Source organism: Dryas octopetala, chromosome 2, assembly GCF_963921425.1.
Source record: "Dryas octopetala chromosome 2, drDryOcto1.1, whole genome shotgun sequence".
NCBI lineage: Eukaryota > Viridiplantae > Streptophyta > Magnoliopsida > Rosales > Rosaceae > Dryas > Dryas octopetala.
Window position 1 is genome coordinate 4,899,087 of NC_141367.1, and position 72,089 is coordinate 4,971,175.

The 72,089-nt window shown below is 36.3% G+C and overlaps 3 protein-coding genes and 1 pseudogene across 3 annotated transcripts; 3 read left to right on the forward strand and 1 right to left on the reverse strand.

Moving 5' to 3' along the window:
• Positions 1-12,929: 12,929 nt before the first annotated feature.
• PDS3 (phytoene desaturase 3) lies at positions 12,930-28,956 on the forward strand. Its single transcript, XM_086230440.1, has 14 exons — positions 12,930-13,288; positions 13,401-13,533; positions 13,805-13,893; positions 15,876-15,933; positions 18,192-18,347; positions 21,532-21,680; positions 22,743-22,862; positions 23,228-23,441; positions 23,535-23,637; positions 24,216-24,263; positions 25,203-25,248; positions 27,059-27,246; positions 27,839-28,001; positions 28,503-28,956. The coding sequence occupies exons 1-14, from the start codon at positions 13,088-13,090 to the stop codon at positions 28,560-28,562; spliced, it is 1,728 nt and encodes a 575-aa protein (XP_086086566.1). The 5' UTR covers positions 12,930-13,087; the 3' UTR covers positions 28,563-28,956.
• An 8,276-nt stretch (positions 28,957-37,232) lies between these two features.
• LOC147292642 (Nucleic acid-binding proteins superfamily) lies at positions 37,233-47,704 on the forward strand. The gene is made up of 10 exons (XM_086232914.1): positions 37,233-37,572; positions 38,085-38,244; positions 38,825-38,886; positions 43,785-43,944; positions 44,064-44,184; positions 44,394-44,475; positions 44,579-44,682; positions 47,073-47,151; positions 47,235-47,285; positions 47,439-47,704. The coding sequence occupies exons 1-10, from the start codon at positions 37,327-37,329 to the stop codon at positions 47,520-47,522; spliced, it is 1,149 nt and encodes a 382-aa protein (XP_086089040.1). The 5' UTR covers positions 37,233-37,326; the 3' UTR covers positions 47,523-47,704.
• Positions 47,705-52,487: 4,783 nt separating this feature from the next.
• LOC147292643 (uncharacterized) lies at positions 52,488-55,962 on the reverse strand. Its single transcript, XM_086230900.1, has 3 exons — positions 53,748-55,962; positions 53,263-53,675; positions 52,488-53,183 (listed from the first exon to the last, which is right to left on the reverse strand). Exons 2-3 carry the CDS (start codon positions 53,650-53,652, stop codon positions 52,488-52,490), a joined length of 1,086 nt encoding a protein of 361 aa, XP_086087026.1. The 5' UTR covers positions 53,653-53,675; positions 53,748-55,962.
• Positions 55,963-61,137: 5,175 nt separating this feature from the next.
• Positions 61,138-61,723, forward strand: LOC147292644 (uncharacterized; annotated as a pseudogene).
• The last annotated feature ends 10,366 nt before the right edge of the window (positions 61,724-72,089 follow it).

Sequence of the window (72,089 nt, forward strand, 5' to 3'; positions counted from 1 at the left end):
TGCGTTGAAGAGCTCAAGGAGGAGCTGTCAATGACATGAATAATTGATTGCTAGCTTCAAAGTGTTTGCACAAGGATTCACAATGGTAAGAAGCTGCCACTTAGTATTAGGACTAGAGTGATTGAGTTTGTTGTGTAATTGCTTGTATTAAAACCCTTAATAGTGGATTGCTTGGTTAGCTGAAAAAGACCCCCAGTTTTTTAACCATTGGTGGTTTTTCTGGGTGAACATCTTGTGTGCCTTCGTCTCTATTTTGTGTTATTATGTTTACTGACTCACTCAACCTTTAAACACAAATCTGCATTGAATATATATGCTTGATATTGTTATATGTCATATGGAATTGTCTTGTTAATCACACACCACTGTAGTTGTGGACAACACTGGGATGCCTACTGTGATGGGTCCTCTGAGTGTATAGGTTGTCACTTGATCCTTTGGTGTGTTTGATTTGTGTTGATTACAAAAGTTGTATTTTAATTTACAAGTGTCAATCTACGATTTCAGATTTAAGTCTGTTTGATTAGTCCTTGAGTCATCACGTAAACAAAAATTGGGGTGATTACTAACTGTGGTTTTAATCAAGTTAATTAAGTAGATAAATCACATAATACAAACTTTCAATTACTTTTGTGATATCATATGAAGAGTGACTGCCATAGGTACAAGAAATAGAAAGCCAAGAAAGGTATAGCTATCTTTACAATCCTAGAATCTAATTTAGTTAATGTACCTATTTTTTCTTGGTGGTTAGACACTGCTTTACCTGTGCACATTGTCAATTCTTTGCAGGAGTGGAAAGAAGGAGGATCCCAAGTATAGAGGAAGCAAGGTTCTGCATTAGTAATGGAGCACCAGTAGAAGTCCAAGCAATAGGAACCATTAGGCTTATGTTGGATTTAGGCTATATATTGGAATTATACAATGTCTTAGTTGTGCCTTTTATAAGAAGAAATTTAGTTTCTCTTTCGAAATTAATTGTCACTTGACTTCAAGTATTGATATTAATAAATTTTCTCTTTTTGAGAATTATATTTATATTGGTTGTGCTATTCTTATGGATGATTATTGGCAGTTGCAATGTTCTTACTTAAATGAAACATTCTTGGTTGAAAATAATGTAGGAACTAAGAGAACATGTTTTAATCCAAAATCTTCCATGTTATGGCATAAGATTTTACAAGAAAGATTGCAGAAACTAATTAAACAAAACCTGCTACTAGCTCTTGATTTTACTAATTTTGAAACTTATGTGGATTGCATTAAGGGAAAAACAACAAACACTAGAAAGAAAGGCTCAACCCGAAGTGCACATACTTTAGAAATTATTCACACTGACATATGTGGTCTTTTTCCTATCAAAACCATTTGTGGAAACCAGTACTTCATTACCTTTATAGATGACTACTCTAGATTTTGTTACATTTATCTCATCTCAAAAAGTCTAAAGCCCTTGAAACTATTAAGATATTTAAAACAAAGGTAGAACATCAATTAGAGAAGACCATTAAGGTTGTGAGGTCAGATCGAGGGGGGGAATTCTATGCTAGATATGATGAAAAAGGTCAACACAAAGGTCCATTTGCACTCTATCTAGAATATTGTGGGATTGTAGCTCAATATACCACTCCTGGAACCTAGAACATAATGGTGTGGCTGAAAGGAAGAAAAGAACCTTGCTTAACATGGTGAGAAGCATGATGAGTATCTCCATTTTGCCTAGTTTTTTATGGGGGGAAGCATTGAAGACTGCCAATTACATATGTAATAGGGTATCTAGTAAGTCAGTTCACAAGACACCTTATGAGCTTTGGACCACTAGAAAACCAAGCTTAATGCATCTACTAGTCTAGGCTGTTAAATAGAAGCAAATCTCTACAACCCTCAAATAGGAAAACTTGACCCCAAAATTGTAAGTGGTTAATTCATTGGTTTTCTAGAGAAGTCAAAAGGTTTTAAGGTTTACTGTCCCCATCACCATACCAGAATCATATAAACCAATCAAGCCAAGTTTATTGAGGATGGAGAGACACGACAAAGTGAAGAAGATTTTGGTTCATTTCTTGAAGAAATAGAACAAGAGGTAGTAAAAGAGTCAGATCATGTCACCATTTTAAATGTAGATCCTTTAGCCATCTCAGACTAGCCTTTATCTTTTCAAATTCAAGATGAAAATCTTGAGTTAAATGAGGCACATGACCAAGTTAATCAAGATATATAGCAGGACAATGATCAAATTGAACAAGTTGCAGATAAAGTGCCAAGGAGACAGTCACAGAGGCTAAGAAGACCTGCAATCTCTGAAGATTATATGGTTTATTTGCAGGAAATAGACTACAAAATTGGAGAAAATGATAAGATCCATTAACTTACAAGGAAGCTTTTAATAGTGTGAATGTATATAAGTGGAGGCCATGTAGTCAGAACTTCAGTCTATGAGCAACAATGGAGTTTAGGAACTAGTGGATTCACCTTAAGTTTCAAAAACCAATAGGCTGTAAGTGGGTGTTTAAAACTAAAAGGAGTTAAAATGAGAAAATAGAGAGGCATAAGACAAATGTAGTGGCAAAAGAGTTTACTCAAAAGTATGAAACTGATTATAATGAGACACCAGTCTTAACTAAGGATTCGTTTAGGGTCATCATAGCTTTGGTGGCTTACCTTTATCTTGAGCTACACTAAATGGATGTAAATACTGCTTTCCTTAATGGAAATATTAAGGAAGACATTTACATAGTCCAATCCGAAGGCTTTATAACTCAAGGCTGTGAAGACTAAGTGTGCAAACTCAAAAAGTCTATTTATGGACTGAAACAGGCCTCTAGATAGTGGTATCTTAAATTTGATGATGTTGTCACATCTTTTGGTTTTATAGAGAACAAGTTTGATGAATGTATCTATCTTAAGGTGAGTGAGAGCAGATTTATTTTTTTGGTTTTATATGTGGATGATATTTTGTTGGCCAGCAGTGATATGAGCTTGCTTATTGAAACCAAAAGTTTTCTGTCCAAAAAGTTTGAAATGAAGGATCTAGGAGAAGCTGGTTTTGTGCTTGGCATTGAAATTCGAAGGGATAGAGCAAATGGTCTTTTAGGGTTGTCACAACGAAATTACATTCATATGGTGCTTAAGAGATTCTCTATGGAGGATTGCAAACCAGGAGAAGCACCAATGCAGATATCTTTTTATGCTAGCTAGAGGTGTAATTGCATGGAGAAGTGGGAAACAGACCTTAACTACTAATTCAACTATGCAGGCAGAATTCGTGGCACTTTATGAAGCTGGGACACAAGCAGTTTGGTTGAGGAATTTTTTTTAGGCAACTCAAGTACGTTGTGGATTCTGCAATTAAACCAATGACTCTTTACTGTGACAATGAGGCTGCGGTGTTTTTTGCCAAGAATAACAGAAGATCTACAAAGTCTAGAAAATATACATCCCAAGTTTTTTTGGCTAAGAGACAAGGTCAAAGATAGAGAGATTTTAGTAATCAAATCCAAATCTCTTCTTGAAATTCTCTTAGTGAAATGTATTGATTTATCTAAGTGAAATGGTGCATTGGGTTTGCGGGTAAGCAATGAGAGAATTTTAATGATTAATTAAGTAGTAGTATGATTAATCAAAGAGATAATCCCATGTGCAACCGAAACTACTTATCAAAAGGAAAGATTAATCAAAGGAAGTTGTATGATAGAAAATGAGAGATAGAAGAAAGCAAGGCTTTCAGTTTGCATGCATGAGAGAGAGAGAGAGAGAGAAAGAGAGAGACAGAGAGAATCACGAAAATTCTGAAATGTTTTGGTAACCAAGCAATTTGATCAATCAAATCTGATTAATCCACCGCCTCCCACTTTTCTCTTCATCCTTCTATAAGCTTCCACAACTTATACTTCAACCAAGTGTCTCACGTATTGGCTACCTTCTTTACCTATTAATCAACTTTGATTAATCAAATGAAAGAAAAACTAGCTTGTTGAAATGTTCATATGGGGAGGGGGTATTCAAAGTCAAAACTAGCCAATCACTTGGTGTGGCTTTAGATTAATCAACCGATTCCCACTTGCATGTTCTCCAAGCTTCTCAAACTTTATACTCCTTTTTAGTATCACGTTCCCTTTGGTTAATGAAAATAAAGGGTCTAGATAATGCCACATGTCAACCTTTCATACATTTTTCAAATTTTCTACATTTTTCCAACTTCAACAAATCATCAAAATATATCTGGGCTTCAAAAAATACCCCGAAAAATAATACGTACTTGTAACAACGAATACCAATTTCCTATTGGCTCACAATCAACTTTTGATCTCCAAATCTTTCAAAAATTAAACAAGAAAAATTTCGGGATCTCACAGGCACGGCGTGAGAATGGTGGGAAGGAAGGCTGGGTACATGACTACTGTTGGGTATTGGTGTGAAGAAATTGTTGGGTAAGGAAAGAAATATTAGTGTTAAGTCTAGGTTTTAATAACACAGGGGTGTAATAGAAAACAATAATGGGTATAATAAGAAAATAAAGAAAATAGAAAGTGAATGTTGGGTGTAATGAGAACATTGGGTAAGAAAAGAAAATTGTTGGGTATGGTTATAATTTCCCTTAAAATATCTCAGAACAACACAAATAAAAAATTTATCTTGCATCATGTTTAGGGCGAGTTTACGGGAAAGCGCCAAGTATGCATTCACAAATACTTCGATGCTGGTGAGTGATCCGGAACCACCCACTGATGGCACACCTGATGATACAGATGATACATATGACCCCCACGTTGAGATGACACTTGACACTGATGATGACCCACCTTCATTTCAACCAATAGGCTCATCACGTCTAAAGCCACCAGGAAGAAATAAAGCAAAGCGGGCCAAAGTAGTTGAACCCCACCAACTTGGAATGGTGGATGAATTACATGAGATACTGCTAGGCAAGAAAGAGAAAAGGCGAGAGAGAGGGCGAATGAAGCAAGAGAAAAAGTGAGACTAGAGAAGTAATCTATTGGGGAGGAAATACCATTGACAGTTTCAACATGAATGACTTTAAAAAACAATATTGGGAGGAGAAACAAGCTGAAGTAATGGCAAATAGGCGTGAACGTGCTACCTCAAGCTTGGAGTACACATCATCCCGATATTACCCGGATATATCCGACCTCAACCAGTCATACCCGGGGTACCCTCCAAACATTTAGACGTTTATCAATTATGTTGTATTTTAAATTATGTTGTACTTTAAATTATGTTTATTGAATGCATTATTACTTTAGAATTATGTTTTTTATTTAAAGAATACCCAGCTGATATGACTACTAATGCATGATACTACTACTCCCTAGCTAACACTGCATGATACGACCACTACCTGACCTTGCATGTAAAGACTACAATCCTGAAACTGCATGAATAGACTCGTCTTATCAATGCTATTGTATGACTTTATTATAACATTGCCCAATAGGTTTCAAAGCATTGTGGACTGTTCAATTGTTATCTACAAGTATGTAGACTTCTCTATAAATGGTCGTACCTTCGTTCATTGAATTTAACATATTTTTTATCTAGTCAAGATAATTTATTATTCGATAAACACTTCGATGAATCATTTGTACTACTATTTGTTCTTGTCTTTGAGCAATCACGAGTCTTCTGATTCTGAATCCGACGGAAGTTATGAGATGCAAGAAAAGGAAGGTAGGGAGATTGTGGGACATTTAATTATGTCCATGATTACCTCAGTCGTAGCCCCACGTCAATGGCATAGTGACACTTCTTCTAGTCGGCGCTACACACACCGAGATAGGGAAGGTACTCACGAACGGCTGATGGATAGTTACTTCATCCTGGCACCGATAGAGGAACTGTGACTTTCCATAGACGATACCGCATGTATCAACCTCTATTCAAATGGATTCTCCATGATGTGTGCCTCCATGATAACTGGTTCCAATTCAAACCCGATGCAACTGATAGATATGATTGCACACCTTAGCAGAAGGTGACTGCGACTTTCAGAGTGATGGCGTATGGATGTCCCCTCGATGCGGTTTCAGAGCTGAAAGTTTGTATTAGGTGATTTAGCTACCTAATTAACTTGATTAAAACCACAGTCAGTAATCGGATCCCAATTTTTGTTTATGTGATGACTCAGGGACTAATCAAACAAATAAAAATCTAACAACACAGTGGCTAAAATCTAAAGACACAGATTGACACTTGTAAATCAAAAATAACTTTTGTAAACAACACAAATCAAACACACCAAAGCATCAAGTGACAACCTATACACTTAGAGGACCCATCACAGTAGACATCCCAGTGTTATCCACAACTACAGTGGTGTGTGATTAGCTAAACAGTTCTATATGACATATAGTAATATCAAGCACATAAATTCAATGCAGATTTGTGTTTAAAAGTTGAGTGAGTCAGTAAACATAACAACACAAAATGGAGACTAAGGCACACAAGATGTTCACCCAGAAAAACCACAAAAGGTAAAAACTGGGGGTCTTTTTCTGCTGACCGGGCAATCCACTATAGAGGAGGTTCAACACAAAGGGAGCATACAACACACAAGCTCAATCACTAAGTCCTAAACTAAGTGGCAGCTTCTTACTCATTTGTACAACTTCCAAAAGCAAGGCAATCAGTCAATCATGAAGAAGGCAGCTCAAACTCCAAGCTCATCAACCTATGACACCGATTCATACCAAGCATAGCAGATTCTTCAATGTATAAACATGATATGCAGATTTGGATTCTTTAAAAATCAACCTTCTCAAGCAAGAGACATGAAAAGGCTAATGGAGAATCCTAGATCTAAAATTTAAATGATAGTGTTTATAAATTTGTGAAAAGCTTTAGAACACACTCAAACACATTCAGATTTTAGAGGGTGAAAAACAAGTTAAGAAAATCATTTAGTTTGAAAAACTCAAAAACATTTTCTTACTTAGAAAGATGAGCACACACCCAAAAGCCCCAAGCACTCACGCAGCAAGCATGCCCAAATGAAATTCACATCACTTAGCAAAGACCCAGACCAAGGACACCAAAATACTCACGACGCACACACCCATTGTCTGCCCATGCCACGTGGAAACTGAGTAGTGGCTATCCACAAGAGACAAATGAAGGCATATTCTTTTTGTCCTAAAAAGAAATCATAGTACAACATAAGATAATGTAGAGCTGTAAATTCAATAATATCTTCATTTTGCAAAAATCACAAAAGAGAAAGAAGATGAATAGTGATGTGAGTGTGTGAGTGAACAACCAGATCATGTGCAGTGCACATCCTTGTTTAAAGAAAGAGAAATGAGCTTTAATTTGAATGGGCTTTAAGAGCCAAGTCACGAAATGGGCTGTTGATCTGTCAAAAATTATTCAAGTGATAAAACTGTAAGTGTAGTACACGTGTGAAGAAAATTATTCTTATGATCAGTGAGTGACTAGTCAAATAGACACAAAACTGTTTTTCGTGAAATGCATGAAGTGCATTATACCTTAGAGTCTTTTGCATTGCAACTTCATTTTTTATTTCTTCAACACTTAACCTTAATTCTAGCCTAGAGCTTGTGAGTAAATAATTAAAAAGTAATACAATAATTTTGACAAGGAAGAAGCCAATACAAAATTCTAGAAACTAACAAGAGCTACTGACCATCAGCCAGAGCACCGTTGCAGATGCATTATATAAGTTCGTCTGAGTCATCACTAACGACTATGGCGAGGAGTATCTCCGTAAATCTAATCTTGAAGATATGAGACAACTAATGCGAAAGGGCCGTCAGAGAGGGTTTCTAGGTAGTAGCTTAGATTGCATGCATTGACTTTGACTAGGGATGACAAAATTCTCTGCCCCCGAAAATCCCCGTGGGGACCCGCCCTGATTAAGCGGGTATGGTAATGCCATCCCCATCCCCGCCCCGCCCCGCCCCGCCCCGTTTAATAAAAATATTATATTATATAATTATATTTTAATTTATTTTCTTAATCTTTGTTGCATATCTTTAAAATTTAATAGTGTTCTCTTTATGATTTAGTGTTATTGTAATATAATATGATGAATTTTAATGTATTTCATTTATTATATTATATATTTATATTAATTTGATATGTTATTAATAAAAAAATTATTTTTTTAAAAATAATAGGGGCCCCGAATACCCCCGATGGGGACCCAATTACCCGGCGGGGCGAGTATGGTATTGGCGAACCCGCCCCGAACCTGCCCCGTTGCCATCCCTAGCTTTGACAAAATTGCCCAATGGCTGAGCAAGCTTACTATCGTGGGCATTACCATATTTCAACCGTTATTTTGAAAGCAGTTGCCTCATATGACCCATGGATATGGCATGCAAATTTCGGATTTGGGGGTGTTATGAATGACATATCGTGCTAGACTGCTCACATCTCTTTGATGAAGAGATATCTGGAAGGATCCATAGGGTAAAATACATCGTCAATGATAAGGAATAGAAAATCTTATACTATCTTGCTAACGGGATCTACCCCAGATGAGTGACTTTGATTTCATCAATACACAGTCCAGTGTTGAATCATCATAAGTTGTTTGCGAAGAAACAAGAGGGCTTCCGGAAGGATGTGGAGATGGCATTCGGGATTCTAAAATCCCAGTAGCAGATTATAAAATGGCCCACTTGTTATTGGGAGCTAGATTGTGAGACCTCCGAGTTATTTTTTGAGTTATTTATTTATGTGGTTACTTTAAATTTCTTATTGGAAGTGTTAGGATTTTTTTGTAAATCCTAGAGATCCAAATTTGGTTTAAGTCCATAAGAAATTAGTATTTGCTGCTACGAGTACGTAGCATTTTTCGGGACATTTTTGGATGACTGATGTTATTTTTGGCGAGTGTTTGAAGTTAGAAGTATATGAGAAAATAGGTGGATCAGATGACAAGATCTCAACCATTAATCAAGTTGATCAAGTGGCTGAAAAGTTGCCAGCGATTTGAAAAGAGAGAGAGAGAGAGGTAGCTGGCGTAGGAAAAATGGAGAAGCCAGGACAGAAAATGAGAACTCGGTGGAACAAAGTAGAAACCACAACTGAGGACTCGGTGGAGCCGTCGAGGGATCGGCAGCCTATCCTATATATACCCCCTTTCCCAGCTTGTTTTCTGCTTCGCGCATTACTTCCTCTCACCCGTAACTCTTTCTCCTCAGCAAACCTCACCCGCAAACTTTCCTTTAGATTAATCGTTCACTTTGCATATTGAATTCAACAGTGAATTCGATAGTGGATGCGGATTGATTACTCAATCCTTTGGTAAGATTTTCAAATTGAGGATTTGATTATTTAAGTTTCGATTAAGGGTTTATTATGATTTGAATTTAGATTTAGATTTCTGATTAGAATAATTGTTCTTGGTTAGAAGTTAACTAAGGATTATAGTAGTTTTCCAATATTTGGACCGGATGAAGTAGAGAGCTATAAGTTGGATTTGTATTGTGGATATCAAGCTGAGTAAAGGATTCCAAGTAGGGGAAATCTCACACCCTGCTAGGGGCCCTATTTTACTGCATGTATTATGCTAATATAAACCGAATGCATGAAAAATTTGCATAGTTTGTGATTGCCATATGTGGCATAGTTTTTATCCTATATTGTAATAATTGAATTGTTAGGATGACTTGAGAGTAAGTGGTCACCATAGAGTTGACCTTGGGTTTCGATCCCCTAAACTTCCGGAGGCAGTTATACAGTTAGGCTGGTAGCAGTTAATTTATCTTGGCATTTAGTCTAAAGTTGTAGTAACTATGAATGGATACTCTCGCTACAAAATTAGGTTTTACTAATAATCCAAGTAGGATGGTAGTTGACCAATTTTGAGTTCGGTCATCAGGTTTTGTATTAGGAACGTTCCGAAATGTTTTGAATGATTATTTGAGCATACAAATAGTTTCAAACTGCTATTGATTCTCTGGTTGTGCATTGTGCTATTTTGATGTGTTTCATTGGCTATTTAGTATAAATATGTTCGAATTATCTTAAAACCTAGTCAGGGTCCCCTGAGGGGAAGCTATGATCGTATGTGATGTTTACCCTCTGCTTTACTCTTTGAGTGCAGAGAACGTAGCGGTTGATGACTTGGATTGAAGGTGCGGCCTTGCACTTGTCAAGTCTCCGATTTGTCAAATTTTGATTTTTTCTTTCTGGGCGGTTGGTTATGATCTTTGTGAATCACTTTTGCTATGTAAATTAGCACATTGTTATTTTTTGGGTTTGTTTTGTAAATTATCTAATATCTATCTTCGGGTTGGTTACTTTTGTAAATCTTGAATATCTTTGTTTGTATGTTTCTCGAGGTTACTTTTGAACTTATTTGTAACCTTATCGGGTTGGTTTAAATGTAAACACTTTATTTACATTTTGTAGTTCGGCTAGCAATTTATTTCTGATCCAACCAGTTTTCTTTATTATTAATAAGGCTTACCTATTTTGAAAATATTTGAAAGTATAATACTTGAGGTTTGAGTATTATATTTTCGAGTATTCTCAAGGTAGGTGCTGCTGTGATGGACTTGGGTTTTGGGTGTCACACAGATGATTTGAGGTTTATCATGAAGGCGTGCATAATATTGCACAATATGATCGTCGAAGATGAGCGACCTGAAGGAGATCCAGCCTGGCAGGAGTACAATATGATCGTCGAAGATGAGCGTCAAACTAGTTTGACGCGGAAGAGATCGTTAGAAGGGCAAAAGCAAAATATGATGGTGTGCAACCTAGTGTACAAGGATCGACTTCATCCTCCTTACCTGAAGAGATGATTTGTTGTAATTTGATTAGGTCAAGACAAGTGAATAAAAACTTGAAAAACGATTTGATTGAGTGCATATGAATCTGAGAAGGGAACACACCCCATTATTGAGTTCGGCATCATGAATGATGGGTGTCGTTTGAATTATCTCTTATTAGGTTTATTTTTATTATGTGTTCTTGCATTGTATTTGGTTAAGCCGCCAGTGTGTTTCAAATTCGAGTTGCATTATGTTGTTCTCGATTTGTGTTGGTCAGTTGCAGTCAAAGTGTTAAATTTGGAAATTTTTCGCCGAAAATTTCGATTTTTTGGGGTGTCGAAATCGAAACCATATTTGTTAAATTTTCGGGATAATTCTGTCAAAATTTTTGAAATTTCGGCGGTGAGATTGAGATCTGGTTTTAAAAGGCTGGGTTTTTAGAGAAAAATGGAGTGGTGGCAGGGGGCAGTAGGGGGGAGATCCAGGGAGAAAGAAGGGGTGGCGGCATGGCAGCGGCATGGGGGAGATCTAGGGAGAAATAGGCGATGGCATTGGGGGCGACGGTAGGGGGACGACAGGGGGAGAGAGAGAGAGAGAGAGAGAGAGAGAGAGAGAGAGAGAGAGAAAGAGAGAGAGAGAAGAGAAAGAAAAAACAATGGAGCTGTTGAACTGGAGACTCGGGGGAGAAGAAAGGAAAGGAAAGGAAGGAAAGAAAAAGAAGAAAAAAAAAGAAAAGAAAAAAAGAAAAAAAAAAAGAAAAAAAAGGGGAAAAAGGAAAAAAAAAAAAAAAAAAAGAAAAAAATTAAAAGGTTTAGGATTGATTGAGGTTTGGGGTTTTTGGGCAATTGTAAAGAAAAAAAATGGTTTGGAGTTTCGTTTAGTTGTTTTTAAACTCTAAACTAGTAAACTAGTAAACTATAATATATTTCTATATAAAAAATAATTTAAAATACCCTAAAGGGCCTAAATCCTAATATCATATACCATATCCTAAACAATATAGAATATAGATTATAAAATACATAGGGTTTAGTGTACAGATTATAGAGTATAAATAATATACTAATTTTATTTAACAATATTTGTCTCCAGTGTGTATTATATTCATCTTATATTACATAAAACCTACTATATAATTTGGTTTCTTCAATATTTTTTATCAATTTAGTAGATAATATGTTAAATAAACATATGGTAAAGTTTCATTCAAAATTTCCGTCTAGTTTTTGTCGAAATTTAAAAATCTTCGAAATTTCCTCAAAATTTTCATCGAAATTTTATTCCTTGGTTGCAGTAGGTGAAATGAAATAAAGACATTAGATTCGAATAAATTTGGTGTGTTTAACATTTTTATGATTTTAAAAAAATATATTAATATTAGTATCATTTTGAAGAGCTAATTAAAATATTAACAATGATATAACATTCATAATAAAAAAAATTATAAACTTTAATTTAACAAGTACTTGATCAAATTTATACATAAATTAAATGGGTGAAAAATTGTGGAGTTAATTACACTTACACCCCCTGAGGTTTATCACTTTTTCACATACACCCCCTGGGGTTTCAATAATTACACATACACCCCCTGAGGTTTTAAAACTGTTGCATATAACCCCCTACAAGAAAAATAAATAAATAAATAAAAAAGAAAATATTTGTATTCAGGTTGGACCTTACACCTTGAATAATCTTATTAGGCTATTTAATCCCTTAGCATACTTTTTTGCATAATTTTTCATTATTTTCGTCTCACTATAGGGGGTTATATGTAACAGTTTTAAAACCTCAAGGGGTGTATGTGTAATTATTGAAACTCTAAGGGGTGTATGTGAAAAGACGATAAACCTCAGGAGGTGTAAGTGTAATTAACTCAAAAATTGTGAACACTTTTTTAATTTAGGTTTCAGCACCATTGGTGTTACCGGTACCTAAATCCAAGCACATTCCAAATTGTGAACACTATTTGATTCCCAAAATGGATTTTAGGATTTGGGTTTGGGTGTTATTGTTGTAAAAGGCGGCCTAACAGTACTTGCCAGAATATTCTTAACGCTGACCTACCCCATAAACTCAAAATGCCAAATTTTGGCAGGTTCCCAGCTTTCACTCCCACAAAACGACAAACATGAAACCAAAACTCACCCAACAAGCTCATGTGTTCAGCGTTCCACCCACAATTCACAAACCGTCACCACTATCTCCGCACTCACACAAACACATCCTCTCTTCCCTTTCCTCTCCACCATTAAATTCCATTGATTTCTCCACACGGCAACTAAGACTGAGCTGTTCAACTTGAACAACTTGTGTTTGATAAAATGGCGCAGTGGGCTTGTGTCTCTGCCGCCAACATGAGCTGCCAAGCCAACATCATCAACGCCCGGAAGCTAAAAAACACTCCCAGATGCGATGCACTACTTTCATTCAAAGGCAGTGAAGTTATGGCTCAGAGTCTGAGATTTTCAAGCTCACAAGGTGTTCATACAAGGCCCAGGAATAATGGTCTTTGCCCTTTGCAGGTTTGTTTAGTTTCTAAAAGAGTACATATGTAGTATGCATGTTTTAGTTGTTAAATTGTTAAAAGGGGAATAATTATTTTGTTTTTAAATTTTTGTGATTATAATGATGTAGGTGGTTTGTGTTGATTATCCAAGACCAGAGCTTGATAACACTGTTAATTTCTTAGAAGCTGCGACCTTTTCTTCCTATTTCCAAACCTCTTCACGTCCAACTAAGCCGTTGAAGGTTGTGATTGCTGGTGCAGGTGATTATGATACACAATCTTACTATATTTCTTTAAATTTGAATTGGGTTTTTTTTTTCTTTGTCTATTTTGCCTAATTTGTGCTTGTCTTGTGGTGAACTAAAATTCTATGGATATCTTTTATTAAGTGATCAAAATTCATTTTTTTATTTTTTTTTTCTGTGATTGGTAATTTTTACAAATGTAAAGTGAGGCCATTATTCTTTTTAGAGTGATTTATGGCATTTTTTTGGTTGGTCCAATGCGCTTATTTTGTTCTAAATTTATGCAGGATTGGCTGGTCTGGCAACTGCAAAATATTTGGCAGATGCTGGTCATAAACCTATATTACTGGAAGCAAGAGATGTTTTAGGTGGAAAGGTATGTCAGCTGCCTTAACTTTATCTCACTTTTACAATGGATTGCTGTTAGTTTGTAAAAGTTAGAACTTTATATGTTTCCCAGATAATGATTCAGAGAAATATCATTCCTCGACCTCAGTAAGCAGTATTCAATCTTTCTGAAACTTGGCCATCAGACATCAATGTCCATTTTTAGTTGCAGTATATTTGTCTAGGTATTGCTATATTATTAGTTTTCATCAGAAGCACCTCCATTCTTTTAATTTGATTTAGAAAATTGTCGACTGAACGCATAAGAACGGCTGATGTCATGTTTACAATAACATGGTATAACTTTGATCATGTTTCATCAGATTGATATGAGTCTGTGGATTTCACTTCTGTGTTAAGATAGTTGCCTTTCCCTCCTGTTTGGCTTCCTTAATTTAATCTCACTAGAACTATATATCGTTGTTGTTATTATTATTATTATTATTATTTATTTAAATGAATAAGAATATTTATCAAAAGCTTAAGGACTGGACATAATAATTTATTAAATTGTGCGGGGAGGACTGTTTTTCATAATTAAAGAAATTTACTAAGAGGTGCTAAAAAAGAAAAGAGACATACTAACTTCAAGAACACCTACCTAGAAGAAATAGAGAAGCAAATGGAGGCAATCCATCAAAGACAAAGTGCAAAGATAGAAGCTTCAGTCTTACGGAATTTGGTTGATGAGGATACAATTTGCTCTTCTCCTTGGAATGGCGGACTAAAAAATTGGAAAGTTATGTAAGAGGGAAACCTCAGTATTACAATTGTGCTTTTTATTCTTCCAACTTCTTTTATGCCCTTGTTTGTGATTCCAAAATCAATAGGTTAGTAAAGATTCGACGAATTTTCTTTTTGCAGGTTTGGATGATGAGTTTAAGTATTGTTGGGTTGATTGGGACATGGATTTTATAATGAAGGATGATGGGTTGGGAATTAGAGAGTTGTGTGCTTTGTCATAGAGAGTGAGGTGCAAATGGAGGCAATCCACTATTTACTCGGTGATAGAGTTTGCTGTTTTGTTACCTTCGTAGACTCTTGTGTACTTGGGTTGCACCTTATTGGCCCTTTTAAAGAAAATATTACTTGAGAAAAAGATGAATGCTTTATTTGCATGATATCTTTTGCTGCCTCGTAAGCTAACCTTTAATTTGTTGCTATATTATAATATCAACTGTTGTATCCCCTTCTATTATCATCAAGTGTTTAATTTAATTCTTTTACTAGGCTAAAAGGGGTTATTATTTGATACTAATATTAGTCTAAATACATTTCTATTTATAATTAGGTTTGAACAATGAGTACTCGATTGCTGAAAGCACAAATCTTTGCTGCTTCATTGTCCCATTGCACTTACCTCGTGATAAAGGTTGTTTAGGGAGACTAAAGTGAACTGGGACATTCCAGCCTCATGTGACGGCTTATTGTGTTCTAGATATAAGTTTTTTGGTGGGAGAAAGAGGGGTATGGTGTCTGGGAGGTGTGTTGCGATGGCTGTTTTGTGGGTAATTTGGATGGAGAGAAATAAAAGGGTCTTTGATGATGCTAAGGGGGAGGAGGTGGATAATTTGTGGGAGAGAGTTCAGTTTTGGGCTTCATTATGGGCATCAGTCACTCCAGCTTTCAGGGACTACTCATTTTCTGCATTATATCTAATTGGGAGGCTGTTGTGTACTTGTGTATTAGGGTTTGATTATTGCTGTTTTACTACACTGTTGTTCTATCTTTGTTTGGCATTTATATATCCTAGAGCTTGTTACCTAGGATCTTGTAGGATAGTGGGCATTTTGTCCATTATATTTACTATGTACTAATGAAAGTCTGTTTCTCATTGAAAAAATGAAAAAACAATGAGTACTCAATTTGAAGGGTCACTGTCCAATATTATCCACATTCTAACTTGATAAGTCTGATTTACTTTTTTGTTTTTGTTTTTTTTTCTTATTGAAGTTTCCACATTTTCTGTAGGTGGCAGCATGGAAAGATAATGATGGAGACTGGTACGAAACAGGCCTACATATATTTTGTAAGTTCAATAATTTTTCTTTCACTTATACAAAAAACCCCCTCTTTTTTTCTCTGTTAATGAATTCGTCATGCTACAACTTATGCTACATTTGGGTGGCTGGTATGGGAGATGATGGTTAATTATAAAACAATGGGAATGAGATTCATAGTAATGAGTAGCCTGCATTATTCTCCTTCCAGTGTTTGGTTCAGATTCAGACTGTGCCTGGATAGAATGGAGTCCAATGTTTTCTGTTCGATTTGTAGAAAAGAAAAATCTCTTAGAAGTATTGAAGATAGAGGAATTACAAAGTCAGGAGATTCTGCTTGCAAGTGATCATTTTCTCTGAAAAGATAGATTTTTCATTTTTGACCAAATGTCAGATTGAAATATCTGGAAAAGCAATTGAAGAAAAAGTTGCCTTTATATAAATCTATAATATTTTAAATGATACAAAATTGTAGCTTATATGCAACAGAGAGGGATGAATAAAACTTATTTTAGGTGGACGTTTCAAAATGGTAATCAAACAAAATGTTTATGAATTATAATCGAAAGGGTTGATAAACATTATTTATAAAATCACATTTAAAATTTGACCCACTAATCCATCACAATAACTTTTCAAAGCACTGCAATTTTTTATTTGAAATAACAACCTATGAAGAAATCTTAAGCTTGAGACAATGTCTTTGATTGGTAAAGGAACCAATAGCCAGAGAGAATGAATATTCCAAATAAAATTGCTCATGGTATATGATATTAAAGTTGAGCCATTAATCCATCAGATTAACTTTCCAAAGCACCATAAGTCTGTTATTACTTTGAAGTAACATTATAAGTTTATATGAAGAAATATTAGGCTTGGAGGATATTTTGATTGGTAAAGGGAACAATAGCCAGAGATACAATGGAAATTACCAAAGCAAATTGCTCGTGGTATTGTGTGCCTTAGACAGTGGAGCTTCTGTTATGATGTTGGATTGTTTTGTCATGCTCCACTTTCTTTACATTTTAATTTATTTTTTCCTAAATTTTAAGACCATCAGTAACCCACATAGATGACCCATCTGGTGTGAAAAATTCACTCCAAATTGTTTTGGTATTTTGTCTTGATGTTTACCTGGTTCTACATCCAGTACCAGTAATACTGACCTGGAATAACGTTCTGATTCCAAGCCCTGATTTTGGCCAGCCAGTTGGAACCTTATTTTTTATTTGCATCCACTGCCTAGGGATGACATGTCCCACCTGGTTTAATTGTTCCATTACAGTAACATAAATTCAGAATGTGGAATTTAGATAAATTTAGACTTTTAATTCCACCTATATAGGTGTCATTTTTCAAATTCCGAGACAATGAGATTTTAAGAAAAAAGAAAAAAAACACCCCACAACCATCACCACCACCATTCCTCTACCACCACCAGCACCACCACTGTACCACCGTCGCCACTACCACCATCACCGCTTCTGTTCACCACCACCCACATTGCATTTAAATTCCATCATCCTTAATTTTTTCTTTTGAGAAGAAAATTTATTGAACAAAAAAGCGAAAGGTATATCAACAGTAGACAAGAAGTCCACTGAAAGAAAGGAAAAAGCTAACTACAAAAAAGCTGAGCTGAACACTAGCATCTTAGAAATTATCTAAGCATTGCTTTCCAATCTAGCAAAATGGTTGAAAGGGATAGGTCCTTGAATTCTGATGAGATCGAGACCCAAAGAGAGGCCAAATACCTCACCCTTACCCAAAGATCCACAACTCCCTTCCCTATATTATTATAAAAAATTCTTCTATTCCTTTCTGTCCAAACCACCCAAAGAACCAACCTGCAGCAGCCCCAAAGAACTTTGGTTTTCTATCCTCTACCAAAAGCAGCATGTTTTTCGCGAAGAAAAGAATAGCAGCCAGCTGAAATCACCCAACTCACTCCAGGTTCTTTAAACAGAATGTGCCACAGTTGAATGGTTAATGGGCAGTGAACGAACAAGTGATCTGCAGTCTCCCCCTTCATCTTGCACATGATGCACCAACTAGAAGAAAAACATCATCTTTAATAAGTTAGCCAAATAAGAAACTTTATAAATTCTTTTTATGACTTGTATGATTTTCCAATTGTATAACTAGTTTTTCTGTTTTCATTGTCTATCTTCTGTCTAAGATGAATCGCATTATTTGTTTCTTTCTTAATGCAACTGGTTCTTTTCCTTTGCTTTAGGAGTTTTCTTTGGATTTGTATAATATATTTCTTTTTGTTTGTGTTGGCAAGTTGGGGCTTATCCAAATATTCAGAACCTGTTTGGAGAGCTTGGCATTAATGATCGGTTGCAGTGGAAGGAGCATTCTATGATATTTGCACTACCTAACAAGCCAGGAGAGTTTAGTCGGTTTGATTTCCCTGAAGTTCTGCCAGCACCCTTAAATGGTAAGATATTATAGCCACCTCTTGAAGTACCAAAGTTTAGAAATATTTGATGAAATTGGTTGTGCCTTATACAAACACTACAAAATACTTTTAAAAGATTGAAGTACTGCAATACCTTGTTTATCCAATTGCCCGATTATCTATATTATTTCGGTAAGAAACATACTTTCATTGAATAAAAATGAATTAGTACACAATAGAGGACAAGGTGTCCACTGCCAAGAAAAGTCTGCTGACACGACCTAAAAGGAACTACATCAAGAAAAGACAAAACACACTCTAAGATACACCTGCTTCCCAATCAGAAATGATAATAGAAAAGGAGAAGTCCTTAAATTCTGAAGATAGTGATGCCCATATGGATGCCCTCTCTCACAAGTCTGACTGTCTATATTTGATAACCAACACTTACACTACCAGCCCTTATTATCAGGTAGTGACCCAAAAACCAAAAATTGAATGCAAAATTAATTATTCATCATTATAGCTTCAGGAAAACTGCATATATTTTTCTATTTGGATATCTTTCATGTCATGTATCTTTTTTACTAACATCAATGGAAGATTTCATGATTTTACAAAAACTACTCTAAAGTTCCATATTAGATAGAATTAAATTATTCTTTTGGGTGACATTGGTAATTCGGGAGACTTGGTGGCAGCACTGGGTTGTAAGGTTGGTAATCTGAGAACTTTGGAAGAATTGATAAAGCAGTTTCTTCCTGAAGGGCATAAGATTATCAAGTGTCTGTTGTCTAGTTCACCAACTTACCCTGTTCCCTTTGGAAAAGAATGTTGACCTTTCTAATGCTGTGTCTTTAATATTGTAAAGAGACATTTTTTAGCGTAGGATAGATTGAAATTGTTATGACAATGTTATTTATCATTTACTGAGTTTGGGTGATGTGTACTGAATACTCAGTAAGACGGTTTGGGAGTTAGGAGACTGGGTATCTTTAGCAGGATTTAACACGATATATTTCAGTTATGCTTTTGCATGACTAACATGAAATACACATTGAACGCCGGAATTCTCGGGTTCGAAAGAGACGATGGGATTTCGGTTGAAACACAATTTTAGAATAGTTATGCTTTCTGACAAACGGCACAAAAATTGAAAAAGTGATGGACAGTTAAAGTCATCAACATGAGATGCAAGCCCTCCGGTTCTTCTCGTCTCTTTATCTCTTTTTACTTATTCCTTCTGTTTAAAGACCCATCTGTTTCTTTCATGAACTTGCTTTTGATTTCTGGTTTTTGTTTTTGTTTTTCCTCACTCTCTGTTTCTTTTTTATTAGAGATGGTTGGTTATATATGGACCCAATTTTCAGTTGGTTTGGTCAATAGGTCCTAGTTCCCTCTAGCCCTAGGCTTTGGTCTTAGAGAAACCGGAATTCATGATGAATTTGAGCTTCAAGTTTGTTAAATATCGATTAAGCCAACCCCAACAGCCCAAGACCAGTGACAGCCAGATGGGAGAGAAAAGGACATGATGTGCATGGGTACATTATACTATGGAATGCGCTCAAGGAACCATGGCTAATCCAACATTTTTTTCCCTTACTTGATATCTGAGGCATCTTTTAATGGCCTCATGTATATTTTATTGTCTTTAATTCGTTTCCAATTTCCTATTATCCCATGTTCTATAGGTTACTTTTAATTATTATAACATGCCAGATATTGGGTAAGATTTCATTTCTCTCTCTCTCTCTCTCTCTCTCTCTCTCTCTCTCTATATATATATATATATAAATATTCTCTGTGCAGGACATCCAAATTTTTGTTATAGATGGGACATACATTTACAACTGGTGGATTAATCTTGTGACTGAGGTACTGTTCACTTATATGAAATATCAAATGGTTCCAGCTGTAAAGTAAAAGTGAATTCCAATAAACTAACACGCCTGCTTCATATGCTCCCACCTTTTTTTTGTATTATTTTGTTTCAGCTGCAACTGTAAGACCGAAACTGACTTGTCTCCAAAAAAAGAATCTTCATTTCTACATTCATTATCATCTCAGAAAACTACATAGATTCTCTCAAACTCTCACAGCTCCTATCTTCTTTTTCATCATTCTCCTTGACCGTGCCGAGTCAACTCACCCTCCATGGTTCCGATGGCTAGCACCAGTACAACGATTGTCACCCACACTCAATCTATTGGGTATTTAGGCTAATTGGGTATTTTATATTTTCAAGCTATATATTTACTCTTCCTAAAGCCCACAATTTGCAGCTGATAAAGAAACATAGAATAGCCCAAAAATTGAAAATAGATCTTCACCTGGGCCATTTAGGTGTTGGGCTTATTGAGTTTTCTTCCCTTTTTTATGAATCTAAAATTATAGGTTGTTTAATCCTAAATGCAATCTGAGAGTTGATTTCTAGAGACGATATGATATGGGCTTTGATTTGTGCTCTAGCTGGTAAGGATCAGTAGGGGTGAAGAAGAAGGTCAAGAAAGAGAACGAAGAAGAAGGGTTGTGACTGTTAGACTGATAGAGGAGATGCAGAAACTAATTCCAAAAATGGCTTCATCTTGATATTTCATAGGCACATGAGATTGTGCGTGAGTATATTGGATTTCTCTCTCTTACTTTACAGCTAGGACCATCTGATTTTTCATTTAAGTGAACAATAACTCAGCCACAAGATTAATCCACCAGTTGTAAATGTATGTCTGGTCGATAACAAAAAACTGGATGTCCTTCACAGAATAATTGTGTGTATATATATATATATGTATATATCCGTCTCTAGAACAGTTAACCGCATGCAGATACACTGGTGCTGATCGGTCAGTGGGGGATGCCGATCAGAAATGGGGAAGAAAGCTTGCCACCCGTTAACCGCTTAGCTTTTAAGTTTTAACTCTTGAATTTTGGGCTCCAGAAGACATTCTGCACCTGAAAGTATTAAATCCTATTGGGAATGGGATAAAAATGGGGAAGAAAGCTGCCGATCGAAGCAATGAAGCTTCTGGCAATACAAATTCTCAATTTCCGATTGATCAGCATCCTTGCTGATCAATCAGCATGGTAAATCCACATGTGGTTAACCGCTCTAGAGAATAATCCCATATCTATGTATGTGTGTGTACGTGTGTTCCATGTCCCTGTCTTATATTAGTTTTCTGAGCCTGTTATGAATTTGTGATTGTGGGTCTTGTGGCTGCAGGAATATGGGCCATATTAAAGAACAATGAGATGCTGACTTGGCCAGAGAAATTCAAGTTTGCAATTGGACTACTGCCAGCAATTCTCGGTGGACAGGCTTATGTTGAAGCTCAAGATAGCTTGACTGTAAAAGATTGGATGAGGAAACAGGTACTTTAATATATTTGACCATGTTCTTTGTGTATGTTTTGTTGAGTGATTAAGATGCGTTTGGGATTTATATAGCTTGGCTAGCTTATGTGCCATGAGCACATCTTGTAATGAGTTGAAAATTAAAGGCTTAATATGAGAGGTTTGTGCTTAGGCCAAACGTGCTTTTTGGTCACTCAGTTTCACAGGCCTTGAACTGAGCCAAGGTGGGTTCAGATAAAATACATATTTAATATCAGATGATTAATCAGAATATTAATATTAGTTAGTGCTCTGAGTACTAGCAGATAGACAATGAAATATTGAAAAGAACACCTACTACTCGTCCATTATTAGTCTGTAAGACACTAGGTATTATGGCATGTGAGAAACCTTGACACTAGTTTGGATGGCTAAAATCCTGCAGGCACTAGTTTGTATCTGGTTTTTCAATTACATCTTTAATGAGACTTGTGTCATTATGGTCAAGATGTGAATGTGGCAGTCCAAGCCTAAAGAATTGAAGAAGAAGAAGAGTTAGGGGTTGTGAGAAAATTCCAGTAATCGAAATCCTGCAGGCACTAGTTTGTATCTGGTTTCCGATTACAGCTTTAATGAGACTTGTGTCATTATGGTCAAGATGTCAATGTGGCAGTCCAAGCCTAAAGAGTTGAAGAAGAAGAGTTAGGAGTTGTGACAAAATTCCAGTAATCTAGAAAAATCTAAGAAAATTGAACAATTTATCTCCTTGAAGGGAAAATATGCATAAAATTATACAAACTGTTAATTAATTACAACTGAAATCCAGAAAAATTACATCTCCAATGAGAAAATGAGAGATACTTATAGAAAAAGAAATTAAAAAAAAAATGAGAGATTTTTTTTAACGGAAAGCGTGTTTGTCATAGTGGTTTTGGCAATTCTTGTTTATTTAATTGATTGAAACAAGTTTGAGTGATTTGTTGGTCAGTTGAATATTTCTTATCTTTATTAGTTGATCATATTGAATTATGTGATCTTCATGAAGATGGTATATACTTGGAAACATAAAATGATAACTGATGATTTGTGCTTTTCTCTTAGGGCGTACCTGATCGAGTGACTACCGAGGTGTTTATTGCCATGTCAAAGGCCCTTAACTTTATTAACCCTGATGAACTTTCAATGCAATGCATATTGATTGCTTTGAACCGATTTCTTCAGGTATGGTGAATTCCCTCACCGTGATTACTAGAAATCTTGTTTTCCTTCCATCAATATAAGATCAGTATGGAAGAAAATAAAACGATTCATGATATAATGCTATGGCTTCATGTGCATCATCAATGGAAATCAGAGCCATGTATTTTTAGTAAACTTTATATGTTACATGGAGCATAGGTCAGATCTCAGAAACAACATATCCTGAGTAGCACTCCTTGTGAAAGATCTTCAGTTTTTAATTTTTAATTTGATCCATCTCTGTATGCACTATTGGATATATATCATCAGTAGATTATACTTAAAGAACAACTTTTTGTTACAACCTAGCACTTGCTGATCAGTAGATTATGCAAACACATGAATAGGAGAAACATGGTTCAAAGATGGCCTTCTTAGATGGTAATCCCCCAGAGAGACTCTGTTCACCGATTGTTGATCATATCCAGTCATTGGGTGGTGAAGTCCGACTTAATTCCCGAATACAGAAAATTGAGCTAAATCATGATGGAACCGTGAAGAGTTTTGTACTAAATGATAGGAATGTTATCGAAGCAGATGCTTATGTATTCGCCACTCCAGGTGTGGCACAAACTTTCCTTTTAAATTATATAGTTGGTCTTTAATGCATATTTCAGTTACCCTAAGGTGGTTGTTTGATTTTCTTCTAAACAGTTGATATCTTGAAGCTTCTATTGCCTGAAAACTGGAAAGAGATTCCATATTTCAAGAAATTGGAGAAATTAGTTGGAGTTCCAGTTATCAATGTCCACATATGGTCAGTGGACACTAACTGTTATTAAACAAGAATAAATCTCTCTCTCTCTCTCACTCACTCAGCCTCACACACATTTTATCTCTCACTTGACAGGTATTGATTCCTTAATCTTGCATGATCAAAACTTAGAACCGGATGGTCTTTATTGACAACTTACCTAATTTATGGATTTCCTTATTTCAAATTTTTTGGCCTAGAAATTTCAGTAATTGGAAAAGAATTTTTAAATAGGTTAGGAAGTCGGTTGCCATTTTTTAACATCAATACAAGCTTTATCTCAAGAGATTGGGATTGGCTATGGGTACTTTTCTTAAGCTCCTTGGGGTTCTCAGCTTTGGTTATCTTCAGCCAGTCATCGCCAACCAAAGCCATACTTTTTAGGTTTCATGGTTTAGAATGGCCCATAAACATGATTTACTGATGTAATGTGGAACCTAGTCTTGATTATATATTTTACTCAGTTTCTCTTTGTTTCTTTCTTGCGGTCTGAAGTTTGTCTTTGTTTCACTGTAGTATACGTTTGTAATTTATGCATGTTAATCTGATGTTAATATGCTATGGATTTTCTTCAATTGCAGGTTTGACAGAAAACTGAAGAACACATACGATCACCTACTTTTTAGCAGGTCCTGCTCATACACAAGTAGTTTAGTTTAGCATAGATATTACATGATATTTTTGCTTGCTTCCAGTGTGTATCACATGGTTCTTCGAGGCTCGCTGCTTACAGGCTTGACCTTCTGACTAGCCTTGTGTAAAGTTATTCAACCATGGATCATATATATGATAAACGTGTTAGTACTAACATACTAAGGGTTGCATAAAGATGCTAAGACATGCCACCCAGGGTAAAAAATTCGAAGTAGAGAAATGGTGGTTGTGCTAGATCAACTCTCTCTCTCTCTCTCTCTCTCTCTCTCTCTCTCTCTCTCTCTCTCTCTCTCTCTCTCTCTCTCTCTCTCTCCCCTCCCTCCCTCCTTCCTTCCCTCCCTCCAACCTTGCCATCCTCTTTTTTTAGAAATAGGTCCTTTAGAAAAACAGTTTTTAGATGGAGACCGGGGGTGTTTTAAAATTTATAAGAAAATCTTTTTAATTCATAATAAAGTCCTTCCCCGATTTGAAGGGTATTTCCCTCTATTTGAAGGGTATTTCCCCTCTTAGGGTGTAGAGTGGGCTTTGTAGAGGCTGCATATTAGATTTTAATTCCTAGATTTTAAAGCCGTCAAAAAAGAAAAATAAAATAACTTAATTAAAAATCTTAAATCACTACCGGTCTTAGTCTAAGAAAGACTCATAAAATGGACTGGACTCTAAGTCTCCTTGGAATTTATCTTCTTTCGATCCACAATAGAGGTTTATTGTTTGTAACAAACTTGGTTTTGTTTAGATAAGGTTTTCATTAAAAAATTACAAAAAATAGACAGGCCATTTGGTGTATGAAGTATCTAAACTCTTGTGATGCTTCTTTTGGTTGGCTATGAATGCTAAGGATTTCCTTTGACTTATTTTTATTATGTCAGTATTGCTTCACCTGTGACATGGTTTCTTTTTTAAAAACAATGCAGAAGTCCTCTTTTGAGTGTGTATGCTGACATGTCTGTAACATGTAAGGTAACATCTGTTATTTATCACTTTTTAGTAAGCTCAATAGATTTGTGTTGATTTTTCATTAACTGTTAGCTACCATTATGTAAATTTATCAGGCACATAGAATGCATCATGCATGCTACTCAATTTTATTGTTTTATGTATCCTTAATTTATTTCTTGTGAATCGTGACAAAATTGTCATCTTCATTGAACCTTTTTTAACCCATTTAAGATGCATATCGATGTGAAAGGCCTCATAGAGACTGTAGCCGTGTCTCCTATCCTACATTGCACTGAGAAAGATCATTAAGTCCTATATTTTTGTAAGACAATTCTTAAAATATATTTGTATGACAAAGTCCTATCCTACATTGCACCGAGAAAGATCATTAACTCCTATATTTTTGTAAGACAATTCTTAAAATATATTTGTATGACAAAAAAAATAAAATGTTATTACAACGATAAAATTTGTGCATCTATAATAAAGTTGAAATCATTTGTAGAAAAGGAATGATGTTTTTTGTTTCTCTCTCTCTCTCTCTCTCTCTCTCTCTCTCCCCCTCCCTCCCTTTCTATCTCTTTCTCTCTCTTATGTCAAATTTTTATTTCATTTATAAGTTAATTGAATAAAGGCTTATTCGCACAAATGCCCCTTGAAAGTAACTTTCATTCTCACTTTTCCCCCTTAAAGTTTAATCTTTTTATTTTGCCCCCCGAACTTTACAAAGCCTTTCAGTAAGTCATATTCTGTTAAGTCCGTCAAATCATATTCTAGAATACCCATCCACATAAGTGCCACGTCGGATTTTTTGATGGAGCCATTGACGGACTTGACGAAATATGAGGTTTGTAAAGTTCAGGGGGAAAAGTGAGAAGATTAAAGTCTAAAGGGGCAAAGTGAGAATGAAAGGTACTTTCAAGGGGCATTCGCATGAATAAGCCTTGAATAAAAGACTAGTCATTCACGAAATTGTTCAGAATAATACTTTGGTCTTAACTTGTCAGGACCCTCTCATCCTTATTTGTCAATTTTATTTCAATTGCATAATGCTTGTAACCATTCCTTTATTGAATACTCTCAAATTTAATATCAAGTCAACTAATTTTAAAATATTTTTCTAATTGATACAAGGTTGATTGTCAGCCATAATTGTAAACTTATTGGGGGTAGTGTAGGTTTAATTCTTGATGTTAGCAACAAACCAAAGAAAGAAAGGCAGGATTAGCATTAAAGAGTTTACTTGATGGATGGAAATTGTCACACTCACACCTGAATCTTTAAAATTGAATTTTTTATGTTTAGAATAATACTTTGGTCTAACTGGTCAGGACCCTCTCATCCTTGTATGTCAATTTTATTTCAATTACATAATGCTTGTAACCATTCCTTTATTTAATAAGTTCAAATTTAATATCAAATCAACTAATTTAAATAAAATAATTTATCTAATTGATACAAGGTTGAGTTTCGAGATAATTGGGGTTTAGATTCAGTTTTTTATGTAAGCAGGATACAAAAGAAGAAAGGCAGGATTTTCATTAAAGATTTTACTTGGTGGATGGTAATTGTCACACACTCACACCTGCTTCTTTAAAATTAATTCTTGATTTTAACATATTAACGAATGTTGGACCAGTTTTCCTTATCCAGGAAAAATCGGTTAACGAAAACTGCATTAGTTTTTTTTTTTTTTTTGGCCAGGAAAACTGCATTAGGTTTATTTAACTTAATTGATATCAAGTATCAGTCATTTTAAGTCCTTTTATTTTTATTTGTACTTTAGCTTACTTTTCGATTCGGACATGATTCGTTGTAATACTCGTTGCAGGAATATTACAATCCAAACCAATCTATGCTAGAGTTGGTTTTTGCACCAGCTGAAGAATGGATTTCATGCAGTGATTCGGAAATTATTGATGCTACACTTAAAGAACTTGCAAAACTTTTTCCTGATGAGATATCTGCAGATCAAAGCAAAGCAAAGATTTTGAAGTACCATGTTGTGAAAACACCAAGGTTTGACTTCATAGCCATAAATTTCAAATCTTTTTGATTGCTTATGAACATTATTTAAGAAACCATGTTGCCACTTGGCAGTAGGCAATTGAAAAGAAATGGTTGGGGTTCTTTGTTGTGTGATCACGTTAACACATAAACTTTTTTGATTGAAATATTAACATATTGTCTAATAGCCACCTATTTAAATTGTTTATATAATTTGGACCTTTGTAGCTAGTAATTTTTCATGTAAAACTTTAGTGGAAGCTACGTGGCAGCAAAATCCCTGGGAAGACTTGGGTTGTGATTCATTTACTAATTATCTTTGGCTAGGTAATTTGGCTTCATTTGGACTCCCCTTCGTAAGGGGTTCCCTTGCCTATTTCATTAGGAGTTGAATCCATAACTATACCTTTGGCCCAAATAAAAAGAATAAAACAAAAAAATTCATACCTTTGGCCCAAATAAAAAGAATAAAACAAAAAAATTCCAGAACCATGCCATGGAAGGAGAGATGGCATGACCATTGGGTCTCTGCCTGATGTGCCCCTGGCTAATTTGGTTACAGGTATTAGTATTTTAACTGAACTATGACTGATTAATGTCTCAGGTCTGTATACAAAACTGTACCAGATTGTGAACCTTGCCGTCCCTTGCAAAGATCTCCTGTAGAAGGTTTCTATTTAGCCGGTGATTACACAAAACAAAAGTATCTAGCCTCGATGGAAGGTGCTGTTTTGTCAGGGAAACTTTGTGCACAGGCGATTGTACAGGTAATTTCCATCGGGACTCTAAAAATTTATTTGGCATGATTTGGCATGATGAAAATTAGATATTAATCTATTCTGAATTGACTTAAAATGATTTCTTACCAAAATGTGGATTGCAACTCTGCCCTTGGGTGTGAGGTAGATGCTGATCACTACTAGAACAAGAAGCCCTCATGGCGTCTTGAATATTTAACATGCATCAAGAGTTTGCACAAGAGTCTTCCCACTTCACTATTTATTTTTTATAAGTAATGGAATTTTTATGCAGTGACTTGAATTCAAATCCTTTCTATGTCTGTAATCACCATCACATAATTCATGTGCTGCACTAAGGAAAGTTCCCAAGTTGGGTGAAATGCTTAGAAAAGTGTTCTGAGTTGTTTTTATTTATATATTTTCTCCAGTTCTTTTGCAATGAGTCGTATCTGATGCCAAAGCCCTGACAATTTATGTTGTCTGGTCTTCTTGTGTGTACCATTAAGCTTTCATTATTGAAATTTGCAGGATTATGAATTGCTTGTTGCTCGGGGGCAAACAAGGTTGGCTGCAGCAAGCGCTCGATGACAAAAACCTTCAAGTAGAGGCAAGCTTTGCAACTTCTTACGGATGGTAATTTAAGGATGGGTTACTACTCGTAAATTTTTGGTTTTTCAACAATTTAGGCACCGACCATCCACCCAAGGCAATGCATGAGATTCTCAAAACTTTGGTAGTGCATTTCATCAAAAATGGTGTTATACTTTGTTTTACTATATGATCTGATAAGTGTAAGTGTAAGTGTACATAATATGATCCTTAATATCATGTCACTCCATCAAAGAATAAGTGAACATGTATTTATTGTTTTCTAAATATTAGTCTTTTAATTACAATTTGTTGTGAACTCGTGATATTTTAAACGATAGCCACTATAATATGGAGAGAGGGATTCATAGTTATTATGGAGAAAATTTTAATTTATTTGTACTAAAAGCCCTAATTAAAAGAGTTGGTGAGTTGCAATGTGGTGATGCATTTCTAATAAAGGAGGTAAGTGGCTGAAACCGTTAAGAGTTTATTGAAGACGTGGCAAAGGGGACTCTAAGGCCCAAGTCCTAATTTGGTATGCATTGGATGATGATGGGCCTATGTGGGATCTTGCATGAGTAGGGTTTGGATTAATTCATTGTTGTTATTTGGGCTTTACTACAGTTCAAGAGTCTTCAATGTTTAGGATTCATGTATTGATGAAATACATAATCCTATAAGTAATTAATGTTGGTTCATTGTATGCTTAGGTTCAATGTTTGGCTGGGATTCTTTAATTTTAGCTTAGTGGGACTATATTAAAGTTTGTGAACCTATCCTTTGATTAATGAATGAGTGTACAGAAAATTTCCTGGAAGTTTATGCTTCATTTAGGTTTGTGTGATGCAGCCTAACTCTAGGTGTACGGGCCTAATAGTGTGATATTAGTAGTTTTATCTTCATCTTAATCTCCTTAAACCTCTTTCTATTTTCTACTTATCATCCATTTGCAGCCGACAAAGTCAAATTACCCTTACATGAAGGAATTTCAGGGGATGTTTGACTGACAATTAGTGAGATGAATTGCTATTTCGAATTATGGAGCAACTTGAAACAATGAACACTTGGATGACCAACATGGAGACTCAAAGAGTTCAGTCCACTACTGATGCAACAAGCGGAGAAGGAGAAAATTATGAAACTAATACCCGAGAGAATTGAGAAGAACCACTACATCACGTACCCCAACAACCCTTGTTGGAGTGGGCTAGAGATTTTCTTGAAGCTAGCGATGGGCCTCATGATGCAATTGGAGATATTACTAAGAAAGTAAGAGTAGTGGTACCAGATTTCGAAGGAAGAGTTGATCTTACTCAATTTTCTAATAGGCTTGCTGCAATTGAAAAGTATTTTGATTGGTGCGACATGAATGATGAGCAATGAGTGAGATTTGCCAAGATGAAGCTCGTTGGCCTAGCAAAAGTGTGGTGGGCTGGAGTTGAAGGAGATATCTGGAGATTGGGACAACTGCCAATCAGTTCATAGCAAGAGATGAAGGCCAAGCTGTGGGAGAAATACATGCTAACCAATTATTATGATAAGTTATGTGATCAACTTATCAATCTCAAGCAGGGCAGCATGAAAGTGGCAGAATATATGCAGAAGTTTGATGAGCTAAAAACTAGAAGTCAAATAGTAAAAGATCTGCAACAATCACTTGCCCATTTCAAAGATGGTCTTAGGTTTGATATAAAGAATGAGATGATTCGCTAGCTAGTTCACAATCTAGAGCATGCTTTTCAAGTTGCTTCATACATGAAGGAATATTTGGGACAACCCATGAATAAGAAATTTGGGCTTCCAAGTACTGAGACAACACAAAAGAAGTTTAGTGAAGCAAGTCGTAAGACACAGGCATAAGAGAATCAGCCATTCAATTGACAAATAGGCTCTAAACCAACGTCTAGCAAGTCTGACTCTAGGAAATGCTTCAAATGTGGGGAACCATGTCATATGGGGTATCAATGTCCAAAGAAGAACTTACATATTGGAATGGAGCATGTAGGGGAATCATAGCAAAATGATGGTGAAGATGAGAATTCATTTGACTATGGGCTTTATAATGCAAATGTTTTGGAAGAAGACGTAGACACTTCACTTAGTTTTGTTGTTAGACGCATCCTCACAACTCTTAAGGTTGAGGAAGAAGACTGGTGTAGCACATCTACTTTTCAGATGTTGGTTCGTTGTGGAGACTATGCTCAAAAGCTTATTATTGATAGTGGCAGTTATATGAATGTTATTTCAGCTTCTGTAATTGAACACCTCAAACTCCCTGTGCAACCACACCCACAACCTGTCAAGGTAGCTTGGATTGACAACACTTCCATTCTGGTAACTCAACAATGCCTTGTTTCTCTTTCTTGTGGTGTTTATAAAGATTCCATTTTGTGTGACATCATTCCTATAAAGTAACACATATCCTTGGTCGACCTTGGCTTTATGATTGAGATGTGCATCATTATGGAAAAGATAACACATATTCTTTCTTGTTCAATAATAAAAAAAGTTGGTTTAAAACCCATGAGTGCAGCTGAAATGGATAAATATAGGGAAAAACGCCTAAGAATGCTGATGGAAACAAGAAGAAATCACTCCACATATTTACTAAGAAAAGGTTCCAGCTAGAGAGTGAAGAAAGTGGAGTTATATATGTTGTTGTAATGAAAGAAGTCAAGGAAGCAGTTGTTGTCCCTACTTCCTCAATGCCAGATATCATTGAATTTTTGTCTAATTTCTTTGATTTGGCACCTGAAGAGCTACCCAATGAGCTTCCTCCTATGTGCTCCATCCAACATGCAATCGACTTTGTACCAGGTTCTCAATTACCCAATCTTTCAGCTTATCGTATGACTCCATGGTGAGCATGCATAGCTCAAAAGGCAAGTAGATGAGTTGCTGTCCAATGGCTTTATTCGTGAAAGCCTCAGCCCTTGCGTTGTTCCAACTTTGTTAACACTAAAGAAAGATGGAAACTAGCGCATGTGTGTTGACAACTGCACCATCAACAAAATCACTGTCAAGTACCGATTCCCCATTCTGTGGCTTGACATGTTTGATAAGATGGCTGGTTCGTGCTTATTTTCAATGCTTAATTTAAAAAGTGGCTACCATCAAATACGCATCAGACCTGGGGACGAATGGAAGACAACCTTCAAGACTAAGGACATACTTTATGAATGGCTAGTTATGCCATTCGGCCTTTCCAATGGTCCAAGCACATTCATGCGGTTTATGACTCAGTTATTACAACCCTTTATTGGTCGATTCTTGATTGTTTACTTTGATGACATCCTAATATACAGCAAGACCAAGGAAGAACCCCTCTGTCATTTACAACAAGTTATGAGAATTCTCTGCCAAGAGAAGTTATATCTGAACTTGAAAAAGTGTTCCTTCATGAGCCCAAGTGTGGTGTTTTTGGGCTTTGTTGTTCCATCTACATGTGTTGAGGTGGATCCTGTCAAAGTAAAAGCCATTGCAGAGTGGCCAGCTCTCAAACCTTGCAAGAAGTACAAAGTTTTCATGGTCTGGCCACGTTTTATAAGAGGTATATAAGGAATTTCAGTACTATTATAGAAACCATCACCAATTGTAAGAAGGCTAGTCAATTTGATTGGACTGAGGAGACATCCACATCTTTTTCAAAAATAAAGAAAAAGATGACAGCATCCTATGTTCTATGCCTACCAAATTTCTCAATGTGGGGATTAGAGGAGTGCGAAGTCAAGAGGGTCATCCTGTTGCATTTTTCAATGAAAAATTTAATGAAGCTAAGCAAATGTACACTGCATATGACAAAGAATTTTATGATGTGGTCCAAGCACTTCGATATTGGTGTTATTATCTTATCCCAAAGAGTTTGTATAATTTTTTGTTTGTGAAGCTCTCAAATATATCAATTCTCAAAAGAACCTCAACCATTGACATCGGAAATGGGCCTCTTTCTTGCAAGAATATTCTTTTGTTATCAAGCATAAGTCTGGTGTTGAGAATAAGGTAGCAGATGCACTCAGTCGGGTGGCATCTTTTATCTTCCATGGTTGTTCAAGTTGTGGGTTTTGATTTACTCAAACGAAACTATTCCACATGTAAAGATTTCAGTGTTATGTATACTGATCTAGTTGCTGGACAGCGAGCCGCAAACCCAGATTTCTCTATTCATGATGGTTACTTGTTCAAGGGTACGAAGCTTAATTTGCTTACCCAACACATCTCTACGATAGCAAGTAGTTTGAGAATTGCACACTAGAGGAATAACTGGTCACTTTGGCAGGGACAAATTCATTGCCATAGTTGAAGATCGATTTTATTGGGCAAGCTTGAAACGAGATGTAGCCAAAATTAATTCCCAATGTCGAACTTGCCAAATTTCGAAGGGAGGAAGAAAAATACAGGTTTATACATGCCATTGCTTGTAACTCATCAACCATGGAAAGACTTAAGCATGGACTTTATCCTTGGGTTATCAAAGACGATCCGAAGTCATGATTTCATTTTTGTTGTGGTGGATCGTTTTTTCTAAAATGGCCCACTTTATTCCATGTTCCAAGACTTCATATGATGTTCACATTGCCAAACTTTTCTTCAAAGAAATTGTTAGGCTTCATGGCTTGCCTACAACGATCGTTTCTGATCGTGATGTAAAGTTCATGAGTTACTTATGGCGCACCCTTTGGAAGTTGTAGTTTTCTTCTTCTTTCCACCCCCAGACTAATGGTCAAACAAAGATTGTCAATAAAATATTGGATGACTTACTTCGTTGTCTAGTTTGCGATCATACTGTAAGTTGGGACCAGATTCTTTCCATTGTTGAATTTGCTTATAATAGCTCCATCGATAGAACCACTGGATGTAGCCATTTTGAGATAGTCACTGGTTTACTTCCTCGCAAGCCAACTGATTTGGTTCCTTTACCAATCCAGGCACGTCCTAGTGTTGAAGTAGAAGCTTTTAGTCACCATATTCGTGAAATACATGAAGACGTTTGTTGCAAAATTGCCATAAGCAATGATGGTTATAAGGCACATGTTGATTTGAGAAGACGGTCTGCTGACTTTAATGAAAGAGACATGGTTATGGTAAGGATCAAGCCTGAGAGGTATCCTAAAGGTGTTTCTAGAAAACTTCATCCATGCACTGCTGGACCATACAAAATTTTGAAGAAACTAAGTTTCGATGCTTATGTGCTTGATCTACCAGAAGATATGGGCATAAACAAAGTCTTCAACATTGAGGATCTCACTTTGTATTATGGTGATACAGATGATATAGCCAGGGATCGCCTAATTGTTAATCTTCCACCAGCCCCTAGTTCGAAGGAGGAAATTGAGGGGGTTGCTGATCATGAACTTGTTTTAACTAGATGGGGAGATTATCAAAAGTTCCTTGTCAAATGGAAGAACCGTTCATTGGCTGATTGTACATGGATTACAAATGCTGAGTTTCAATTATTCGATCCTAACTTGTATAAGAAATTTCATGCCTTTAACTCTCCGGGGTCGAGTTTTTTAAGTCAGGGGGAGATGATGAAGGAGGTAAGTGGCAGATTCCGTTAAGAGTTTATCGAAGATGTGGCAAATTGTACTCTAAGGCCCAAACCCTAATTTGGTATACACTAGATGATGATAGGCCTATTTGGGATCTTGCATGTGTAGGGTTTGGATCAATTCATTGTTATTATTTGGGCTCTACTATAGTTTAAGAGTTTTTTCTAGGATTCATGTCGAACTATCAGTGATTGTTCGGTGGCTTTCTGCGGAACCACCTGTGTTGTTTTTAATATTTTTTTTTTTTGTTAAAGTTTTGAAAAATCTTATATATGCTAATGCAATTATCAATTTTTTGTTGGAAAATATAGGTATGAATAAAAGAAAAAGAGAAACGTGCTTCATCTTCATTCGGAGGGGAACTTCCCATTGTTGGAAGAACACGACCCACAGATTCTGTGAGAAGATTGGTAGAAACATCACAAACTAATCGTGAAGCGGTTGTTGAAGAAACTGATGTTAAGAGTACTGTGCACCCAGGTTCATAGAATGTTGGTGATGAGGACAATTTCAACAAGTTAGTTGAACCTTTTCTTGGAGGTCCCACAGACACATGCGTGAGGCTCATATGCTAGGGATTACTCAGCCGATTGTGATCCATCCACACAAGAACTCATGTCTCTTGATAGTGATTAATTAATTTCTGAACACTTATCATATATTTGAACTTGTTGCATTATTTTTACTATTTGAAAATATAACCATATATAAACATAGTCGAATTATAAATAAAACCATAGTCAAATTACAAATAAAACCAATATCAAATTATATAATGTTCAAACTATAGTCCAGCTACACAAACTACAATCGGCTACAACTCATAATCATTATGGGACAACGTCTTGAACCGCGCTGGTACGTCATAATGTCTAGCAAGTGTGTCCCCACCAAAATATGTTGCAAACTTTGAACCGCTTGATAGAGTTGAGTAGGACGTGTGACAACAATTTCTTCGCCAATGTCAACAATCGGTTGGGTAATCCCTAACATACGAGCCTCACGCATGTGTCAATGGGACATCTAGGGAAAGGTTCAGCTAATTTGTCATCAACATTCTCTGAACCTGGGTGCACAGTACCCTCAACATCAGTTTCTTCAACAATCGCCTCACAATTAGTTAGTGATATTTCTGCCAGTTTTCTCGTAAAAGTTGTGGGTCGTGTTCTTCCAACAACGGGGAGCTAGTTCCCCGCCGGATGAAAATGAAGAACGATTTCCTTTTTTTCTATTCATATCTATATTTTCAAACAAGAAATTGATAATTGCATTAGCATATATGAGATTTTTCAAAAGCTTAACAAAAAAAAAATTTAAAAACGACACAAGTGGTTCGGCAGAAAGCCACCGATCAATCACTGATAGTTCGGCAAGTATCTGTCAAACAAATTGGTTTCGTTCGGCAGCTTACTACCGAACGAAACTGAAAGGTTCGACAGCTTACTACCGAACGAAACCGAAATGTTCGGTAGCTTACTATCGAACGAAATCGAAATATTCGACAAATCAGTGTCGAACGACCTGCGAAACCCTATAACCCAAACCCGAAATTTCAATCTTGAAACCCAGAAAACCCGTACTCCAAACTATCTCAAACAGACAAAAATAGGTCTTAGGATAGATTAACTAATTTAAATTTGATAAAAAAGCCTAGATTTGCATATGAATCAAATAGAACATACTTATGAGTTGGCAACAATGGCTATAGTGTTGCAGTAAGGTGATGAGACCACCAACGGCATATTGACGGCAACAAGTTGACGACGACGGCTTCGACGACTGAGTTGACGGCGGTGATGACGGCTCTGATGACAATGTTGGTATACAGGGGTGTGTTCTTGGCTAGGATCAGGTGGGCATGAGGTTGAGGGTGAAGGTGTGTATTGTTTGAAAGAGTTGAGTGTGTGTGTATTGTTTGAATGGATTGGATGAGGTGTGTAAGAGAAATTTGGTAAGATTAATGAATTGAGATATTTAGGTAATTGAAATGAGTGTCTATATGAGAAATTTCATTAGTGGGAAGAGTGTGAGGATGCGAATTGAGCAAAAAATGAGAAAAGAGTGTGCAAAAAGAAAACAAAAAAAAGTGTGCAAATAACAGCATTTTTTTTTTAGGGTTAAATACATTTTTGGTCCACGAACTTTGGGCGGTTTCTCAATTTGGTCCACCAATTTTAAAACGTGGCAAAAATAACTCCGAATTATCTAATTTGTGTCAATTCAGGATTTTCCATCCAAATATCTAACGGAAGCTGACGTGGCGCACTGAATGTGCGCCACGTGTCACTTCTTTTATTTTATTTTCAGATTTTTTCTATTTTCCTATTTTTATAAACTTTAAAAATTAATTAAAAATAGCTCTGGACTCATAAAAATACACAGAAAATTCCTACAACCTCGTCTTAACTAGTACTAATTTATTATGGGGCCAAATTATCAATTTACCCTCTGAGAGTTTCTAAAAAATTTGGGAAGTCTAAATTTATTTTATAGATAAGACCGAGAGGTCTTTTGGGTGGCAAGTGTTCACAAGAAAGGTAGTGTTAGTTTTTAGAAGACCAACCGTGCAAACCTCGTATTTTTTGGAGCTCGGGAGATTATTTTATGAATTTCCAAAGAGTCTAGAGTATTTTAATTTTTTAGAAATAAATTTGAACTTCCCAAATTTTCTGGAAACTCTCAGAGGGAAAATTGGTAATTTGGCCTCATAATAAATTAGTACTAGTCAAGACGAGGTCGTAGAAATTTTTTGTGTATTTTTATGAGTCTGGAGCTATTTTTAATTAATTTTTAAAGTTTATAAAAATAGCTAAGAAAATAGAAAAAATTTGAAAATAAAATAAATGAGGTGACACGTGGCGCACATTGTCAGCGTTTAACGGCCACGTTAGCTTCCATTAGATATTTAGATAGAAAATTCTGAATTGACACAAATTTGATAATTCAAAATTATTTTTGTCACATTTTAAAATTAATGGACTAAATTGAAAAACCGTCCAAAATTTATGGACAAAAAAATATATTTAACCCCCTTTTTTTTAAATTAGATAGATGCTCGTCGTTTTTGGCACAGAGATTTTGTGGGCTAAGATTGGACACTTGGAACGTCCAAACCGTTATCCTATGCAGTCACAGAGAGAACGAAACCCAATCCAATTTGCGAACTCCAGAATCCGAGTGAATGCTGCTCTGCTTATCACAGAGAGAACGAAATGCCACTACACTCTGCAACACTGGCGCTGGGCTCACTCTCACAGCTCTCTGCCTCCTCATGTAATAATAGCAATTCTTCTTGTTCAGTCTCTTCTCTCTTAAACACCCACATCAACTCCAACTTCAACTTCTCTAGGCACTCCCACAAGTCTCCTCCTGTCAAGAAAAGACCGTGGCTTAATAAGGTTTATGCTGAAAGTTCCGGACTTGTGCAAGAATCGTCCACCTCTACGGAACAGGCTCGGGTGTGTTCTACTTTGCTTTTTTTTTTTTTTTTTTCTTATTGATTTTGTTAGAATTTAAAAGTAGCTCTTTTGGGTTGGTATTGGGTGACATGGAGCACGTAACGCGCCAAAAGTTAGAGCATCAAACCCAATACCAATTAGTAATGGGGGAGAGATCCGAGACCCAGAATTTTATAAATTGAGATGCAAGACTTAGAATAGCTGAAGCATTGATTTGATTGCTTAGATATTACTGCATCATTTTTTTTTTTTTTTATCTGAAATATGGCTAGTAATGTGAATTTTTTTGGAAGTAACAGAACTTTTAATGCCAAGGGGAAGTTTTTCATACTAGAATTAAGAACAGAAGAAATTCTCATAGCTAGCATTTGAAAAAGAAAATATGTATGACAATCTGATTTCACTTTGTTATATCTATTTTTGGAGTTAAATTCTCCAGATACTTGTAACCAAAAAAACTAAAATCTCCAGATACTTGTATGAGCTAATACTTAATTTCTGCAAAGGAGTAGAGATCTGCCGATTGGAAGTTAGCAAAGGCTTATAGTGATAGTGGATTCATCTATGAGGGGATGATTGAAGGGTTTAATGGTGGAGGTTTGCTGGTTCGGTTTCATTCTCTAGTGGGTTTTCTTCCATTTCCACAGTTGAGCCCATCTCATTTTTGCAAAGGTACTAATGTCCTTACTGTAGTTGTTTTTCATGTTTTGGTTAAGTCTTCAGGGTTTTTTTATTTAATTAATTTTTTCTCAATGTTTTGTTGTTTGATAATAACTTTCACCTGGACAAATGGTGTTAAATGTGGAAGGAAGGATTGAGAATTTTTTTTACTTTTCCCCAACTAAATTATGTTAGGGCAGGGTTTGGCCAAGAAAAAGAAAATATGCTAGAACATGTAAAATCTTTTGATGTAGTTTTTCCATTTTTTCTTTGTATATGTGTTGTAATATAGAAATTAATGCTTTGACAGAACTTTTCTTGAATTTTCCTTCACGACTTCTCTGTTTCATATGTTATTCAAAATTCGAAGTTTTCTTAGACGAAAAATTACTAGCACGCACTGTGCCTTAACAGTTCCTTCTTTAATTTCAATAACTATTATTAGGGGTATCAATCCTTGATCGTTCATACTATTATTCTGATATTTATACTTCTCTGTTTTTTGTAAATGAGTTTTGTGTTGCCAACTTTGTGTACTAGGAAGTGGACTTGTAATGTCTATCCCTTACCTTAATGATACCATTTCATGCAGAACCAGAAAAAAGCCTCCAAGACATTGCAAAAGGTTTACCTGGTTCACTTATTTCTGTGAAGGTAATGAATTTAATTACATAAAAATATTTATCATTAATTTGTTAAGTACTCCTTTGTCCTAAATTGTTTCTCTTGTTTAGAGAAAAACCAACTTTTTAAGGGGACATCATTTATTGTATTGCATTTGACATAAAGTGTCAAACCATTCCATGATTACCCTCATTTTTTCTTTTGGAATGCTGTGATTTTCTTTTTTATTTTTAACTCAAATGAAGTGGAGGGCTGAGGACATTTTAGAAAGGTAACAGAATTTCTGTCGATTGACTTTTCAAACTAGACAGATTTTTTATATATACCAAAATGGGATAAACGACCAACAATTTAGGACAGAGGGAGTATTTAAGTTCGCCTCATACAAAGTTAACAAACTCCATAAAGTGATAACGTATTAATGCATTTTTCTACTTTTAACGTATCTATCAGGTCATCCTCAGATAGGGTTTTAGCTTTACTCAAATAAGTATATATAAGGTGAATGCATGAAAGGGGATGAAAGCTGTGATACCATTTGCATAAGTTGGTTTTTAATGTGATTATCAGTTGCTTGGTTATAAAATTAGTAAGCAAGGGTTGGGAAGTTAATATGTATGGAAGGTTCTTTGAAAACTGGAATATGTCTGTCACCTAGGTTTGTATTAGAAATGAGTGTCAAACTTGTAAGATTTAGACTCAATAAATATCTTGTCTTAGCAACTATTTCTGGAAAGCAGTTCTGCTGTCTCCGAGTGGAATATGTGAATAGCTTTATGAACTTTATGAATGGTAAGAACATGATAGAAAAAGTATATAGAGGAAAGAAAGAATGGGATAAATACAAAAGTTGAGTTCTATTCTTTGCAAGGACTTACTTACAATATGGTGTGTTCTCTCTAATGTTTAGCATGTGGTGTCATATCATCAGGAAGAATGAACAGAGAGCCATAGATAACATCATCTATTATAACGAAAAAATCCATTTAACTCAGTTAAAAGAGACTTGCAAAAGTTATTCCGTAAACATTAAAACCTTAACAGGCACAAATTACCATGAATTAGATGAGAATGCAAATGAAATTTTAGTGAGACAGCTAAAAGATGTGAAAAATAGGTCCATCTTGCATCAGATAATTTCAAATTATTTGAAAATGAGACATGGAAAAAATCCTATTGATAAATGTCTAATTATTCACTTAAGAGTTCACCCTGGATCTGATACTTCACTTTTGGGGTAAGAAGATATATGGCCTTTGAAAAAATCATGTTTTTTTAAATGGTGAAATTTCCTCCTTGGATCGAAGAATGGGGAAAACACCTGTACATTTTTTTTAGGGAAAAAGGAAAACTTGTTTACCAAGTTTTAAAGAATTACAAGGACAATGGAAAAAAGAAAAAAAGGGCTGAATATATTTGACCTATCAGCCTTGTACGGCATTGAGATTATCACAAGGAATTATTGTGTTATCTATATATGCCTCTAGACTTTTCTTGATCATTTTTTATGATATAATTCCTAGGAGGGGAAATAAAGGCAGCATTTGTTTTTTTGTTTAGTCTTTGTGGTTTGTCTAGTAGGGGTTTGCAAACATCTTTTTCATTACAGTTGATTAATTGGTTCAGAATTCAAAACCTCATAAAGAAACCAACTTGATTATTGAGTAACATGACAAAAGCCATGTGACCTGTTTAATGAGTTGTACTCTGTTGACACCAACCATGGTGCATGTTTGCATAACCTTTTCAATTTTAAGATGCATGTAGTGTAACTGTAAAGTAATTTGTCTTTAGACTTATTCCATGTGAAGAAGATAGAGTTTCTTGTTGATCAGATCAGCCTCAAATGACCAATTAGTAATTACTCAAGAAAAAAACTGTGTTTGGTCTATCTATTTGTTCAGGGTTTAATTTTGGCTATGCATTTTCTACTGACTAATAGGGAACTTTAGGTCGTTCTTATCTATTTAATAATATGATGAATCATCCAACATATCACAAGAAGAAAGAGGGGGTAACCCTTGGTATGTGTTGTGTAAAGTGGTTACTTTAGTCACCTTGATGAGTAGCAGTGAAGAGAGGAAAGGTGTTAAATCTATAGATATACGGTTTTTGATATTGCAAATTTGGTTGTAAGAGAAATGGAAAGGTGCCCTACAATATCAGTTTGTACACCTAAATATTGTTATCCTTATGCTTCTAGTACACCAAGCATTTTCCTAGATTAGAACAGGTTATGTCATTTAGTTTCTGACTAGACATTGGGCCATTATGGCCGAATAGGTCAAAAAAAAAAAATCCTTGTTCAAAAAATCGAGTCAATTGGCTTAATCTGTTTACGACATTATTGGCCAGGCCAAACACAGTGGATAAAACATGATGAAACATGATGAAGTTAATGAATGAAATAGATATAGGAAACAAATTTTATATATTAGCAATTAATGTCCCCTTTTTTTTTTTCCTTTTTCTTTCTCTTTTTTTATATCTAACGATATTGGGGAAGGGGGCATTTGAACTTGGGACTTCAGGTGTAGGGGTAAATGCTATTAACCACTGGAGCTACAAGCCCCCACAAAATGTCCCCTTTGAAGCAAATTTAGCATGCTAAAATATGATGTACACTTTCTTTTCTTTGAAGCAACTTAGTCTATTAGTGATAACATTGATTTTGAGATTATATAAAACATTGAAAACTGTTGCTCAAGAGCTTCCATGGGGAAACAAAATGATTGATTATAAGTCATTACATGGTGGCATAACCACATGATGCAGTGCACAAAGGGGCAGATGGTTTGCCATTTTTAGTGTTAAAAGCTGGTTCTTTTACACATGTGGTTCATATAATTGAGAACCTTTAATAGGTTCATAAAACTTAAGTTAATTCTTTTACATATACGGTTATCCATGCCTAATCCCAGTTTGAGAGATGTGATTATGTGGTTGCTGTCTCCTAATGGATGCTATTATGCTGCATCTTCTTGGGATAATTTTCGTATGTCTTAGCCTATTGTCCCTTGGTTAAGCTTCTCTGGTTTAATCAAAACATCCCAAAGATGATCTTTATTCTTTGGTTGGCCATCAAATGTAAACCCACAACCATGGATAGGATCATGCAATTTGCACTGAACTGCCTCTTGTGTGCTGGACTCTACTTCCATTGACTCTCACAGTCATCCTTTCTTTGAGTGTCCTTATGTTAAGGGAATTTGGTCTTCAGTGCTCTGCAAGTGTGGTATTCGTTGGTTGATACTTCCTTGGCCCTTGATTATTGTGTGGGCAGCGTCCCGATGGATGGGTAAGGCCCTTTCTTCTGTTATTTTAAGGTTGTCTCTTGCTGCCACTGTTTATTGGATTTGGAGGGAGAGGAATAACCGTAGCTTTAGGAATATTTGTCAACCTGCAGCTGAGGTTCTCAAGGGCATCATCTCCACTATCAGACTTTGATTGTGCTCTTTGAATATTGCTCACACTTCTACCATGATCCCATCTTGCTTTGAGTGGAACATTCCCAGTAGTGGTTAGAGCTATTTTGTCTTTTTTTTATTTTTCCTGTTTGCTTGATGCCTTCGGGGAAGGTTTTTCATGAGGCTCTGGTTCTTTTTGGTGTTTGAGTTGCCTTCTTGTTAGGCTTGCTACTGCGTTTCTCAGTTGCAGAATTTTCTGCTTGGTTTGTATAGTTTTTGTTTCGTCAATGAAGTTTTGTTTATCAAAAAAAAAAAAAAAAATTATTCATGTATTTCATAGATAGTTCATGAATACTAGTTATTAAGGGAGACTCTACAGTTTGTTTTGTAGAAGAATAAATAGGCGATCTTGGTGTGGGAGGATATACACTCGAATATTATACAAACTTTTTCCTAGTGAAATATAAGCTTTGGACTTATATATCCTTTTCTCCTTCTCTTGTTGTGACATTCTGTTCTAATTCATTCTCTACCCTCATCCCCCGCATCTCCGCAAAAGTGAATCTCTGCAGCTATATGTTAAGCTCATCAACTATAACAGCACACTCAACCTTTCACATTCTACGGGCAAAAGAAATAGACTAGGCATGTGCAAACTCATATAAATTGAAATGCTTAACTCATTGATGAACTTGCTAATAAACTCCAATTACACATAATGGAAAGACACGTAATACATATGACATAATAGTTTATCACACATAATGGAAAAACACTGTAATACATATGACATAATAGTTTAATAGTTTGAGACAGGTAATCCTACTGCAAGTTTCTCATGAAGTCCTATGAGGCACTCAACCTATACTATAGTAGATTAGTATTTTGGCACACAGTAGAATTGAACTACCCATTGAAAGCCTTATAGACTTGCAAAACTTCTAGCATTCTGTTTATTTGCTTGTGGCCAACAGAACAAAATATCAAAATCATAAAGGAAAAACCTGAGATATGAACCCCAATAAATTTAGTGGAATTTGATTTGAACCACAATGCAATGTGGCTCTAAGTAGAAGAGGAAGAGATGCTGTTAGACTTGGAAGGGAGTAGGTTATCTACTTTGGGTATAAAATAATATAGAGTTTGACCTGAGTTGGGGGATTTTTTTAGAATAAAAAATTAGGGGCCTGAGGCTGTTGCCTCACTTAGCTTCTCTCAGGGCTGGCCATTCCCCATGGTTGGCACAATATTTGGCATCTATGTTTTGGATCTATATACTCTAATACCAAGTTAAACACTGGGTTTGCAGTTTCTTGTCCTTTTCTTTTTTGGGAGATTAAAGGAGGAGGATATGCACAAATTTTATTTTGAAGTTTCATTTGCTTGTAGATGTAACAATACTGTTATTACAAATATTTGAGGGCGCATCTCAATACTCAGATTTTCTATTTTGTTTTTGGCTGAAATGTACTAAAGAGTTGTTTTTAATGTACAAATTATCTCAGTTTCTTGATATTTTAGGTAATCCAAGCAGATGAAGATAGCAAGAAATTAATATTCTCAGAAAAGGAAGCTGTCTGGTCAAAGTTTTCTGAGAAAATTAGTGTTGGGGATGTTTTTGAGGCTATGGTGGGCTCTATGGAGGATTATGGTGCATTTGTTCACCTACGATTTCCTGATGGTATTTTTCTTTCAGTTATGTATATAATTTTCTTTCAATTATATATAACATGTTCAACACTAATCTCAAATGTGAATAAAAAAAAATTGTCCTAACTGGCAACTAAAACTATGAAACAGGTCTTTACCATCTGACTGGACTAGTACATGTCTCAGAGGTTTCATGGGATTTAGTTCAGGATATAAGAGACGTTTTAACTGTGGGTGATGAAGTAAGGGTCAAAATTATTAATATTGATAGGTGAGTTCTACTGTATGGTTATATATTTTTAATTATTGCACACACTGACACATGAAAAATTTCTCTCCATAGGTCCTTAAATAAAGTCATGTTTTTTAACCGTTAGATTAGATATAAACGGTTGAGATGCAATGTGATAAAAGAATTTTTTTGGTTTCCATCAATATATACAGATAAATCAGATGAATTTTTATTACAAATCTATGCAGAGAGAAGTCAAGAATAACTCTGTCAATTAAACAGTTGGAGGAAGATCCACTTCTAGAAACATTGGATAAAGTAATACCACAGGTTTGTAATATTCTAATCTTGATATATCACTTGTAGTGATGTTCATATTTCTCGATTGGTAAATTGAGATTTTTAGCTAATTGATGAGTTTGACCATTCACAGGATGGCTCAGTTGGTTCTGATTCTTTGAGCACTAACAGTAGCAGTAATATAGAACCTCTTCCAGGCCTTGAAGCCATATTTGAAGAGCTACAACAGGAAGATGGGTAAGGTTTCAGCATTTTTTATTTTTATGAAGAAATATTTATGAAAATTTTAAGGGATTCAACTGAAACACCAATCTGTGTGTGTGTGTGTGTGCGTGATAGAACTTTGTTGTTCATAACTTTGTTGTTCATGTTGAATGAATTTTTGTTAACAATTTCAATGCATTTGTTTATGTCGTAATTGTTACTGCATGATAATTTTGTAATGCTAGGAAGTTTGGAAAGTGGGCCAATGTTGTTGCCTAGTTTTGGGCATGGTGGTCAAGGGTGGTTTGACCAACAATTGGCATGGGATTATGGTTACGTGAGGTAGGTAGGTAAGCTGTGTACTCTGCAAGACGGAGAAGTGAGGTCAGGAGGATAGACACCTGTGTGGTGCCAGCCTAAGGTCTTCCGATGCCCGAGTCAGTAGGTGATCAGCGTAATGGTAAATAGTAAGAGCAATAATTGTGTCTTACTATACCTGAGCAAATGAGGCCTTTCCTTGGGCACAGGTGGACCTGTCCGGTGCTGCCACGTGATGATTGACCCAACCCATTGTAGTGTGGGTTGGCTGTGCACTTTCCAGGCTGAGTCCACGTGGTAGGTTGGTGACGTGGCGGGTGTATGATGTGTTTGTGCCCTTAGAGGTCAAGGTGTGTTGGACCTGGTCTAGGATTTTGGGTCCGCAACCCAGATGGTCGGTTACCGAGGTGATTTCCCAAGGTTCAGATGCTCATGACCCACTCGGCCCGAGTCATGAGGTCGGAAGTCATTGGCCGTTCCTTGGGTCGGTTTGCCCTAGAGGCTGTTTATAAGGGTAGTTCTGCTGGGTAATCCGGTGTGTATCAACAGCCAATATCAAGCTATAATAGTTACTGCATGATAAGTTTGTAAGGCCAGGAAACAATCCTTAAATCTGCATAAACTCTTATCTTTTAAATATTGTGTATGTATGGTTGTTTGTTAGTATGTAAAAGAGTAATCTATACTTCAAATTTTAATTCCTGCTCTCATAAAGAATAAAACAATAAATTAAGAAGTGCCACTAACTTAATAAAGGGAAATGTTTTAAAAAATGACTTAAACTTTGACCCACGTGTTAATTAAGGATGCGTATTATGAGTTGTATCAATGTGCCCCTTTAACTTTAATTTTGAAGCCAATTTGCCCCTTCCGTTAGTCCAATTACATTTTTTGTCCAAAAAACGACCATGTATGTGAAGTGGTTTGGCTTCTATGTACTTGTATTACAAGTGGAATGACGAATTTACCCCTGAAAAAGTGATCACGTGCATGACATGTGATCACTTTTGGATGAAATTTGCAACCAAGTTGACAGAAGTGGCATATTGGCATCAAAAGTAAAGTCTTGTCATGACTTGTGCATGCTTTGAGGTCAAAATTAAACTATTTTGGTGACAAAGTACTTGCTGTCATGCATGGAATTGAGGCAAAAAAGGTGACTGTTATAAAAAAATTAGTCCAGGTCTCCCTTGCCATTGCTCCTCATTAGGTAAAAGTTTAAATCAGGATTAATTGTCAATATATTTATTCTAAATTAACACTTCCAAGCGTGAAATCCTCCCTAGCATTGGTTTTTGAGGACATATCACATATGGTTTTCAAAGACTGATTGGTAAATGTTGGGGTTCAGATTATTGATCTGTTGGGAATGATGTTATTGTTAGAATATATGGGGTCCTAATACCATATCAATAACAGTGTTTAAACATGATCAATTTTGCCTTCCAGAATGGAAGAAGCATGTGCCAGTGGTGAAGACTTCAAATCCACTTGGATACAAAAACATTGAAACTAAGCATGAACTTGAGGTTGAGGTTGAGTTTGAGTTTTTTCATATTGCAAATAGTACGAAGAATTAAAATTAATTCTAGGAAGTGTAATAAAATAGGGAATGTCTGTGGAAGTTGGAATTCCTAGAAATTTTGCAGATGGTGTCATTCGTGGAATTACATGAGTATCATCAAGTGTCATTTTAGTGGATCAGGTTGGAAAGTGACCTTATATAATGAGACTCAAAGTTTCATACCAGGGCCATGAGAGAGGTTACTAGTTATTTGCAAACGATGTATAATGTCCTTGGAAGTCTCTGAATGTTGTTCGGTAGGCACAACCTATTCTGATTTTTGGTCCTACTCCTACCTATATTGGATAAAGTTTCATTTTAGTCCTTCAATCTAAGTCCTGCCATATATGGGTATCTGGTCATATGAGTTAATTCCCCCGATATCCCTAAAGTTTTGTTTTTTTTTTTTGGGTGTATACAATGTGATCTTTGGCTTGGTGTGTATAAAGAACTTTCTAGCTAATTGTCTTCTTGGAGTTGAAAATTAATGCATAGGAAGTCTTTGGTTAAAAAAACTGATGTTTGATATGTCCGAATGCAGTATAGATAATGTAAGAATCAGTCGACAGGGGTTTGAGAAAAGGGTGGTTTCACAGGACCTGCAGCTTTGGCTTTCAAATGTGAGTTCCTTTCAGTTAATGATTCAATCTGTGTTATTACAATTTTTCTTGTTTTAACATTTTCATCTTGCTTTTTACCACAGTCACCAGCCGTTAACCAGAAGTTTACGATCCTTGCTCGTGCAGGAAGGCAGGTGAGTTCCATTATGTCCTGACTCTCTCTCTCTCTCTCTCTCTCTCTCTCTCTCTCTCTCTCTCTCTCTCTCTCTCTCTCTCTCTCTCTCTCATACACAGAGACAACCATGTGCATGTACATAAAAATGTAGTTTTTATGAACTGTGATTCAGGTGCAGGAAATACAACTCACAACTACACTTGATCAGGAAGGTATCAAAAAGGCACTGCAGCGAGTATTGGAGCGTGTCCCATAGATGAATCATTTTGCATTTCTGTATAGAAATTATTGTGAAATTCCTCTACAAGCTGTATAAAAAAAATTTAATAGGTCACTTAGATAAACTTGTTAACTTAAATTTTCTTCTTTTCAAAATGAATTGGTTTACAATTTTATGTGCAATTATATTGCAAAGAGAAACAAAAGTTCGAATACCAATTGAAAGAGAGTTTGTATTTCTGGTCTCCAGCCAAAGAAAGAAAGAAGACAAATAAATTGTTATTTTAATACTAAATCATAATAGATGGTTATTTATGGGCTTGAAGGAAAAGATAGCAGCTTCAAGATAGGGATAGATCACTAGACTTCTTAAGCCATTTCCAAATAAGGGATAGATCACCTTAATCAAGAGCAATACGTATGTGTTGTGCCGACTTGGAAGGAATGACAAAAAGAGAAAGTCATTGGTTGATGCTGCAGCTCAGAATATTGATGATAGTCGTCCACAATCCCAAATCAAGATTCCAAGACTAGCTATAGAGAAAAATATTGGTGAAAGTACTACTAATCAAGGTCTCATCATGTCTGAGGTTATTGATCATAATACAGAACCCCAAACTGGTGGGTTAAATTCTGATCATCAGTCTCAGCCTCCTGCAGACTTTCCAACAGACTCTGCAGACCCAGGTGTTCTGATGAGTACTCAGCCTTCAGAGTCAGACTATAGTCTTGAAATCCATGACACTCAAAATGATATTGATGATGATGCCTTCTTGGTAGATTTGTTATCAGTATTGATCAGTCTATTGAGCATAGCAACACAGCGCTAGCACAAGTACCATTGGATGATAATTCATATCCATATCCATACATGCAGCAGCAGCAGCAGCAGCAGCATGCAGTAGGTCAACAGCAGCATGATGAGAATCATACACATCTTGATCAAGTGCTCACTACTGAAGAAACAGTAGGTCAAGAACTCACTGATGATCAAGAGATGATGATGATCAACAGTAGGTCATACTCATACTCAAGCGATCACTACTGATGACTACTCGGACTTATTCAACTCACAGACATTGGTTTTGGGATGATGGATCAAGAAAAGGGACCTCAATTTGGTATTGAAAATATTAATTCTGATCAATTTGATTACTATCCACTGCATCCAGTTTTCACAACACATGATCTTCATGACTACTCCTCATATCCATGCTTGCAGCAGTCTAGCTTCTTATGATTCACACCAAGAGAACAGTGTCCATTTTAATATGTGAAGCTTTTACTTATGTACTTCTTTTCATGTTTTAGTGATATGTTGAATTAATTCAGAACTGAATTAGTATTATAACAAAATTGTTTATACTTTTTGCATGTAGCAAGTGAAGGGTTTAGATTCTTTATTTATCTTATTTGTATTTGTTTTTATTATAACCACGCATGTACAAGGGCAAAAACCCTAGCCGCCACCCCTAAATGCTCTTTTCTCTCTCCTCAACCCTATCTCTCTCATCCCAGTATTTTCAAGGGTGGGGGTGGTGGCTCTTGTGTTCCTCACAAGCCCGCTGCTCCTACCCCCGCCTCTCCCTTCTCCTTCTCTTTTCTTTTGTTGTTTTGGTTGGTGCTATGGGATGCTCTTCTCCCTATTTGTGAGAGCTTTTTCATCTCCATCGGAGAGTTTTTTCATTTCAATAAAGGAGAGCTTTTCTGATGGTTCTGGTTTGGTCTATCAGTGGTGCTATGCGTGATCTGTGCGTTGTGCGATGTCGGATCCTGCTTTAGCAACGCTTATTTCACTATTACAAAACAACTTATTCGTGGCAGTCTTAATTCACCAGCAAAAGCAATTTCTTGGCGAAAAAATAGTAAAATTCGCTAGAATTACAATACACTGGCGGATAACGTGTTTGATAGCATAAAATTCGTAAGGAAAGCACTTTTCCTGGCGGACAGCTATCTAAATCCGCCAGGAAATTGTTTTCATGCTGACGAGGCTTTAAATGTTATATCCGACGGGAAAAGTTTTCGCGATGGATATATTGCCAACATTGGTAGTATTCGCGTCGGATATATTTGCCAACAATCCTACCGCGTCGGACCAATCCGCCGACATTGGTAGTATTCCCGTCGGATATATCCGCCAGGAAAAATAATAAAATATATAAATAAATTCTTTCTTGGCGGATATAACCGCCAGAATCATTGAATATATATAAAAAAAAACACAATTATATTTGAAATAATTAATTTAAATATAAAATAAACTAATTAATATAAAACATTTCAAATAACAATTATCCACTAATAAAGATAAAATATTTCAATTCATAAAACCATTCAAATAATAATATATGGTCCACTAGTAATTAAAGATAAATTAAAGTTTATGCAAACTAAACTAATCTACTTAAGTCCAGTAGTAGAACCCGAACCAGGAGCTGAATGTGACCCTGATCCTTCCTGCGGACCGAAATGTCTCAAAAATTCGTCATCAACTATATGACCGGAAAGCAATTCGGCAAATCCACCACCTGTAGAATGATGTGAGGCACCAGGAGAAGGTACCTTTGGCCGATATCCTGGCATCTGCAACGGTGACTGAGGCATAAAAGGCATCTGGTACATAGGATTCATCGGGAACATTGCATAGGGAGAATGTAGAGGCTGACTCTGGCTAGAAGGCTGTTGTGAATGCGAGCTTTGCGGGTGTGTCTGTGTCTGCATCATCACATGTGGTTGCTGTTGCATAAACATCATTAACTGCTGTTGTTGTTGCTGCTGCTGCTGTAGCTGAGTCTTTAATAGCTCAATTGCCTCAGCTTGGGCATCTTGCTTTGCCTGCACAGCTGAGGCACTATGCCTCCAAAAGAGCTTCTCCTGTCTTCGATGATCTCGAAGTTCTTAAAGAAGAACTACTAGCTTGAGCCCTAGCATAAGGCACCATTTCAGGTGTCACCCCATGTCCATAAAGCCAAACTCTATTTTTTCTCTCAGGACCCATGCATCTTCTCAACATACACTTCTGTGCGAAGTTCAGAAATGTCATCCGCCCTAGACTCAACCCGTGAATCAATGGAACTCTCCATGGACACTTAATAAAAAAAATATTTAGATAAATTTATAATTAAAATTTAAGAACATAAAATACACATTATGGAAAAAAAAAAAAATTTAGTTAAATATTCATCCCTTTTTGCTCCGATGGCATATCAATCCAACTATTGTCTTTGCGCATGTAGGTGAAATGAAAGAAAGTAACGAGATCAGGTTCAACTCCATGCTTCTTCTTCTAAAAATTTAAACCATTAAAAAAAATAATAATTTAGAATATAAATAAAACTATAACTCAATAAGATGAAAAAATTAACTATACTTACATAATCTTCACGAACACATTCAAATGTCCACGATCCCGATGTGTGGCTCATCGATTGTTGAGAACAATTAGCTTTATTTTTCTCAGCTATCTCCTAAAAAGTCAAACAAAATATGAGTTAGTCATAATTACACAATGTGTAGTATTATTAAATATTTAATTAAAGGTTGTCACATGAGTTTTTGGGTTATCCCAATGTTCCACCATCTTCGCCCACTGCACAGGATCCACATTATAGGGACATCTCAATCGCCGTTGACTGGCTTGCCAGTGTAATACTTCGCTTTCAAATAATTTTTGTATTCTTTATAAGCATGTTCAACAATAGCCAAAGTCATGGTCTTAATGATTGTCATTTTTACCAAATCTGGATCACGAAAAGTGAGTGCCCTACATCCATAAAAAATTAAAAAAACAGTTATATGTCAATATTTACAAGTATTTTACCTTTAATATTGTTTTTAAAAAATAAGGCTCAATTACAAAATACACCCACCAACTATAGGTGGTATTTCAAATTGGTGCATGAACAAAAAAATGTTTTAGATTGGTCCATTAACTAATAGAAAGTTACAAAATAGCACATCTATTATGAATTCCGTAAAAAAAGAAGAAGTTAGATGCCACTTTGGACAACGATGACGTAAATTTTTTGAATGATGTAGACACCAAATTTGCTCCACATGGATTAATAATTTCATATTGTTTTAAAAAATAAAATAAAAACTAACAAAACTTTTAAACCCTCTAAAAATAAAATTAAATATGACATCATTAATCCATGTGGTTTAAATTTGGTGTCCACATCATTCAAAAAATCCACGTCAGCATTGTCTACATTGGCATTTAATGTCCTTATTAATGAAACTTATAACGAATGTGCTATTTTGTAAATTTCTATTAGTTAGTGAACCAATCTAAAATATTTTTTTGTTCATGGACCAATTTGAAATACCCCCTATAGTTGGTGAGTGTATTTGTAATTGAGCCAAAAAATAAATTGATACTTGTATTCTGTCCCACAAAGTGTTCTTTGTTTCTTCTTCAACCAATTTGTAATCATGAAGTAGGGGAACATTATTGGGATCTTTCACCTCGGAAGATATAAACTTGGAAAACTCTATACTGTTTTGAGAAATGAACTTCCCGCTCGCACTAAATTCACAATACTCTTTGCCCTTATGATCTTTACCAGCTCACTTAATCTTTCTGGGACCACGTCTTTTTCTTTAGGGCATTACTACATATTAATAAAAATTAATATATATGAATGAAAAAAATATTGTAAATAATAAAATAAATTTATATAACCAAACTATATCTTACCATTGTGGTGCTCATCCATATGTTCTCCATTATCATTCATCTAAATAAATTATAATTAACCATGTATATAGATATGTACACCACAAAATACATATATACTATATAAATATTAATTATGATAAGAAAATTAAATTGCTATAAAACTAATAAATCGATACACAAATATATTTCAACGTGGAAAACCCTCGAAAGGTAAAAACCATGGGACCTAGTCCAGCACAAAAAAAAAATCCACTATTAAAAAAATATTACATAAGAGTTCTTAATTACATAGCAACACAACAAAAAAAAAAAACTAATTTAAGCCTCCATATCATCATCAAGGTCATCGTCAACAATTGAATTAACCACGCCAAGCTCAGTGGGCAAAGGTAATGCTTCATCAAAAAGTGTCTCTTCCACGCCAACCCTTGTTTGCATATCCTCATTGTCAAGTACTCGATCATCCAAATTTGGTATGGCATAATCATCAATTGTATCTTTATCCTCTAATACATCAAAAAAATCCCTCGAATGCGTTCGGACCACTACATGCCAATTTGTTTCATTTGATTTTGCAACATAAAATACTTGTATTGTTTGTGAAGCTAGTATAAAAGGGTCATCCTTAAATCCCAATCGATTGAAGTTCACCGAGGTAAAACCATTTCGATCCGTCTTCATACCCCTAGGACTTCCACTATCAACCCAATCACACTTAAACAACATCACACAACGACCCATATCTTCTGCCTCAGTAGAACCACAATATCTAACCAGAAACATATATGTGACAACGCCATAGCAATTAACTTGCCCAACACCACCTGGAATATTTGCAAGTACAAATACACCGCAATTCTGATTCTTATGCTTATCATCCATCGATTTTATTCGAAATCTGAAACCATTAATAATGTAGCTTTTATATCTAGTCACAAGTGTACGAGGAGGATTAGCTAGCCAATGCAAGTCATCGGATATCAATCGATCATTAGCATAATATCTTGCATTAATCTGTGAAAATTAAACATGAGGTAGAAGTTAATATTACATACATGAAAAAAATTAAGATGCAAACTTAGTAATTGGATACATGTTTCTTGAACCATTCAGGAAATTCCTTCTTGCTTAACTCCATGATTTGTCGCCTAATAAACCTTTCCCTTCGATGTTTATCTCTCAAGAAGTCCTCATGTTGCCTTCTAAATGGGATTACTTCATCACAATTATCTAGAATGTATCTGTGGCATCGATTCCTATCATTTAGATCAAGCTCCACAATTTCACCTGAACCTAAATATTGGTTTGGAGTCAAAAATTGACAACCCACCAGATACTCCACGTCCAATACCATCTGCATTTCGACCCTTACGATTACGACGAGTATTAACATCTCTAAGGTACATGAAACAGAAAGATAAACATTCATCAACCAAATACCCTTCAGCAATAGAACCTTCAGGACGACTTTTATTTCGGACATACCGCTTCAGTGTTTGCAAATACCTTCAATATTTAACATGATAGGGAATCAAAACTATGATAAATGCAAATTAAGCATAAAGAAATTATCATTACCGTTCAATGGGATACATCCATCTATATTGAACTGGTCCTGCAATAGCAGCTTCATTTGCCAAGTGAATTGGGAGATGCACCATGACATCAAAAAATGAAGGAGGGAATATCTTCTCCATTTGACATAAGGTCAATGCAATTCTAGAGTAAGTTGTTTGAATGCTGCCTCAGATTCCTTCTTACTACACAACTGTCTAAAGATTGCACTCAACTCTAGTAAAACCATAGTGACAGAGTTGGGTAACAAACCACGTATCGCAAGCGGGAGTAATTGTTGCATTAAAACATGGCAATCGTAACTTTTCAACCCATTTATTTTTCTCTCATTCACATTCACACAACGAAAAAAATTTGCTGAATATCCATCAGGAACCCGAATAGTAGACAACACTTTGCAAAATGAGGTTTTTTCTTCTTTGTTCAATGTGAATATTGCCGGGGGCAAAAATGTTCTATCTCCTTCTCTGCGAGGGTGTTGGCTATGTCTTATATTCAAGACTTCAAGATCTGCACATGCAGCCAATCCATCCTTTGTTCTCTTCGCAATATCCAACAATGTTCCAACCACATTATCACATACATTTTTTTCAATATGCATAACATCGAGATTGTGTCTGATCAAAAGATGCCACTAATAGGGTATTTCAAAAAATATGCTTTTCTTTCTCCATTGACCGTTATTACTTCTAGAAATCGAAGGCATTCGTCTTCTTTGTCCAGCAGGAGCATTTTTGTTATATTTTCCAAAAGTGAACCTCAAACTAGATAGTTGTTCAAGGCATTCTAACCCATATATTCAATTGTGTTGATGCATGCCTGACGATTCTCTCGATGACCATTAAACGCTGCTTGTTCCCTTCGAAACCTATGTCCAATTGGTAAAAATCTTCGATGCCCCAAATAACAAATCTTACAACTCACAGGCAAATATTCAGATACATTATCATCTATGCAATGCGGACATATATGCTTTATATCCCTTAGTACTTCATCCAGACAACATTCCATAAGCTGGAAAATCACTAGTGGTCCATATACGTGGTAGTGCCTACATCCCATAACTCATTCAACTCATCAATTAATGGTCACAAATACACATCAATGTCATTTCCGAGACTTCTCGGTCCTGGAATCAACAGGGACAATAATAAATTTGGTTGCTTCATACACATCTATGGAGGCAAATTGTAAACAGAAAGCATCACAGGCCATGTGCTATGGGCATTGCTCATATGGCCAAAAGGATTAAATTCATCACTTGCCAGCCCTATACACACATTTCGAATTTCTGGCGCAAACTCAGGGTACAGAGTATCTAAATGCTTCCATGCCGGAGCCTTTGATGGATGCCTCATAAACTCATCCTTGGGACATTTAGTTGCATGTCACCTCATATGTTCAGAAATATGCTTCGACATATAAAACCTCTTCAATCTCGATTTTAGAGGGAAGTACCACATAACCTTAGCTGAGACTTTCTTTCTAGAAGTATCCTCTTCCTCGTTATCTTTATATCTTAATTTGCCACACACCGAACATGCAGTCAATTTTGAGGTTTCTTTCCAATATATCATGCAATCATTAGGACATGCATCAATCTTCTCATACGTGAGACCCGACTCATTTATAAGTTCTTTTTGCCATCAGACAACATTCTTTTTACCAATTCTAGTAACGTAGTGAATAAACTGTCCGTCAAACTTCCTAAACACTTGATTTGGTACAATTTTACAACGGCCTCCAATTTCTTAAACTCTTTACAACTAAGATACAACTCTTGATCTGCCTCTTCAAGCAACTTGAAAAACTTTCAACCTCTGCTGGATGCCCATCCACAATAGGAGGTTGTGTCGACGACCCAACCTCTTCTTCTATTATTGGTTGAACAAATATGTCATTAAGAAAATCATGCATACCATCCATCTCTCCTCCTACATCATCTTCTATCATCCTTAAATTTGGCTCTCCAATGTTAGGCTCCCCATGATGACTCCACCAAGATTTTTTATAATCTTTATCCATATCATGCCAAACAAGATGATCCAAAATAGTTTGTCTTCCAAAGATATATCGATTGCAACATTTTTTACAAGGACATTTGAACTTATCTAGCCCGGCCAACACCATTCGCAGCCGCTTGATCCAAAAACAAATTGATTCCATCTACGTATGTCTCTAACTGTCGTGGTATCGTCAACCAACTCATCCTATCCATGCTTTACCTCCTAATAATCACAAGATATTACACGACTCTTATATTAAAACTCTAGATCCTGATGCTTACAATCTTTCAATCCCTATCATGTAGGCGTATCTATCCATACCTATTAGATTAAATTCAAAAAAAATTCAATATATTAGGAGGAGCAAATTAATAAATTAGGAAAAACAAATTAATAAATTAAATTCACAAATTAGGTGGAACAAATTAATAAATTAAATTCACAAATTAGGAGGAACAAATTAATAAATTAATTTCTCTTATAATTTTTACTTTTACGGTTGATACATGAATTTTTAAAGTTAAATAGTTTGTTAGCTAAATAATTAATCTTTTTCATACTACCCCAATAATATATTAATTAACACTAACATGCAATATATGACAAAATAAACACAAATCTAACATATACGTACATATATATCAATTAAATTAAGCATAAATAATTTTTAACATATGTAAGAAATTTTAACATATTTCTAGCTCTAACAAATTTTTAACTACAACACATCAACATACAACCACAAAAACAAATATCCAAGACAGAGAAAAACCTTGTTGCCAAATCAAAATCTCCACCCAAACCTTGCTGCACCAAAAGGTTGGCCTGCAAAATAAAACACAAAAAATCATAGTTTAGATCCAAATCAAACACAAAAAATCAGACCCAAATCGATCAAAGGCTAAACTGAAAAATCAACCTAAAAATCAAAGGATACACAAAATCAAACACCAATCGATCTTTGTTACACCATTACCGATCGAACCTGAAATAAAGACGAAATGAAACCCAAAATCAGATCTATTTGAAACCCAAAATCTTAAATCTGAAACCCAAAATCAGATCTATTTGAAATGAAAAATCAACCTAGGAGCAATCAGATCACACCCAATCTAGCTACAATCGAGTTCCTAAAGCTTAACAATCAACCAATCTGCACCAAAATCAGACCCAAAATCAACACAAAAATACCAAAAATCAACTTGAAATCGTGTTCAAACGAAGGAAGACCCAAATCAAACCCCAACAAAGTTCCAAAGGCCGCACTTAAAAAGAAGAGGATCCAACAAAATAAATAAAAATAAGAAGATATTATGAAGAAGAAGAAGAAGGGAAGAAGAAGAAAAGAAGAAAAAAAAAATAAAAAATCTTACAGTTGCTCACTTACAGGCAGCGAAGGAGAAAAAAATCGCGAAGAAGAAGATAAATGAAAGGGAAGAAGGGGAGGCTACACACTTTAATTAGGTTAGAGAAATCCTGGCGGTCCAAACCGCCAGGATTAAATATGATGGCGGTCCAATCCGACATGATTGATTTCGACCGTCAACGTAGCTTCTGAAGGCGGGAATTTTCCCGCTTATTTAATCCTAGCGGATATAACCGCCACATATGTGAAATCGTGGCGGTTTAATCCGCCACATATGAGGAATATATCCTGGCGGTTTTATGTGTCTGCCAGGAATTATTTAGCATTCTTGTCGAACAGGGCTAATCGGCCAGCACTGTCCGCCAAAAATGACGCATTTTGTAGTAGTTTTGTTCTCTGGAGATCTTTCTTCCAGTTTGTCTCTGGTTCTCATCGCAAGGAATAGAGATGTCACTATGCTCGCTGCTATCGGTCTTGTCGATTATTACTACCCAATCTGCCACCTTGATCTACTGCCAGACTCTATTTAGAGATGTTGGTTGGATTGTGGACCCAAACGCGACTAATACGTTTGCTAATTTCTACGGTGACTCACTGGCTCCGTTTGGCGGCTTTAGTATCTGCCCGATGTCGATGTTATGAGATCAGACTCTTATTTTGTTGTAAATGTTTAGCTTGTTAGCCCGATTATTGTAGGGCTTCTTGCCATAACTTTGTATTTTCTATGCCTTTTTGGCTATTTTAATGTAATTTTATTGCTTTCTCAAAAAAATAAAAATAAATTACAACCATGTAAAAAGTATACCAACTGGGTTTGGATCCTCTCGATTTTTTTTTTTTGCTATCATCTTTATTCTTCGACCTACCTCTAATCTCAATCCTTCCACTTTATTAGAGTTGATCCAATGAAAATATTAATTTTTGAAAAAAAAAAGAAAAAGAAAAAAGAAAACATCTACTGTACTGTCCTTGTTAACTCTTTGACAAGTGAAAATCCTCCATCTCATAAAAATCTCGACTTTATTCTATTTCTTTTTCCGAACGTGAAAACCCTCTTCATCTTTATTTTTTTTTTCTCTCTCTCTCTCTTCCTCATTGAAACCTGAAAATCTTTACTCCATGTTGTTGTGTTCTTCCAACGAACAGAGAGCCTTGGACATGGCTCACCAAATAATTGTCTTTCTTATTTCCAAGGAGTAAAAATTCGGATTTTGCAGAACTTTCGATGAAAATTTCGATAAATTTTAAATTTCGACAAAGATTAGATAGAAACGATAAAAATTGCTATCAAAATACGGAAATTTTGAATGAAACTTTACCATATGTTTATTTAACATATTATCTACTACATTGATAAAAAAAATTGAAGAAACCTAATTATATAGTAGGTTTCATGTTATATAAGATAAATATAATGCGCGCTGGAGGCAAATACTGTTAAATAAAATTAGTACAATGAATAAATATAATTAGTATAATCTATACACTAAATCATATATACTCTATATACCCTAATACTCTTTATACTCTATAATCTATACACTAAATCCTATATACTCTATATACCATAATACTCTTTATACTCTATAATCTATATACTAAACTCTATATACTCTATAATTTATACTCTATATTGTTTATGATATAATATAAGATATTAGGGTTTAGGCCCTTTAGGGTATTTTTAATTATTTTTTATATAGAAATATATTAGGGTTTAGGGTTTAAAAACAACTAAACGAAACCTCAAACCTTTTTTTTAATTTCAATTGCCCAAAGGCTCCAAACCCTAATCAACCCTTAACCTTTTTTTTTTTTTTTTCCTTTCCTTCCTTTTCCTTCCGGCCGTGACTCTCTCTTCTTCCCTCTCATTTCTCTCTCCCTACCCAGTCGCATCTCTTCCTCCTTCCTCCTTCTCCTCTCCCTCCCCGATCTCCCTCTCTTCCTCCTCTCCTCCCCGATCTCGATCTTCTCTCTCTCTTGGGCTGCCGAGATCTGGCCGGAAGAGTTGGCTGGGTTTATTTTCATTTTTAGTTGGCTGGGTTTGAACTATTTTATTACAATTTTATTTTGCCGAAGACAAAGACGGAGACGAAAAAGAGAAGACAGAGAGAGGAGTGGTAAGTGAGCGAAATTTATGAAATTTCGGCGAAATCTTGACGAATACGTGTTAAAATTTTCATACCCCAAAAAACGAAATTTTGTTCCTTTCTTATTTCTTATTCTCTTAAGGTTCTCTTTGCATTTTTTTTTGTTTGAGTTACCCAAATTTAAATGGGCCAAATAGAGTGAATAAACGAAAATGCCCATAAACTTAACGGATTATTAAAAACATCTTACGGTAGGAGGCATAGTAGAAAAAATTAAAAGACGAGGGAGAGCTAAGAGCCAAATTATTTGTCTAACGAAAGTGAACTTAAATAATAGTTCGAGCGTTGTTACTAAACTTTTCCAATCAATTTATGATGAGTACTCGGACTTTATTCAACCCACTGACATTGGATTTGGAGTAATGGAAGACATGGGACTGAACTGGTCGATGAGCTCAATTCCAGCTTAAATTTCATGATTAAGCAATGCAACCTGCTTTCACAGCACATGATGAGTATAATTTAAGCTTCGGTCTCCATTTGTAGTGTTGTTGCAAGGATTTGGATGATCTAGGAGCAATTATATTCAATTAATTTAATTATTTAATTAGATATCTGTTTTCTATATATATTTTTATTATTTCTCTATGTATGTAATCAATTTTTTGTATACCTTTATTTCAGTTATGTAAATAATTATACATGATAAGTTATTTTAAGTTAAATGCTCTAATTTTTACCTGTCTACGTACTCTTTTTTAACTAAAGAAAATAAAAAGCACTTCCAATTGAAGTTAATTCCATTTGAATAGAAACAGTCGAAGTCCAATATATTAGTATGTGATCCATATATAATAGAGTCTCCCACTCAAAACAAACATATTTAAGTGAGTTCATTAACACCACTCACAATAACGTGAATAAGACTAGAACAAACTGAAACAGATAAAAAGCATAAATGAAAGTAAAAATAATTAAAAGCGCTAGCAATCCACAGAAGTGAAACTTGACACAAACAACTCCAAAAGGAAACAAAGATCAACATTGATGTTCTCAAGGGCTGGTGGTTGCTGCAGGAGGTGGGGTGAGGAATGGGATAGAGGGAATTGTGGTTGGGATTGAAGGAAATGAAGGGAATGAAGGGAATGAAGGGATAGTTGGTAGTGAAGTTGCAGGAAGAGGAGGCAATGTGACCTTTGGGATGGTGCTTGAGGGCTGGGTAGGGAAGGTAGGAAGTGGAGGGAGTGGTGAGGGCTTCGGGAAAGATGGTTGTGGCAGAGTTGGGATAGTTGGGAGACTTGGTAAACTTGGCATAGATGGAAGTGGTGGAAGCGATGTCGTTTGTAGAAGATGACGCGCTGCTACACTAACTTGGATGCTCAAAAACATGAAGCCAAGCTGCAGGAAAGCCATGGTCATATTGTACTTGAATGAAGCCATATCACAGCTTGAGTTTATTTGTATGTTCAAAGGAATAGCTAAATTGGGTAAGTGATATATGAAACAAAATCAAGGGTTGGGTTTATATAGAGTTTGGTATATGTAGCAGGTTGGTGATCTGGCCATCCATATATGCATCATGTATATATGGTTGGGAAAAAGAGTTTTGCTTGTTGGTTATTGGTTAACCTCTTCATCTATCTCCCTAGCTCAGAACACAAGTCAAACCTTGTTGGGGTTGGCTTGATTTGTCTGCAACAAATAAATATTAATTATAAGTTGGTAACCTATGTGAGAGTATCGATCTAAGCCTAACAACACCAATATGACTTTGACCCATTTAACCTTTCCACGTCTCTTATCATTCCTCTATCTATAAATGCTTGTTTTGATACCCAAACAAAATCACAAGTTATAACCCTTGCAAGAACTACAACTTAATTTCATTCCTCCTACATATCCAGCTTTAGAAGTATTAGCTCCAATTAAACATGGCCTATCATCGCCTCCCGGCCTTTGTCTTCCCACTTTTTCTTTTTACTTTGTCCTTTATGAGCAGCAAAACAATGGTGGCGGGAGTTCGCCATCTTCTGGAAGCTCCCTTGCAAAAGCCGGAGCTTCCACGTACCACTTCCCAATTTTCCAACTTTGCCAAAGCCGGAGCTGCCATCATTGCCGAAGCCTGAGCTGCCACCATTACCTAAGCCTGAGCTGCCAACAATTCCAAAGCCTGAGCTGCCAACATTCCCAAAGCCTGAGCTGCCACAAGTACCCCATGTCCCAACTTCACCAAAACCTGAAGGACTGAAGTTGATTGAAATACCCCATGTCCCAACCTTCCCTGACCTTCCGAAGCCTGAATTTCTGCCACTTCCTAATTTCCCAACTTTGCCAAAGCCTGAGTTGCCACCGTTGCCAAAGCCTGAATTGCCAGCAGTACCTCATGTCCCAAATTTTCCACCTCTGCCCCATCTCCCTGAGAAACCTAAGTCCACATTGCCCACCATCCCATCCCTCCCCAAGGACACACCCCTCCCTATTTCCCTCACCCCACCTCACAAAACTACCCTTCCTTGATTCTTAAACATTGCAAATATATATATATATATATATATATATATCCACAGTTGCCGTTCGTCACTACTTGTTGATGTGCCTGCAGTACCGTAGCTAGGCTTGTATGTTCGTAATTGTTTAGGCCATAAATTTGCATTTACCATGGCAAGATGATCAGAGAAGAGAATGAGTAAAATAAAGAAGCCGGCCTACATTATTTAATTGAGTTTCCAACAAGGAGGCCTAGGTGAGGAATAAAATCGAACACTTGGTATGCGTTGTTTTCTTTGAACTAAGAGAGCTCAAAGGGGGCTGCTATGGGGTCCCAAAATCACAAGAGGACAATCAAATAGCAGTTGGGTGTTTGGTTTGAAGTGAGAAAATAAGAGCCTAGTGTCTTAGGCTGGGTGCAACTTGCTGTCGTTGGTTGAAATGGCATGCAAGAGGTCTGGGCTGTTTGAGGAGCTTTTGAGGGGATGGTTTGGTCAGTAGGAATGAGGTAGTCAGGTGAGCTTTGGATGGGTGAGTATTAGATACAGTAATGCTACACTTACCACATTTTTATACCACAATTTCATACCATCTTACATGGCATTCATACATTCGATACTAAAAATTAAAAAATAAAACCTAAAAAAGAAAAAGGAAATATCCTTCCAGTAAAGTAATGACACATCAAGTGGGATACAAATGTGGAAAAAAAAATGTGGGATAACTAGCATTATTGTATTAGATAATAAGGCTGGGTTATTTCTTTTCGTTAGTGTGACTTAAGCAAGGCCATGGGTTGTTCAAAAATAAAAGGATAGTTGGGAACAACTAAGTGATCAAGTGGGCATAAGCAGTAGAATGTCTTTGTTGCAAGGGCGGTTTGAATTTTAAAGAAAACAAAAAGATTGCCAGCAAGTGGTATTCAGGTATAAGTTTTGCATTTGTATATGCTATATATATATATACATAGCACCAAAAAGGTGGTTGTTCACTATAGCTACATATGTAAAGGTATGTATTGCTAGCTACGGGTTAGTCAAATATATATATATTTATATGTATATATAAGTATATATATTATGCCTAGCCAAATACATGTTTTAAAGACCAAAAAATGGTTTTTACTTTTAAGTGGGCCCAGATTATTTTGAAAAATAGACATGGAAGTTGGCCACCCAAAGCCTATAAATATTTTGTCCAACCTCATTCTTCTTGTTTTGTCCGGCCTCCTTCTTCCTATTTTGTCCAGCCTCTCTCCTCTCCTTTTCTACTAAAATTCCTTTTAAGCTATCCAGGCTACTTCCACCCATAAAATATCCTATGATTGGCCTGAATTGCTTTTTTCCCATTATTTTCATCCGCCCAATTACTCTATCATTTTTCACACCCAAATACCTTCTACATAGCCCGACCAACTTTCTTTCTCTATTTTTTAAGTTTTGATCGTCCAATCTCTTTTCATGATTATTTCGCCCAAATATCATCTATGTTGATCACCCAACCTTGTGAGCATGATGAAAGTGATCAATTAAAATCTATCCGGGCTACCCTGCCCTTGGTTTCAGAAGTGTTGTCCGCCCAATACATGAGGCCGGAAGAAATGGCTTATATGAGGTCGGGAGAAAATGCCTACAAGAGGTTGGGCGAAAATATTTTGTGAAGTGGCTACAAAAGCCTAGAGGAGGCCGGATTTTGGCAAGGGATCATGAAAGTGGCTCAACTTGTGTGAGTGAAAGACCAAAATATTTTATTGAGTGACTCAATCCATTATGTTGTATCAAATAAAAGAATAATCCCGGCCTAATTTGAGGCCGGGTTATATATTTAAAATAACAAAATCGGCCTGATCAAAGATAAAAATGGGCTGGGCAGTTTTATTACTGGGTATAAAAAAAATAAAAGGGGTGATTCCAGCCTAGTTTTGAAGCTGGGTCGTTTCATTTTATTTTAATTTTTTAATTAAGCTTAGGTCTCAATATTTGGGCCAAATTTTTATTAAGCTTAAAGCCTCAAAGAGTTCAATCAAGCCCGAAAGCTTCTTGATGAAATTTCTTAGCCAATAATGGCTCTACCCAAGTCACATAAGGATTTCTCATCCACCAAGAAGTTTTTCTTAAGCTAGAATTCCATCCAAGTAAAGAGTTCAAAGTTGGAAAGGATTCTACCATTAATGCTCAAGATCACGTGGTGATCAAGGAAGAATCCAGTCGAATCCTAAATTCAAGAGGGAATTCCGAGCCAAGTAATGACCCATTGCTATCCTAACCCTTATATATAGACGCATTCAGAAAAAAAAAGAAAGGACATTCAACACACAACAATCAACTCACAAACTTCTCAAGCTCTCAAGAATCTCTCAAAGTTCTTTTGCTTTCGATTTTACTTAGTTGCTACCGTTCAAGGCGCTTTTAGGTTTTCAATAGTTCTAGCTAGTTCACTAGGTTTGTAGCTCTGCCATTATCTTTCCCAAAGGCTTGTGTTATTGATTTAGTTTTGTTCTTTACTTTTCATGCAACTTTATTTGTCCTTACTTCAACTTTAATACAATTTTTCTTTCATTCGCCCTCAATCTAATGTCTGCTATTTTCATTATTTCTTTGAATATTTAAGCTAACTTAGTTGGTCAAGATCGTATTGAGTTTCATTATATTTTTGTTATCCATAGTTTCTTTGTTTTGCTTGGGCACTTGCACCACTTTGTGCACGAGTTCAATCACGTAATTCTAAGGAGGCCAACTAGTGGGTCGAATTCCGATTCCGACTAGACCTTTAAGAGCCTTGTCCCCGAGGCTAGAAAAGAACCAAGGCCAAGAGTGGTTCCTAACTTGGCCGATCAATCGCTTGATAAGAATCAATTTAGGCGCAGTTACTCAATCCAATCACTATTACATTCCGATCGAGCCAAAACTTGGCTTGACGGTGGCCCACCCCGCACTTACACGAAAAACGGACCAAAGTGTTGCTTTTGGCTAACTTTGGCTAAAAACGAGTGAAAATATTTTTGGCACGCCCGGTGGGACCCCATATTTGTTGTCTTTGCTAACGTTGCATGGTTGCTAATACTCGTGCCTTTCCAAATCGTGATCAGGAGAATCCTTACCGTAACCCGGTTCCTTATCGTGATCCAATGACAAAGAATCAAGCCAACCCAAGCAACCAACCCCCTGGCAAGATGATCGGTGCTGTGAATCCAAGCAATCATCCCAACCTCGATTTTGGAAAAAGGCATCAAGTTGGCCAACAAAGCGGGAACGATCACGTTTCGACCTTTGTGGACTAAGGAGTGGACCAAAAGAATCAGGATGGATCATATGGTGAAGTTACAATTGAAGATGTACCAGAGAAAATCGACCCTCTACTCAAGCCGAATCCGGCTACTATAGAGGATGTCCCACAACTCATCGACTTGGTGAGGGAAGAAAGTCGGGTCACCCAGACTCATTTACAAACCGTGGCTATCCAGGTGAACACTATGTTAGACCGGATTGAACGAACTAATAATGTGATAGCCAACAACATTGCTGGTATGGGTACCCAAATCGGAAACACATTGTCCAAGCTCTTCAAGGGGGTCAGGGCCAGAATCCACCCGTGGCCAATCAAGTGCAAATCCCTGAACCCTATAGACTGTCACCTTTGGCAAATCAACCATGAGTTCATTTAGGTTTGGGGGGCAATGGTAACAGCCAAAATAATGGCTGGGCCCAAAACCAAGGAGGCAACCATCAAGCGGTCAACAACTTTGTTGGGGGTATTCAGGTAGGACTCGGCCAAGCCCCGATGGGAATTGATAGGAATATGATCGAGATGGTCGTCCAAGACATGTACGGACCTCTGGCTAGAAGAACAATCCAACCGGTATACTGAAGACCTTACCCTGACTTTGTGGACCAAACGGAATACCCAAGAGGTTTTTGGGTTCCTGATTTTACCTTATTCTCCGGTCAAGATTATTAATCATCTATTGAACACATAGGCTGATTCACGGCCCAGTGTGCTGAAGCTGCTAACAATGATAATCTAAAACTTAAGATGTTTCCCAACTCACTCACTGGAGCTGCTTTCACCAGGTATGTTAGTTTGCCGGTCAACTCGGTTCCAAATTGGCAAACTATGGAGCGAATTTTCCATGAACAATTCTATTGCCACAAACCAGAAGTATCGATGGCCGACTTAGCCCGTTTGGTGCAAAATTCTGAAGAATCGGCTCAAGGGTATATCTCTCGATTTAGGCTTGCAAGAAGTAGATGCACTGTCCCTTTACCTGAAAGCGAATTTGCTCCTTAGAAGGGTGCGAATTGTGGGAGGTAGGAATAATATTGTGACGCACAAAATCCCACAAAAACTTGTGAAAAGGTTTGAATTCGGACTTCTCTAGTAACACACCATCCTTTAAAGGGGCTGCAGGGTTAACATAGGCCACGGCCTAGAAGTGAGCAGCAGTATATGACTAGAACGTTCTAAATATTGCAGATAATCAGAGTGGGTAGACTGTTTTAATCCAAGAACCTGACAAATCTGACTAGGCCGAAAATAAACATCACAGTTGCGCACATAGACATTAAACCCAGTTCGGGCAATGCGACTTGGGAAATTTGCATAAAATTCTTGAACTATGGTGAGGTTGTAGGAAGGGACTGTGTGAGGGAGGTCATTCAAGGTGGAGACTTGATAGTCACAGAAGAAGGAGAAGACTTGACGAAAGAGATGGAGGTTGAAGTCCTCTAACCTATAATGGCGCTCTGTGACCACAGATCGGGAAAACACAACGCGAAAGAATCTCTTTGCCCACCGAGTTGTAAAACGATTCTGCCCATTGATGAAATCTCGCTCCTCACAGTCATCCCTCGTGGATTGTCGTTGACGGCTGCGAGAGGGGGTGATGGTGGAGCCCGACATGGTGAGAAAAGCGACAGAAAGAGATTTGGCAAGGCGAAGCGTGAGAAGAAGAATACAGGCCGAGTCGCAACACAGACCGAGTCGTGAGAGGGAAGGTGAATCGCGAGAGGAAGAGAGAGAGAGAGAGAGGAACGCGGCAAGAGAAGAGAAGAGAAGATGAAGGTTCTGAAATGTTAGGGATTTGAAGGAAAAGAGGGGCGCGTGGATTATAAGGGCTGCTAGAAATGAGAAAAATGTCCGAAAAGCCTTTAATGAACAGTAATCCAAGGTGCAGAATGGCTTTGTGAAATTGACTGTATTTGACGATTGTTAGAGGAATCCTGGAAGATAAAACAAAATGAACAAAATGCGTACTGGAACATAAAACAGCCATGTGGTTTGACAAAGAGATAGAGGAATCCTGGAAGAGTTGGAAGCAATGACACACAAGGAATAAATCTATGAGTTAGATGTGCTTCAGGAATTTTATTTTTGACAAAAAAAAGTTTGACAAAACAACAAACACAATTGAAAAGAATTAACCACCAAAGTCAACACTCTAATAGATATGGAAAATGAAGATTGCAAATTTTGTGCAAGAAAATAAGCATATTTGGGATATAGGGAGGTCAATGCTAGCATTCAAGACTTGTTCTAGTTAGAAAAACAATGTCAAAGACAATCAAAGAGGTTGAATAAGTTTCATCCACAAAAACAGATTAGAATTTGACCACTCAAGAGAATTTCTAATTTGGGAACAAATCTTGAAAACAAAGTTTTTCAACTCATGACAATGGCTATGAGAAAATTATTTTCATTTGTTTAGGCACATCCCAAGTTAAGTGCAATGATTTGGTCCAATTTTGCGACTCTTTACCCTAGAACACCATAAAAAAAACACCTTATTTCTCTCTAGGGCCGTGACTTCTTTGGTCACACTTCCTTTTTTTTTTTTTTTTGATATTTTTGTATGGTGCACATTTGTTCAAATGAGGAAAGTTTAGCTGAAGATGGGTCACAAATGAGGAATTATATTGAAGGACTAAATTGCATCCTCAAACAAATTGTCTTTGAAAAGTATTTAACAAGTTTGATTGACCATGACAAAGTGTTAAATAGAAAGAGATCTCAAAGCTAACATTGGACAAGAAGAAAGGATTATACTTATTGACATAACACATGTGATGCAAGAACCTTTTTGAATATCAAAGAGAGTGTGACAAGCAATGTTAAGACCTTTCAAAATGGTTATTATAAAAAAAAAAAAACGAAACTACTTAAACCAAAGAAAGGAAACTTAAACAATGAAGCACATTTAACTACAAAGAATCATGCATGTGTACAAATGCCAATTGACTTCCGAAGACTAATGTGCTTTGGATTCTCTAAAGCCTTTGTAAAGATGTCTGTAAGTTGCTGTTCGGAAGGAACAAAAGTCAAAGTAAGAGTTCCACTCTCCACAAGATCTCGAATGAAATGATGTCTTATGTCAATATGCTTGGTTCGAGTATGTTGCACCGGGTTCTTGGAGATATCTATAGCACTCATGTTATCACAATAGATAAGAAAGGTTTTTCTCATCAATTCCATAATCGGCTAACATTTGTCTCATCCAAATGAGTTGTGTACAACAACTCCCTGCTGCTATGTATTCAGCTTCAGCAGTCGACAAAGAGACAAAATTCTGCTTCTTGCTATGCCAAGACACTAAGTTATTCCCAACATAGAAAGCACCACCCGAGGTGCTTTTCAAATCATCACTACATCCGGCCCAATCAAAGTCACTAAATCCAACCAATTTAGTGTTGGTATCATGGGTATACCACAACCCATAGTCAAGAGTCCCACTTACATATTTGATGATCCTCTTTGTTGCAAACAAATGAGATTCTTTGGGATCACTTTGGAACCTAGCACACACTCCTACCACAAACGATATGTCCGGTCTACTAGCTGTGAGGTAGAGGAGACTTCCTATCATGCTTCTATACAAGGTTTGGTCCACTTGCTTACCACTTGGATCCCTATGAAGTTTGGAGCTTTTACTCATTGGAGTAGTAGCCACTTTGGAAGACTGAAGCCCAAACTTTTTGACCAAATTTCTAGCATACTTAGATTGGGAGATAAATATCTCACTATCTACTTGCTTAACTTGCAGCCCTAAAAAGAAATTCATTTCACCAACTAGACTCATTTCAAATTCACTAGACATTACATCAATGAATCTCTTAACATGAAAATTTGAAGTTGAACCAAAGACAATATCATCCACATAAACTTGAGCAATCAAGACATCATTTTTTAACCTTTTTACAAATAGGGTCTTGTCAACCGACCCTCTTTGATACCCATTGGACAACAAGTGATGAGAGAGTCTCTCATACCAAGCTCTTGGAGCTTGCTTCAGCCCATACAAGGCTTTCCTCAATTTATAAACACCATCTCTCATGTGAGGATCCTCAAAACCTTTTGGTTATTCCACAAAAACTTACTCATTCAAGTAACCATTTAAAAATGCTGTTTTAACATCCATTTGATACAATTTGAACTTAAGATGACATGCAATGGCACAAAGTAACCTAACGGACTCAAGTCTAGCAACGGGTGCAAAAGTCTCATCAAAATCAATACCCTCTAATTGAGAGTACCCTTGAGCAACAAGCCTAGCCTTGTTTCTAACTACATTCCCAAATTCATCAGATTTATTTTTGAAGATCCATTTGGTTCCAATGACATTTGTGTTGGCTGGTCTTTCTACAAGAGTCCACACTTGGTTTCTCTCAAATTGGTTTAATTCCTCATGCATTGCACTCACCCATTCCTCATGATTGAGTGCTTCTTTGACATTTTTAGGTTCAACAATGGACACATAGCACACATGAGCAAGTTCATTTGCCATTTGTTTTCTAGTCCTAACTGACTGGTCTAAAAAACCTAGAATTACATCTTCACCATGGTTACACCTCACCCATCTTGGTTTTTTAGATCTGTCACTCAAGGTCTTGTCATTTTGTTCACTCTCTGACTTATCAAACTCTAACCATTTTTGAGTCATCAGTAAGTTCATCACTGCCTGACTTGGACTCTTTTTTAACCAAATTATCCTCTTTAGGATCAGATTGAGGGAACAATCCATCCTTATCTGCAGCCATTTCAATAGATGCATCATGATCATCTATTTTCACATTTATGGACTCCATCATAGAATTTGTTCGCAAATTGAAAACTCTGAAAGCTCTACTGTTGGATGAATAGCCTAAAAACAGACCCTCATCACTCTTAGAATCAAATTTCCCCAAATGTTCTCTATCCCTAAGGATGTAACATGCACTCCCAAACACTTTAAAGTGTGTAACCTTAGGTTTCCTACCCTTCCACAGTTCATAGGGAGTCTTTTTGGTTCCCGGCCTAAGGTAGACTCTATTTATGATGTAACATGCTGTGTTTACCGCCTCAGCCCAGAAATTTTTAGCAAGATTTTTGCTATTCAACATCACTCTTGCCATCTCAATCAAAACCCTATTTTTTCTCTCAACGATTCCATTTTGTTGGGGTGTTATTGGAGCTGAGAATTCATGTTTAATACCCATTTGACAACAAAACTGATCGAATTGAGAGTTTTCAAACTCAGTTACATGATCTGATCTAATTCTGGACAAGGTTGACAGACTTGACATACCTTCACTTTTCAGCAGTTTCACAATCTTGACAAAATGATGAAATGTCTCCAACTTGTCCTTAAGAAATGACACCCAAGTGTACCTAGAAAAATCATCTACCATGACTAGAATGTATTTCTTTCCACCTATTGACAAGGTTTGGACAGGACCAACTAAATCCAAGTGAATTAGTTCAAGTGTCCTAGAGGTGCCTATATCTTTGACTTTTTTGTGTGGTTCTTTGGTTTGTTTCCCCATTTGACATGAACCACAAATAAAAGTTTCGGGCTTTCCTATCTTTGGTAGACCTCTAACAACCTCATGCTTAGACAACTTGTAAAGGTCATGAACATTAATGTGACCAAGTCTTTGATGCCAAAGAGAGCTAGTGTCATCAATAGCTCTATTGCAAGTATTCTCAATTTTTCCAACATTGTCATCAAACACATAACAATCATCCCTAGACCTAGGGGCATTCAAGATCTCCCTTCCTTGGGAGTCAACAATTCTACATCCACTCTTGGACATACACACTTCACCACCCCATTCATCACAAAGTTGGCTAATACTAAGCAAATTAGAATTCAGCCTATCAACAAATCTTACATTTTTCAATTCGGGTATACCGGGAATGTGTACAACCCCTTTTCCACTCACATACGACTTCTCTCCTCCTCCAAAAGTCACACTACCACCATCATAAGGAGCAAGTGAGGTAAAGACCTCCTTATCTCCCGTCATATGTTTGGAACACCCACTATCTAGGTACCAAATGTTCCTCTTAGTGGCTGAAAAAGCATTCAAGGTTACTAGACATTTAGTGGAGCTCTTCACAACCCATCTTTGATGTGGACTTGGCTTATTTTTAGGAAGTGGGGTGACAAGTAAGGCAATTTTGGTTACCTCTTTGAGTAGATTGTTCACTTGCTCTTGTAGAGAAATATTTCTCTTTGGTTCACTTGATTTCTTTCCTCTAAGTTTGTTGCAATTTGGTCTAATGTGACCCTTGACATGACAATAATGACAAACCGGGACAAACTTTGTTTTTCTAAGTGAAGTAGAACAATCAATTTTTGTGACACTTGATGTAGCTTGACTTGACTTAGAATGAGATGCATTTTGACCAATGTCAATGAAACCTAGACCCTTTTTGACACCATGATCAGATTTTGACTTGACAAAAATGGTCTTTGTGTTGGATATACTAGGACTATTTTCACTAAAACCCAAACCGGTCTTGTCACCATGATGCTTTCCAATCCTAAGCATCCTATCAACCTTTTCAGCCCCAATGGTGAGCTCAACAATGCTCTCATTTGCTTCATGTACTTCTTTTTGAAGTTTCTCATTCAAAGATTTAAAGTAGATGTTGCTCTCCTTGAGCACTTTGACTTGACTCTCAAAATTTTGTTTCAAGATAGCCACACTTTCTAATTCACTCTCTAATGACTCAATCTTCTCACACAATTTCAATTTAGCATTCTTTAGTTTCTGATTTTCTTCCTTTATGCTAAGAGTTTCGGTGAAAAGTAAGTCATACTTATCACAAAATGCAGTGTAAGACTCATCATCAGGAGCAGATTCTGAGTCAGACCCACCATCAACTTGTTCAATCTCCTTGATTGATGCAACAAATGCAACTTCATCACCCTCAATATCGGAAGAAGACTCACAATCATTTGAGTCATCACTCTCACTATCACTCCAAGTGATTTTCATGGCTTTATTCTTACTTGAAGAATAATTCTTTCTATTATTTGCACATTCAATTGCTATGTGACCTATTCCACCACAAGTGTAACATTTCACATCTCTCTTGGTTGTTCTTCCTTCCTTAAAGTTAGATTTCCTCTCTTGTT

What these genes read in the sequence shown, in the direction of transcription:
- PDS3 (XM_086230440.1), top strand. Translation starts at nt 13,088, where the DNA reads ATGGCGCAGTGGGCTTGTGTCTCTGCCGCCAACATGAGCTGCCAAGCC. An exon ending in AACAGGCCTACATATATTTT is followed by an intron (nt 15,934 to 18,191) that starts GTAAGTTCAATA and finishes TGTGTTGGCAAG; the next exon opens with TTGGGGCTTATCCAAATATT. An exon ending in GATCACCTACTTTTTAGCAG is followed by an intron (nt 24,264 to 25,202) that starts GTCCTGCTCATA and finishes AAAACAATGCAG; the next exon opens with AAGTCCTCTTTTGAGTGTGT.
- LOC147292642 (XM_086232914.1), top strand. Translation starts at nt 37,327, where the DNA reads ATGCCACTACACTCTGCAACACTGGCGCTGGGCTCACTCTCACAGCTC. An exon ending in TCACCTACGATTTCCTGATG is followed by an intron (nt 43,945 to 44,063) that starts GTATTTTTCTTT and finishes ACTATGAAACAG; the next exon opens with GTCTTTACCATCTGACTGGA. An exon ending in TGGATAAAGTAATACCACAG is followed by an intron (nt 44,476 to 44,578) that starts GTTTGTAATATT and finishes GACCATTCACAG; the next exon opens with GATGGCTCAGTTGGTTCTGA.
- LOC147292643 (XM_086230900.1), bottom strand. Translation starts at nt 53,652, where the DNA reads ATGTCCGAAATAAAAGTCGTCCTGAAGGTTCTATTGCTGAAGGGTATT. An exon ending in CTGAATGGTTCAAGAAACAT is followed by an intron (nt 53,184 to 53,262) that starts GTATCCAATTAC and finishes TAATTTTCACAG; the next exon opens with ATTAATGCAAGATATTATGC.